General features: G+C 59.8%; 1 protein-coding gene across 1 annotated transcript; it reads right to left on the minus strand.

Moving 5' to 3' along the window:
* Positions 1-11204: 11204 nt before the first annotated feature.
* Positions 11205-56303, minus strand: RAP1GAP (RAP1 GTPase activating protein; the record flags this gene model as incomplete). Its single annotated transcript, XM_084241670.1, is given in 27 exon segments — positions 11205-11300; positions 11620-11658; positions 11826-11929; positions 12276-12378; positions 13312-13435; positions 14789-14902; positions 15916-16025; positions 16724-16788; positions 16791-16974; positions 18809-18940; positions 21347-21484; positions 21823-21909; positions 22493-22564; positions 22987-23142; positions 24180-24309; positions 24443-24543; positions 24761-24844; positions 25797-25850; positions 26213-26291; positions 26549-26652; positions 29938-30123; positions 30525-30563; positions 32236-32283; positions 33294-33329; positions 39507-39600; positions 54433-54468; positions 56260-56303. Coding segments are annotated over 26 exon segments (2433 nt in total). The 3' UTR covers positions 11205-11300; positions 11620-11649.
* Between the last annotated feature and the right edge of the window lie 4506 nt (positions 56304-60809).

The raw sequence follows: 60809 nt of genomic DNA on the forward strand, positions 1-60809 counted from the left end.
AGCCCAGCTGTCGGCCTGGGCAAGTGACTTCACCTGTCACGCCTTGGTTCCAACCCCTTCTGAAAAGCCTGGCACTCCCTCGAGGGTCTGGCTCAGGGCTCAGAGCCCGATACATCCTTGAGGGACAGCAGCCCCAGAGGATCTGGGGCTCGGGGGAGCCAGAAAAACCCCGGGGGATTCCAGGCCTGGCAGGGCAGGCAGGGACAACCTCGCTGATTCAGACCAGCCGGGGGAGGGGGAGCGTCTGCCTCCACCAAAAGTCACAATTAGAGCCCCGTTTAGGGAAACGCTGTGTTAGTTCCTCCCCAGGCCCCTGTGATTATAGGCTCGGAGCTAAACTGTCCCTAACAGGATGACACCGGACAGGCCCCGTCCAGGGCCAGGCAGGGGGTGCAGCCCAGCCCTCGGGTGTCCAGCTGAGAGACTGAGGCTGGGGTTAGAGGGCCCAAGTTTTAGCTCACACTGGGGATTCAGAGGGGCCTGTCCAAGCCGGCTCCCAGTGTGGGCCCCAAGCTCCAACCCACCTCTTCGTACTCTGCAGGGTTTACTGCTGCTTCTCAAAGCAAAAGGCCTCTTGAAGGAGTCAACACTCGTGAACAGGAGGGCTGGGGGCTAGGCGGCTGAGGCCCCAAGGGGAAGTGGGGCCTGTCTGAATGGCCTCAGAGAGACACTGCCTGTAGGGCAAGGTAAAAGGTATCAGGCTTTTCTGCCCTCCCGCCATCAGGATAGATGAGGGAACCCTGTGATCCTGAATGCATGCCTGATGGCGGGCACCTGAAGTGGGTTCACCTGCGCGAAGACTGTGCTTTTAAGGGCAGCGTCACAGGGACGCAAGAAGCCGAGAAAGCAGCAGCAGAAGCTGAGCAGAAGCCGAGAGAAGGCTGGAGAGCCCAGAGTGAAGACCTGCTGGGAGCTGGAAGGCCTGCCAGCTTCCTGGCCCCCCAACACCCCTGCTTGCCATATGCCTGGTGAACCCCAATAAAAGACCTGCAAAAACCCACTAAGGACTCTGACTCCTCCTTTACCCGGTCTGCGTGGGATCAGAAAACCTGCACTGTGGTCCTCCCTGGCCTTACACTGCCCTTGGAGCAGGGCCCTGGGGCCCGCCGGCCACTCCCTGCCCTAATCACAGGGGAGGAAGATGATGATAAAGCTAATCGAGACCTCGCGCACTGAGGAGACATCAGATCACGCTTGCTGGGGCAGCCCCGGGAGGGAGCCGCCTGTGGCGTGCCCACTGAGGGTGGGAACCCAGGGCCTCAGTGACCAAGAGGTCGGCTTTCCTTTATGTGGGGGCAGCAGGGGCCGTGGAGGGCTGGGGACAGGGCAGTGTTGTGCCACCATCCCAGACTGGGCAGGTTCATTGGCGACTCGGGCAGATGTGAAGGGAACTGTGGAGCCTCTGGGGTGTTTGACAGGGTGTTGGGGACAAACAGGCGTCCCAGGAGGCCGAGCGTCAGCAAAATGAGGGGGGGAGACAGGAGGCTCGGGAGACAATGGGCCCAATCCCCCCACTAATACTTGCACTCTCCCTGGCCTCTCTGGCTTCTCTCTGGTGTTCTCAGTCTTGCGTCTTCTTGTGGCCTCCTGTGTGCTGCCGCCCTGCCTTTAGCCATCTTCTCCAGGCACAGGTGTGGGTGTTTACACCTGCGCACGCGCATGCTCCAGGGCCCAGGTGTCCCTAACCACAGGTGCGTGTGTCCTGCATCCCCCACGCTCACTCCCCTTGGCCCCCTGCATCCACCCTAGTGAAGGGAAGGCGAAAAGAAGCCTGATGACAGCATTTACCCTACGAAGGTCAGACACCAAGTTGAAGTCACACAGTAAAACTGACAGGCCTCTGGCCACGGATTCTCACAGCTTCCTGACCCTGGGCCCAGTCAAGTCAGGTCAGCTGTGCCATGGGAACACTGTGGGCACCAGCGACTATCCATGGGACCAGGGCCTGCCTCATCCTGGTACTTCACCCCCCTCTATCTCCCCCTGCCCCCGCCTTTCCACTCTCAACATGGGAGCTTGGACACTGGCGCTGGCCCCACTCTACAGAGAAGAGAGCCAACAGCCAGAGAATGACGGGAACGCAGCGACAGCTTGTGGTGGCAAGACTGCCCGAGGGGCTCGAACCCCACTGATAAGAGTGCCCCAAATAGGAACAAGCAAATATAGAGACCTGATGTGGGAAAGACCTCAAAATATGTTAGAGGGACAGAAGTGATGTCATGTGGCTGGGAGGCAGAAAAAGGGGGACGGCAGCTGGGGTGAGGTGGGAGAGGTGAGCAGGAACTCTCTGTGATGGGCGGGGAGAGAAGAGGAAGAAGCTGCTGGAAGGTTAGACGAGGGAGAGATGTCATCCCACTGTGCTTTGGAAAGAGGAGTCTGGCCACCACCCAGAGGAGGGACCAGGAAGGCAGGAGCAGACCTGAGGCCCTTCTGCGTCGGGGGGAGGTGGCCGGGACGGCGACCCGCTAAGTGTGGTGGTGAGCGAGGGAACTGGCTCCCGGCAGGTTTGGGACTTAAAGTCGGCAGTATTTGCCCTTGGAGTGAATGTAGGGAGTGGGGGGAAGGTGGAAGCAGGGATGCGCCCCAAGATTTTGGCCTGAGTACTTGGATGGTTGGCAATGCCGTGGATGGATATGGGGGAACATTTTCTGGGAGAGAAATTCGAGCCGGTTTGGATCACATTGGCTGGAGATGCCGCCGGACTTCGGGCTGGACATGCTGAGACGTGGAGGAGAGAGAGCGGAGCGCTCAGAGGAGGAGAGCAGGCCGGAGACAGAAGACCAGGGTCATGATGGGGCTGAAGGGGCTTGACCGGGGCCAGACAGACTCCAAACCCACGCGGGCGCCTCTGGCCAGTGTGAATTTCCCTCTGGGAGCTGGGGCTGCATCTGAAGTTGGGGTGGGGGCGGCTGCAAGACTGGGACGGGACAAGACTGAATTTGGCAAGAACCTGAGACCCTTCCAGCCTGGACTGCTCAGCCCCCGAACACAGCCCGCTCACAGGGGAGCTCTTTCAAGCAGGCACTCCTGCCTCTGCCCAAGAAACAGACAGAGAAACTGAGTCCCAGAGGGGGGCAAAGATGGCTCCAGGTCTTCGGCCTGGCTTTTCAGCCTCCCGCTAAGGTGGGCTCCTGTCTGACCAGCACCAGGGTTGAGCTGTGACCACCCTGAAGGGGGTGGATGGTTCTCCTAGGCTCTCAGATGGAGCAGGGGCCTGGTCTTCCTGCCTGGGCTCCCGCCAAGGCAAAACATGCCCCACGCCTGCCTCAGTGCCCGACCAGTCGTCCCTCCCGGCCGTCAGACCCCTCCGGGGCAACCTCAAGTCTGGCTCCAGCCTGGCTTTGCCCTGTGGCCAGGATCGAGGCCCCTCTGGCCTCCGCCCAGGCCACCCAATGCCAGGGCGCCTGGAGGAGTCCATCGGGCTGGCGGGCAGTGTTCCCAGGCCGGGCAGCTGAGGTCTGGCTCCGCCCAAGGGGCTGCTGCCTGGGAGCCACTAGCTGTCTCCTTGGGGAAGCAACTGGGATCTCCAGAACAAACATGGAAACCACAGCTCCCCACCCCCACTCCGCCCTTGAGGGGAGCTGTCTCTGCCCACCAGCACTCGTGTCCAGGGCAGGCCAGTGAGGACGGAGCACAGTGGCTGTGGCCACACGCGGATGGAGAAGCCTGTAGCTGAGGGGCTCAGGCGCTCCTGCGTGTCCCCCAGGGCCCCCCGGGAGGGAGCTGTGGACTGAGCGGGGGTGGAACATGTCTCAGCAGCCTCGGGCCAAGAACAACGCCCTGGAACTGGGCCTATCTGCTTTCACATTTGAACTCTGCCACAGCCCAGCTGTCGGCCTGGGCAAGTGACTTCACCTGTCACGCCTTGGTTCCAACCCCTTCTGAAAAGCCTGGCGCTCCCTCGAGGGTCTGGCTCAGGGCTCAGAGCCCGATACATCCTTGAGGGACAGCAGTCCCAGAGGATCTGGGGCTCGGGGGAGCCAGAACAACCCCGGGGGATTCCAGGCCTGGCAGGGCAGGCAGGGACAACCTCGCTGATTCAGACCAGCCGGGGGAGGGGGAGCGTCTGCCTCCACCAAAAGTCACAATTAGAGCCCCGTTTAGGGAAACGCTGTGTTAGTTCCTCCCCAGGCCCCTGTGATTATAGGCTCGGAGCTAAACTGTCCCTAACAGGATGACACCGGACAGGCCCCGTCCAGGGCCAGGCAGGGGGTGCAGCCCAGCCCTCGGGTGTCCAGCTGAGAGACTGAGGCCGGGGTTAGGGGGCCCAAGTTTTAGCTCACACTGGGGATTCAGAGGGGCCTGTCCAAGCCGGCTCCCAGTGTGGGCCCCAAGCTCCAACCCACCTCTTCGTACTCTGCAGGGTTTACTGCTGCTTCTCAAAGCAAAAGGCCTCTTGAAGGAGTCAACACCCGTGAACAGGAGGGCTGGGGGCTAGGCGGCTGAGGCCCCAAGGGGAAGTGGGGCCTGTCTGAATGGCCTCAGAGAGACACTGCCCTTGGAGCCAGGGCCCTGGGTCCCGCCGGCCACTCCCTGCCCTAATCACAGGGGAGGAAGATATGATAAAGCTAATGGAGACCGCGCACTGAGGAGACATCAGATCACGCTTGCTCGGGGCAGCCCCGGGAGGGAGCCGCCTGTGGCGTGCCCACTGAGGGTGGGAACCCAGGGCCTCAGTGACCAAGAGGTCATCTTTCCTTTATGTGGGGGTAGCAGGGGCCGTGGAGGGCTGGGGACAGGGCAGTGTTGTGCCTCCATCCCAGACTGGGCAGGTTCATTGGCGATTCGGGCAGATGTAAAGGGAACTGAGGAGCCTCTGGTGCATCTGACAGGGTGTTCGGGGCAAGCAGGCATCCCAGGCCCAGTGTCAGGGAAGCAGGGAGGCCAGGAAGTTGGGGAGACAACAGGCCCCTCCAGCACCCCCGTCTTTGCACTCTCCCTGGCCTCTCTGGTATTCTCAGTCTCGTGTTGTCTCGTGGTCCCACCTCAGACTGGTCCTGGTGTGCTGCTGCCCTGCCTCAGCCAGGCCTGCAGGCGCAGGTGTGGGCACTTACACCTGCACGCTCCCGTGCTCCCTGGGCCCAGGTGTCCCTAATCGTAGGTTAGGTACCTCATGCTCACACCCCTGGGCCCTGGCATCCACACTAGTGAGGGGAGGGCATATAAGGGCCTGAGACATCATTTGCCCTACAGCGGCCTCTAATCTGAACTAGTGGACCAGACTCACAGGCAGGCCAGCGGGCAGGGATGCAGCGCCTGAGCCTCCCAGGCCCCCTGCGGTCTCCACATTCTGCCTATGGCTTCTCTCTGGCTGCAATCTCGGACTCCCTCTTGTGAGGATCTCTCAGCCAGGACGCCCGTACTTACACATACATGTCCCGGGCTCTTTGGTTTCTTGGCCTGGGCGCATGTGCCCTGCCTCACACCTTTCACCCTGGGTGCCCATGCATGTCCCGTGCTCACGCACCCAAGTGCTTTTTCCACCAACAAATATCGCATGTGGGTAATGAAAACTGGAGGAAAACAAGGCTGCAGGTGGTGGCTGTAGAGGCTGGGGTGGGGCATAAAGAGCCTGAGCTGCTCCATTTCCCTACAGGTGACAGAGAAGGAGCAGCAGGGCTGTTGCTGGAGCCGGGCTGGGCAGCGTCCATAGCGGGAGGGACGACCCAGGAGGCCATGGTTGGGAACGGAGGGTGGCTAGGAGGTCCCTGGCCAGCCTGGAAGTGCTGGGAGGCCTTGAGTATCTGGACGAAGGGCCTGAGGAGATGTGGGGTGAGGAAGGTGTATGTGGGGAGCCTCTCAGGGGTCCAGCCTGGGTACTGGGTGACTGAGGGGGTCTCATCTGAGGTAGGACCACTGGTCCCTCGGGAAGCTGAAGGCAGGGCTGGCACTGAAGCAGTTATGTCAGTGGTAGGACTGGACGAGCTACTAAGGCCCTTGAGCACAAGGCAGGGTTTGGGGGTTGGTCATCTCAGCCAGAGGTGACAATGAGGGAGTTAGCAAGTGAATGAATGAATGAATGAAAAAGTTGTTTAAGGGAATCTGCTCTTGGGGAGGCCACAGGTCTCTTCCCTGCTGCCCATCTGGGGAGGTCCCTGAGATTCATGAATCACAGAAGAAGGCCTAAATCCCAGCTCTCCAGAAAAAAGGGTCTTGAACTCTTGGGGACTCCCCCTGACTTGTCCAAATGCCCCCCATAAGGACAACAGAGCAATACACCTTTGGCCTACTCCCACCTCAGTCCCAGTCAGCCTCCAATGCCAGGAGTCAGAGGTTGCCAGTCCCAGTCCCCACCCCCACCTGACCCTTGCCCCGGCTGAACACCCATCCGGTGGGAGATGGGAGGGGGAAAAAGAGGGTCTCTTCTCTCCATCCCCTCTGCAGCTCAATTTGGGGAGCCCCTGGGTAGGGGCAACACTCCAGTGACTCCAAGGGGCTTGGGAGGTAGGATGCTGGAGCCCCCTACTAGCCACAGGCCCCCAGCCCCATCATTCAACGCTGATAAAGCCCCGATTCTGCGCTGGGTCCTGGGTTGGACACGGGGCCCAGCCGGGAACACACAGGGCCCTCCCGTCTCACGTCTGCGGTTCCCTGGAGGAGGGGACCAGGGCCCACGACCGCACCGTGCTCTCAGGGACCGTCCTCATCCCCAGAAAACCAGAAGTCCCTGCGGGCAGGAGCTGTGCCTGTCCCAGGGGAGGGGACTTTCCCGGGCCACGACTGTGACATCCCGCTGGGCTGGGGCTCCCTGTCCCTAAGACCCACCGCTCCTGAGGCGCCTTCACTCACTCTTGGTGCCAGGGGAGGTACAGGCTGCCTGGCTAAAGCCCCATTTCAGATACACAAGGGCTCGTTTTTTTGGTATACGTAGGTCCCAAATAGCGCACGAGGTGTCCTTCAACTACAAATTATTCCGTGTTTATCTGAAATTCAAATTTATCTGGGCTCCATGTGTTTCTACTTGCTAAATCTGGCAGCCCTGCCCCGAGCTCATTCCTCTGGCTGGCACCTGGCCTGACCAGATGGCCCACTTCGTGTCTGGACGTGGCCCCTGCCTGCCCGATTTGAGGCCCTGCCGGCCCACACAGGGCCCCCAGGACTGACAGCCCCCGCCGGGTCACCCTGCAACCCTAGCTCCCGGGCGGACAACCCCCAACAGGCAGACCTGTAGACCATGAGACTCCAGCAGAGACAGGCGGACCGACCGAGCCATAGCTGTAAAGCGACCCCGCGCCCCAGAAGCAGAGACACAGCAGTAAAGGGACACGGTGGGCAGGGAGAGAGCCAAGACGGAGAGACAGGGAGTCGAGGCCCCTGCCCAGAACTGCTCCAGGGAGACCGGTGCCGGGGGGAGGGGAGGCGCCTGCAGCCCACCAGGGACGCCCTTGAGTTGAGTGGGGCAGAGGCTGGTCGTCTGAGCCCCAACATTGGGTCTGGGGCTCTGAGTCCTGGACCGGCCTGGGAGGTAACTCGGGGTCTCCTGCCCTGGTAGTGAGGGGTGGGAGTCCTGCCCAGCCCCTGCCAACCTCCCCATGCCTGCCTCTCAGGGGCAAACACAGCGACATTCATGGCTTCCCAGAAGGGCCTATGGGGCAGCCAGAGTGGCTTTTAAAATTAGCCTCGCTAACCAGATCTGGCTATTTCAGGAGGCACCATCCCTGGCTGTCCCCTTGGCAGGGCGGGTGTGGAGAGGGAGGGACCTCCACATTCCAGGGTCCCCTGTGGCCTGAGCGGCAGAGAACACCCAGGTCCCGGGCCCCTGGCACTGGGCGGGCCTGGGCCTGCAGCAGAGTCTTTGGCAGTCGCCCAGGGTTAGTCATGGATGTTCAGGGACACCATCTGCCGGGGGAATGGGAGCCCCCTCATACTGGGCTTGGGTTCTACGGTAGGTACCTTAGAGGTCATGGCAGCGCCTTCCAGCAATAGGTAGGGCCTTGTCTCCACTTTACAGGTGAGGAATCCGAGACCTGGAGAGAGAGGGCCAGCTCCCAGGCTGGGCAGATGGTGGAGTCAGGTCAGCCGGGCACCCACGTCCCTCCACGGGAGGCCTCCTGCCTCCCATGTCTGGAGAAACCCCTGGCTGCCGTCTCCACCACCAAAGTTATTTCTAAGCAGAGCCCAGCTCTTCCCGGAGCTGAGTGCCCCCCGCCCAAGCCTAATTCCAGCCTCCGGTCAGTGTCCCGGCTCGCCCTCCCCGCCTCAGAGCCCTGTGTGAGCACGGAGCTGGCAGGGGCACAAGAGAAACTTCGCTGGACACTTTGATCCGGGAGTGGGTTTGTCCTCAGCCTCCTGGGCCCCACCTGGGAGCCCGTGGGGGTGGGGGTGGGGGCAGACAGAACCCAGCCCAGAGGCCTGTCCATCCTGCAGACGGGACTGGTATGACTCAAGCAGGCAGAGGGGCAAGGTGGGTCTGGTCACTGAGCTGCCCACCTGCTTTTGCCACAACGAACCCCAGCCTTGGAGCTCAGCTGCAGAACAGAGCTGTGGGGTGGGGTGGGGTGCTCAGGGTCAAGGACAAGAGCAAGCAGGGCACCTGAGTCTCACAGTAAAGCATCGTGGACCCCAGAAGAGCTGGGGTGCTGAGGCGCAGAACGCAGCTAAGTGTTCCATGCCAAAGCCTCACGTGGACACCTGTCTCCACCTCACTGCAGCAAGCGAACCCTGGGCCTTGGGGTGGGTAATAGATGTGGTCCCATGGTGGCTACTCAGTCCCTGCACCCAGTTTCTCAAGCCCGCCACGTGCCGGGGCTGCACCCAGAATGTTTGAGGTGTCACCTCAGTGCACCCCACTGTACAGATGAGGAAACTGAAGCTCAGAGACCTGAAATCACGGGCCCAGAGTCAGAGCTGGGAAGGGAATGAACTCAGAGGGAAGTCTTGACCTTGGACAGTGGCTGCTGGCCCTTTGGTGTGGAGAGGCAGGGCGGGACACCAGGGCAGAGAGGACTGAAGAGCCAGGGTCTCGAGTGGGGGATTGTGAGGGTTACAGGACAGGGGTGAGGCTGAGTGATGGGGAGGAGCTAAATAGGGGATCCATTTAGCCCAGGGCAGCCTGAGTATGGGGTTTAGGGCTGAGTGTGAGTTCCTGGATGCCCAGAGGTATCTGAGGGTGACAGAGTTCCTGTCAGGTAAGGTGTGGCTCTCCCGGGACCCAGCAGCCTCCTTGGGGGATGAGGGGAGCAGGAGGCTGTGAAGCTTGGGGGAGGCCCAGGCATGACTAATCCTAGTGGGACTCAATTCTGTCGCCACTCCCAAGGCCAATGGCCTCCAATCCACCCCAACCTGCTTTGCCTCCTGTGGCCCTACCTCAGGAGACCTCCGTAGTCACTAGTACCCAGGCTGGACCCCTAAGAGGCCCCCCACATACAACTCCCTCACCCCATATTCCATCAGGCGCTTTGTCCAGATACTCAGCCTCCCAGCACCTTCCAGGCTGGCCAGGGACCTCCGAGCCACCCTATATTCCCAGCCAAGGTCTCCTGGGTCCTCCCTCCCTCCGTGGATGCTCCCAGCCAGGCTCCAGCCACAGCCCTGATGCTCTCTCTGCTGCCTGCTGCCCCAGCATAAGGTCAGCCCAACCTCTAGCTCTGGCATCCAAAGGCACATGCCCCTTGCCTGGTCTTTGTCCATCTCCCTGTGCCCTCAGTCATCAGCTGTTGGCATTCCCAGTTCTAGTGCCCCCACCCCCCGCCCCACTCACTTAGCACCTGCAGCTCCCTCCCCAGGGACCCTTTCGGAAGGCTCCCAGGTGCTCAGGCAGCATGCTCCGGAGTCTTCTCCAGCCTCGCTCACCCAGGCCGGGCCCCTGCTGCTGGGCACCCCCTTCACTCATCACGCTTTATTTGCAGCTGCCCAGCACCGGTGAGCTCTCCTGTCAGCTGGACGGTCACCTCTTCTTCCCACGGGTAAGTGGTCCCTCGGCGCCCCCTGGTGGCCACATGGGGGAAATTCTTCACTGAGCTGAGAAGGGCGGATGAGCCGCTGAGCACCCACTGAGCACCCACTGAGCCCAGCAGGGTGCTGGGCCAGGTCGGCACATCCTCGTGAGCAGCGCTACTGCCCCGTTTCTCAGAAGTAGAAACTGTGGCTCAGAAAAGCTAGAGTGTTTTCAGTGACGCCTGGCTGGTAAGAGATGGCGCCAGACGCGAATCTGGGACCGCCCCACCGCAAAGCAGGGCCCCCCGGGAAGGCACAGCTGGCTGGTCGTGGAACCCTGGTCTGGCCCTGGCGGTGCCCAGACAGCAGTTCTGAAGCGGGGAGGGGCTAGGCTTCCCCTCCACCTTGGCACCACTGAAATCTGTCTGGGGTCACACAAAGCCAGGTCCAACTCGGGGTACAATAGCGATAAATAGAATTTATTTTGTACAACTGTTACTGACATACACACGGCCACGGGGGCTTCCAAATTGGGTGTTGGGGCTGGAAGGCTGGCCTTCGGTGCGGTGCCTAAAAAGTGTGGACAGACACACAGATGTGGACTCAGCCGCTGGGCCTAGCGGCCCCCTCCCCGGGGTGGGGGGCACGGAGGTGAGTGGTCACTCTAGGCCGGCTGAGACCCCCGGGCCTGGAGCGCCCAGGAGCAAGGGAGGCCAAGCTGGGTGCTGGCTGAGAAGCCAGGTGGTTCCCCGCAAGGGGGTCACCTGTCTTGTGTGGAGGCAGTGGAGGGGGTGTTGGCAGATCTGTGGTAGAACATGAGGGTCCAGGTGAGGCAATGGGCAGTCAGCCCCCACCCCTCAGTCCACCTGGAGCCCCAGAGACCCCAAGAAGCAGGGTAGTGTGATGGGAGGCCCTGGGAGAACAGCGCCCCACTCGGGTGCAGGTGCCAGGAATCACAGTCTTCAGGACCTCAAATAATCTGTCCTTCTGCAGCAGAGGCACTGGACAGAGGGTGCCCGGAACCGCACAGCAGGACGCAACTCTGCCCCCCGCCCAGAGCTCACTCCGCCGCGCTCGCGCCCCGCGCCTCCACAGCAGGTCCGCGCGCACTGAATAGCTCAATACCCCCTGAGTCCAGAGGTGCACCCAGGGGTGATGGAGGGCCCAGGGTGGGGGCAAGCCAACTGACCACTCCCTGCCCTAGCCTGGCCCCCAGCCCGGGGGTGGGGATGATGCCAGCAACTTCCTGGCTCCTGGGCTCCCGGGTGGGTGTGGGCGGCTCTGCCCTGCAGAGACAGCCCAGTCGGGCGGGCCGAGGGGAGGGTGGGAGAGGGGCAGCCCAGGGGCTGGTGCTGGCCTGGAAGCAGGGGTCCATCTGCCTGGAGTTGACACAGCAGCTTCGCCTTGTGCTTCTGAGGCCCCGTCTGCAGGGGAAGGGGAGATGGCGATACCTCGAAGCGGGAAGGCAGAGGAGGAGGAGCGACCTCGGAGTCCAGGCTCTGGGTCTTTCTGTCCTCCCTGCCACCAATTCCCCAGCCCCCTCCGGCTCCCGTCAGCTCACAGGCAGAGGGGAGGCGTGTTTTACAGCCTTGGTGCGCACAGCAGGGAAGGGAAGCCCGGTGAGGGGCCGGGGGCCCGCCTGAGACATCTAGCAACTGGGTGGCAGAGGAGCAGGGAAGCATTGGCCCACCCCCTGCCCACCCATGCCCGCCCCCCCGAGACAGAGCCAGGGCTGGGTCTAACCTGCTCCGCTTCGCCTTCAGAGGGGCCAGGCTAACAGCCCTGCGCGGACAGAGAACAGCGCGGCGGTGAGGCAGGTGACAGCGCCGTCGGCAGGGCGGCAAGAGACGGGCAAGCAGACGTCACGGCCACACCCCAGCTGGATGAGCCAACCCCTCAGCCCCCACCCCGGCCCCTGGAAGCCCCCAGGCCCAGGCAGCTGCACCTACCGGCTGGGGCGTGTGCTGTTCAGATGCTTCCAGCTGGATCTTGATCTCGGGACACGCAGGGTCCCCCGACTTGGCGGCGTCTGGGTGGGGTGACCTCGAGGGGCCTGGAGAGGGGGGCAGGAGGGAGCCACCTCACTGGCCACGGGGAGGCACCAGGGAGACGGGGGCATGGGTGGGCAGTCGGCACTGGTATTCCCCAATCCCCCAAGTCCCTCCCTCAGGGAGCCCCACTTGTAAGTCCCCTCTCTATGCCCCACCATCCTCCAAGACCCCCTCCAGAAGCCACAAGGCTACCCACCCACCTCAAGCTGGGTAATGGCCCATCCACTGTCCCCCACATCAGGCACATCATGCCCCCACCCCCGGGGGCTGGAGAACTGTCTTCCCACCATGGGGCCCTCCTGCAGGAGAGTAGCCCCCCGCTGGGGAAAGTTGCCCCCTGCCTGGTACCTGGTGAGCTGCCTCCACTCGTTGTGCTGACGCTGTCCTCCAGCCACGTGCTATAGATGAAGGAATCCCGCTTATGGGGTGTCCCCGAGGACGAGACGCTCTCCTGGGTGCGGAAGAGGAGACAAAGAGGGAAGTGAGCCCCCTACACACATGGCTTGGAACCCCCCCAGCCCTTCCACCCAACAGCACCCACAGTCCCCAACTCTTGCCCCCTCTGCCCAAAATGGGGCCCAGCAGTGTCTGTTCCAGGGACATTGCCCCAGGGAGAGCACAGGAGAGGGAGAGCAGGCCTGGAACAGGGCACCACGCACTCCATTTATTCATTCAACAAGCATTTGCTGATGCTCTGCATTCTGCAGGATAATTCAGGCACACTTCCTGCCAGCAGACAGCTAGCTGGTGGGACAGACCAGGCAGAGACCAGTATGATCCCAGACTGTAAGCCCACCGGGCAGGCCTGGGCCTGCATTGCTGCCTGCGGCACCTGTGGCCCCTGGAACAAACCTGGCGGGAACTAGGTGCCCACTAAAGGTCTGTTGAGTAACGAAGGACAAAGGGTGCCAGGGGCAAAGCCCCCGTCAGGGAGAGGTAACGGGGGGGTTCCGAAACAACCACAGGACTAGAAAATCAGGGAAGGCTTTCAGGAAGAGGTGACACGAGGCTGAGTCAAGAAAGAGGAGAAGGAGTCAATCAAAAAGGGGGAAGGAGGGGGCAGACATGGCAGGTGCAAAAGCCCAGAGGTGGAGTAAGCCCCGTAGGTTTGGAGGACAGTGAAGGGGTGCAGAATGACTGACAAGGTGAGATGAGGGAGGGAACAGATCTTCAGTGGTCTAAAGCCCACTGTGGCTTTCTGTGGGGGCACTGAGGAGCCACGGAAGGCGCCAGAGTAGGGGAGGGCTTGTCTGCATCACTCCTCTAGGGTTAGGGCACATCGCAGCCAAGCTTGGGCTCATGCTTCCACCCACAGCATCTCCAGGGACCAAAAGAACCTCCCTCTGGGTCCCTGTGCTGCACCCCTAACCCCCAGGCCTCTCACCAGGCCTGTATCGTCCCCGTCCACACCCTCCGTCTCCTCCACCACGCTGGCGAAGCTGCTGGCGCTGGACGAGGAACGGGAAAAGTCCTTCAGCACCTCTGCTCGCTGGGCTGCTGTCTCCGCTCTGCCACAGACAGTGTCCTGTCAGCCAGCACCCCCCTGGGCGCCTCCTGGGCCACGCTCCTGGCCCGTGGCGTGCAGCCCAGCCTATCCCCAGCCAAGCACCCTTGTGGCCATTACAGCTTCCTGGGCCTCTGAGCCTCTCCCGGCCACTGTCTTCCCCAAGTCATGGATCTGACCACGTGCCTCCCCTGCTCAAAACCCTCTCATGGCCCCCATGTGAAGTCTATTCCCCCGGCTGGGTGTTCCACAATAGTAACTGCTAACAGCAACATCATACAGTACGTGCTTGCTCAGCCAGGCTCTGCCCTAAGTGTTTGTACCTGGGTTATCTCATTGCTATTATGAGAGGCATCTTCCAGATGAGGACATCCTGAGGCTCAGAGAGGGTGGGCACACAGCCCAAGGTCACTCAGCCATACACAAGGGCCCTTCGGATTCCAGTTTACCCTCTCCACCCCCTTACAGTTTGTTTCAAGCTCTGGACCTCTGTTGTCTCCTGCCTAGAGTCTCCTTCTCTCAAATCCCACAGAGCAAAACTCTTTCAAAATCAGCCAAGGCCCCCTATTCCAGGAGGCCCTCCCTGATTCCTCTTCCCCAGGTAGGAATGACCTCCCTGCTCTGGGTCCCACCTGCCTTGTCTCTGAGCTTGCCTGACTCTGCAGCCCTCACTGAATCCTCTTGCTGCCCCCAGAACCTGCACAGAAGGTGCACGGCCAGCAAGCCTGGATGGAGGGACAGCCTCCCTGCTGGCCTCTTGCTGCCATCATGGTCAGCTCTTTAAATCATCACTCCCTTAGCAAAAACCTTCCAGAGGCTCCTTGTCACATTTAGGATAAATGTGGCCTCCAGAGCCACAGTGGAGTCCCTGTTCACCTCTACCTCATTTCCGCTACCACCAGCAGGGTCTGCCTCGGCCCAGCCACCCACTCACTCGGCTCCAATGCATTCCACCCCTCAAGTAGGCCTCAGGGCCTTTGCATTTGCTATGCTTCTGACCCGGAATCCTCTTCCCTCTGCCATGCCAGTCCCAGCAGGACTGACTTCCTTGCTCGGCTCCCAATTTAAACTCCCCCCTTCCGTTGATGTCTTCCCTGAGCATCTGTCTAAACCCCAGCCATCCCCAGTCACCCTTCATGGTGTCCCCTGCTTAAAAGGTTATAATATGGCTGGGACCATCAGCTCCATGAAGCAGGGGCCATGTGTGCCCAGTTAGGTCTTGGCTGTTGTCCCGAGCACGGCATGGGGCCGACACACACACACACACCCTCCCCCCCACCCCCCGTGTAGCCCTGGGCCCACTGGGGTGGAGAAGTCCAGCACAGCCGGCGCTCAGCTCAGGTGCCCGCGCCCCCACCTGTTCTTGGTCGTGGGCATCTCTGGAGAGCTCTGCGTGGATGAGTTCTCTGACTTGGGCTCCTGGGAGACGTGCCCGCTGTCTGGGGTCTTCTGGCCAGCTGGGGGGCTCTCCCTGCGGGGCACACGGGGGCAGCGAGGGGATTCAGCACTGGGCCTGGCATCAGGGTAGAATGAGGCCCAGGTGGTGAGAGGAAGTCAAGACCTCCTCCCGCCCCACATCCACAGCCATCCTCAGACGCTGGCCCCGAGCAGGCCCTTGGCTCCCTGCTGGCCAGCCCAAGAGGGGTGTCTCCACAAGACACCCCCGGCCCTCCTCTCCATGGGAGGGGGTATAACTGCCTCCTGTTATGGAGAAGAAAATGAGCCAGAGATGAGTAGGAACCTGCCCAGACGCATAGCTAAGACCTGGCAAAGGCAAAGCCCAAACCCAGCATTCTTGGACTCTGGGATGTTGTGGCCATGAAGATGGCACCAGTGCTGCTCCTGAGGCCTTTCCAGTGTGCCCAACACCCTGCTCCAAATCATTATACTCTCAGCGCCACTTTTCAGATCGGGACAATGAAGCTCAGAGAGGTATAGTGTCTTTCAGGTCACACAGCCCCAGCATGTGGAGACAGGATTCACACCCAGAAACTACACTCTGCTCTCCTGGGGCGGCCCTATGGCTACATGGTGTGCTGCTCACATCCTGCTCACATCACCCCCAGAACCCCATGCCAGCCTGAAGGAGACTGCTTATTCCACACACTGCCTCACACATTAGGGGAGTGCGAAGAGCAGGAGCACAGGCCCTGGACAGACCAGGCCTCAGATCCCGCCTCTGCTGACCACTGGCTGTGTGTGTGTGACCTGGGCAAGCCCCTGACCCCTGACCTACAGCTTCTAGATCTTCTGGGTCTGACCCCAGGGAGGCAGCAGAACGGCTGAGCAGATGAAAGCCTTTCAGATTAGGGTTGAGCTGGCCCTGGTGCCAGTACATGGCAGGGACTGAACCATACAGCTGTCACCAGTGGGGGGCAGAGTGTGGACACTTGCTCCTGCCTGCTTTGCTTTGCCACCAAACGAGAGTCAGAGAAGAGCTAAGGGGAGACACGGGACCCTGTGCCACCCACCCCACTTACCCACCTTTTCTCCTGCACCTCCTGTATGTTCTCAATGCCAATGGCACTGCTGCGGCGTGAGCCAAATGGCCCCGACTTCTTCCTCGTGGGGCTCTTCCCAGGGACAATCAGTGACTGTGGGAAGAGGCCCCAACTCAGTGCCCACCTGCCCCGGGATCCCAGTGCCCCCACATGCCATCCTGCCCCAGACCCTGAAGCAGAGGCACTGAGCAAGAGGAGAGAAAATGCCCATCCCCAGAGACAGCCCACCTGGTTCCCAGCAGGGAAATAGGCCCAGAGAGAGCAAGGGCCCCGCCTGAGGTCACAGAGCAGGGCAGGGCCTCAGGGGGCTGGGGAGCCACTCTGGGCTAGATGGGAGGAAGCCATGTCCACAGAACGGGTACCCGCCTCTGCCCCCCAGGGCACGTGCAGCCTAGGGCAGTGGGAGTGGGCACAGCAACCCAAGCCCTGCCCTCGGAATCTCCACCCTGGCGGGGGAGGTTCTGGCCCAGCAGTTGAAAGAGACCCCCGGAGTATCCACACACACTAGGAGGGGGTGCCCCGGGCACCAGAGGTAGGCCTCCGACCTCTCTGGGGAGGCAAGAGGTGGGCCCCAGGGGGATGTGAGCAACAGGAACCCTCGGGCCAGGTCACGGTGGCGTCAGGGCAGAGGAGAGGGTTGGCACTCCATGCAGACCCGGCGATATTGGGGGACGTGCGGCTGGGTTTAGGGTCTTTGGGTGCCAGATCCTGGCAGGGAAAGGGCCAAGGTCCCCAGGGCCAGGGCAGGACCAGAAGCCCCCCGTGGAGGACCCTGGCTCTGGCACAGGTGCCAGGCCCCAAAGCAGGCACTGAGTGCCCTCAGAGCTGCCAGCACTCCCCCTTGCATGCCCTGGACCTGTCCCGGGGAGAGGGCAACGTCCCCAATATGGCCTCCGTCCTGAGAGCGAGCAGAGAGCAGCGCGTGCAGGCAGCCTCCAGAGCTGGCGGCCCCGCGGACGACAACCTCTTCCACGGTTCCTATGCCTATGGCACTGCCCCGGCGTCCGAATCTACTCGCGCTTTTCCCGGGAATAAGCAATGACTGGCAAGCAGCAGAGGACGAGGACGGAGCAGAGAGAGAGATGGCGAGGGAGGGAGACACAGGGAAAGGAAAGACGGGCCGGAGAGGCCCCGAGAGTGGGCCAGGGACGGGGAGCAGAGAGGCGTTGAGGGGAGACAGAGACGCGGGGCGCAGAGGAAAGGCAGACGCACAGATGGGCCCAGGGGGCGAGACAGGGAGGGAGGCGAAAAATAAAACGCAGGGGAGAGAATCGTGGGAAAGAGGAGGGGAGTCATGGACAGGAGAGGCGAGAAGGAGGGTACAAAAGCACAAGACGCAGAGAGAGGAGGGGCAGGGCCGAGGGCGGGAGAAACAAGAAGAGAGACGGAGTGGCAGGAAAAGGAAGCAACAAGAGGAAAAGGGAGAATTGAGCAAAAACAAAAACAGAAATGGATCTGGTTACTGCCATGGTGGGAGCCGCTGGCCTGGCCCTGTCCCCGGGGCCCCTCTAGAGCCACCCACAGGAGGCTGGGCCACTCCGGTGGGGCTGGGGTGGGGGGAGGGAGATGGGGGCTGGCAGGTAAATCTCTGTGGGGGGGCCGGGGGTAGGCCTGCTTCTCCCGTGACAGTGGGGTTCGGTGACTGCTGGCCAGCAGAGGTTCTGCCGTGTTCCAGGCAGGCCAGACCCTGGGTTAGGGGTGCGGGGCGAGGTCCCTCCTGCCACGTGACACAGCATCAAGCACAGGGCTTGGCATGCAGCAAACAGTCAATAAGGATGGAAGGAAGGAAGGGTGGATGGGTGGCTGGATGGACCATGGATGGGAGGGGAAAGCAGAGCTGTGGGTGCAGTGCCAGGGGTGGCCACTAGGCGGTAGGAAGCAGCTAGGCCAAGGATCGAAGGCCTAGTACCCCTGAGGATTAGCAGCAGAACCCCACAGAGCCTGGCAGACAGTAAGTCATCACACAGTAGGTGCTCACTCAGGAGATGTTCACACAGAAGCCCAGGTCCTGACATACAATAGATAGCCACAATCACAGAGGCCTGGCACGCAGTAGATGCTCACGCAGCAGCCGACGGCCAGGCACATAGTAGTAGGTGCTCACAGCAGGTCACTTCCTGACACATGGTAAGTGTTCACTGATTCCCAGAGTTTAGCACACATTAGGTGCCCATTCAGAAGTCCATTTCCTGACACACAGTAGGTTCTCACACAGCAACCCAGAGCTGGGTACACCACAGGCACTTACAGAATTGATGTTCACACAGCAGCCCAGGACCTGACATACAGTAGGTGCTCACAGAACTCAGGGCCAGGCCCACAGTGTACATGTCCATACAGCAACCCAGGTCCTACACACAGTTGGTGCTCACACAGCAGCCCAAATCCTGACACACAGTAGGTACCGACCAGCATCTCAGAGCCAAACACACAACAGGTGGTCACACAGAAACCCAGGTCTTGACACACAGTGCGTGCCCACAGCCTGACACACAGTAGGTGCTCCCAGAAACCCAAGGCTTGACAGGAGGTGCCCACATAGCAGCCTGATTCTAGGCACACAATAGACAGTAGGTGCTCAATAAGAAAAGGGATCTAGAAGCTGCCCCGGAGCCACCCCGCATAAAGTCACACCTGAATAAGGGGCTGGGAGGAGGGGCGTGCCAAGGACCTGGGGTGAGGGCTGCAGGCTCTCAGCACCCTAGTGCTGTGGCCTGGGCACACGGCCCCAAGGAGAGCAGTGGCTAGACTGAGTTGACAGCCCAAGATGGGCACTGGGACAGCAGAGCAATGGAGGGAGATGGGACCAGGCCTTGGAGAGAGGGGAGCTGAGGGCCCCAAGGGGAGGAGAGGGGAGAAGGGGGAAGGGAACTCACTATTCCAGCCGCTTTGGCCAGGTCAGGGTTGTTGGGCGTGAAGCTCCCGCTGTGGCTGGTGGACACGGTGTTGGGTTTCTTGTTGCTTAGTCCCATGGCATCCATGGACTGGCTGCGGCTCCTGATGACCCGCTACGAGCATGAGGGTTGGGGTGGAGGAGGCACAGGTTTCATAAGGCTCCACTCCCCAAGGGAAACCCCGCAGCCAGACTCTGTGCCCTTCCCACCAATGCCACACACAGTCCCTTTCTGTGAGGCCACCTGAGAGGCAGGTCCATATGGTGCCAAAGGGTCGTTTGGGCCTTGGCTCTGCCACCACCTTGCTGGGTGACCTTGGGTAAGTCACTTCACCTCTCTGAGCCTCAAGAACCTCTTTGGATGGGCCTCCCTGGTGGCGCAGCGGTTGAGCGCTGTGTTGCGAAGCTGCCTGCAGCCTCTGCAGCGCCGGCTCCATCCCCGCCTGCCAGGCGAGGGTCCCATATGGCACGCAGACCTCTCCTGCCGCCCGCTGCTCCCCTCAGCAGTGTACTTCGGTCCTTCTGCCTGCTCTGCTCCCTGCTCTGGCTCTGGTGAATTCTCTCACCCTCCCATGCTTCTGACTGTACCCAGTGCTGGTATAAATAAATAAATAAATCTTAAAAAAAAAAAAAGAAACTCTTTGGTTGTTGTAGGGCTGCAGAAGATACTGGGTCATGTCCAAAAGGGCACATAGGGCCCTCCAGGAAGCTGTTTCCTTCATTCAAAATCTCTTAGAGCTTTCTTTCCCCCTTTGCCCTCCCTGCTCCTTGCTTTTGTTCTGCCAATATACACAGAATGCTTCCTAGGGCCCAGGTATTTCACATCCGCTCTCTCACTTCACCTGCCCGCTCCCCCCATGGGGGGGGGTTGCCCATTTTACACCTGATGAAGCTGAGCAGAGGTGAGCCTGGGTCCCACATACCAAACCCCACCCCCCCACCCCCGGCAGTCACCTGTGGGCTCTCCTGCCTCTGCAGATTCTTAGGCCTCCTCCAGGTCCACCATCTAGCACCCACCAGGTGTGGGATCCTGGAGTCTCCCTCAAAGAAGACAATCCTGACCTACATCTACCCTGCCATTCATTTGCTCTCTCCAGTGACAAGAGGCTCTCTCAGCCTCTTTTTCAAAAATGGGCCTGTTCCCCTCAGTCCAGGGCAGGCCTGGGCAGCTGGCTAACCTCCCTGTGCCCACCCATGTCTCTGGCTTTGCAGCTTGCCCTGGACTGAGGGTAAGGGGAGGGCCACCAGCCTGGCTGGGCATCTGGAGGATAAGCAGTCCTCTATGTGGGTGGGGGAGGTGGTGACCAAGAAGACACCACCTGGGGAACTATTGCCTGAGGAAATCCAGGCCCGTCCAGGGAGGAAGAGGCTGCCTCTCCCTTTGGGCAATAGCTGCTGAGGCAGATTTTGCATTTTGCTCCTTTAGCGTGTATTGCACTAACCTAACTGTCTTACACATAATTCTCAGCAGCTGTATGATGCAAATTGCCAAGACTCCATCCAGCAGATAAAGAAACTAAATCTCAAAGAATGTTCACGCCAAAGAGTGGCAGAGGTTGGATCCCAAGAGCCGATGCACTCAGCACGAAGCTGAACCAGCACCAGCCAGGGCGGCCTCGTGGGGCCAAGGCCACACAGCACAGGTCCCTCCCCTGTGGCATCTGGGTTCACACACTCCTCTCAGGCCCCAATTTTCTTCCTGCCCTCAGGACAGTCGCCGCCTCCTCTCTTCTCCATCTGCTGGCCTGGCAGCCACCACCCTCAGTGCCAGCACCCCTGTTGCTCCCAAGGGCTCCAATCTTCAGCAGAACCTGCAGGCAGATTCTGCTCCCAAGCTAGGTTCTCTCCCCAAGCCAGCACCCACCTGGCACTCCTGTACAGACCCCACCTGCAACCAAGTCTAAGCCACCCTGAAGCCTGGGCCACCCGGGGCGCCTGTCACCCAGGTTGTACCAGTACTTGCCGCTCTCTGGCCCTAATTTATTAATTCCAGTCCCCAGCCATGGCCCCACCCCACCTCCAACAGGGACCGCCGCTAGTCCCGCCCCCGGCCCACCTTTAACCCCACCCTCAGCCCCCTCCAATGGGAACCCCACTAGCCACGCCCCCAGGCCCTTAGCCACGCCCCGGGGCATAGTCATGCCCAGAGCCACGCCCCCGAATCGCTAGTCACGCCCGGGCACTAGCCACGCCCCGGCCACTAGGGACACCCCCTAGGCCACTAGCCACGCCCCCGGGCACTAGCCACGCCCCCAGGCCATCCTCAACGCACCCCCGGCCCCAGCCACGCCCCGACCCCGCCAGCCACGCCCCGGCCCCGCCAGCCACGCCCCGGCCCCGCCAGCCACGCCCCGGTCCCCGCCAGCCACGCCCCCGGCCCCCGCCAGCCACGCCCCCGGACCCGCCAGCCACGCCCCGGCCCCGCCAGCCACGCCCCGGTCCCCGCCAGCCACGCCCCGGCCCCCGCCAGCCACGCCCCGGCCCCGCCAGCCACGCCCCCCGCGGGCTCCCGGCGCTTCACCTTGAAAGACTCGAAGAAGCCGCCGCCGCCGCCGCCGTTCTCCATCTTGTCCTCGTCGCCGCCCAGGCCCATCATGGACTGGCTGTGCACGTGCAGCTCCTCGTGCAGCGTCTCCAGCAGCGCGGCCCGGGTCCGCTCCTGTGGGCCGGGCGGCGCGTCAGGCCCGGGCCCGTCCCGCTTCCCGGGGGCGGGGGGCCGGGCCCGCGGGGCTCCTGCGCGGCCCCCTCCGGCCCCGCGCGAACCCCGAGAGCCAGGCTGGCCCGGCGCCCCCCACCCCGCCCCCGCCCCGCCCCCGCCCGCTCCCGCCCTCGGGGCCGCCAGGGGCCGCCCCCCCACCAGCCCGACTCATCCCGCACCCCCCCCCCCGCCCCCCAGGCTCCCCGCTCCCCAAGGCCCCCCAAGGCCCCCCGAGGCTCCGCCCCCACCAGCGAGGCTCAGGGGCCGATAGGGGGGCTCAGCCCCCAGCCCCTCCTCACCTCCAGCTTGGCGAACTTCTCTGCCTTGTAGCAGGCGTACTCCGCGTTGATCAGCTTTGTCAGCAAAAATTCCTGGAACTCAGGCCCCTGGGAGCCCCCAGAGCGGAGAGGAGAAAGGGGGGTCACGCGAGCAGAGGCGGGGACGAGCCCCAATCGGTCAGATTCTAGCTCCAGGCCCTCCGGGCTGGGCAGGTTCCCACTCCCAGAGGGCCCTCCCGGGCCTCCCCACCCAGGAGGGCCCCTGGCGTCCCTCCTGGCCACCCGGCCCTGGCCCTGGGAGGGCGAATCCCACATGTGCGGGGCCGCAACTCCTCCCAGGCCAGAGAGAGAGAGAGAGAGAGAGAGAGAGAGTGTGCTGGGGGGAGGGTACTGAGGCCAACTCCGCGTGGCTCCTGTGCAGAGCAGCCTGTGCCCGCCCTCCCGAACAGTGTGTAAGACAGAAGACGATCAAAAGAATAATAGAAATGAGGAAGATCCCAGAGTCTGCTACGAAAAATGCAAAACTGTGATATTTGTAAATAAAAGTCACGATTTTTACAAGATGGGCAGGAAAACCACAGACCTCAGTTGGACCGTAAGGGGACCCAGCAGTCCTGGCACACAGGGGGGCTTCAGGGCCTTGCGTGGAAGAACGTGGGCCCCCACCCAGCGAGTCTGTGCTGCGCCTCACCTTCCTGAACACAGCAGGGTCCGGGAGCGGGGGCCCGAAGAAGGGAACATCATCTCTGGCGGTGACGGAGACCTGGAAGGAGGGGCGGCTGTCCCTGCGGGGTCCCCACACCTGCCAGAAAGCACTGACCCACCTCCCCCCCTGCCCCAGGCTGGGAAAGGGCCCGGCCCCTTGGGGAGATCGGTGCCTGACTGGGAGACTGAAGTCCAGAATTTTAGCTCCTCCATCCTTTGTCCTGAACTTGAGCAGGGAAGGGATGGCAGGGCTCTGGGTGTCACAGAGGAGCATGAAGGGAGGGAAGAGGAAGGACTGGGTTGGAGGTGGGGGAGGGTAACCAGCTTCTTTCAGCGGGGTACGGTGGGGAGCAAAAAGGCAGATGTGACTCCTCCATCATCAGAGCCCTCCACAGCCCCCCTGTTGACAGTGGAGAAACAGGCTGAGAGGCCTCCCGTGACAGCAGGACGGATGCCCTGGGAGGTTGTACGGTCACCCACCTTGTAGAGGGGGCCGTCGGGCCCCCCACCTTCGGCTTGCACCACCACATAGGCGTGCAGGAAGTTGGATGCGATCATGTCGGGCACGAAGGGCGTGTTCTCATCCTGGAAAACCACCGCCACGATGTCGTTCCCGATGTGCCGCTTCCGCTGCAACTGAGCACAGGCCACAGCCTTCAGAGCCCGGCAGAGAGGGACCCACTGTGCTGTGAGGGGTGAGGGGCTGCCAGCAGGGGGGCGGGAGGGCTTGGGATAGGCCCCAGGCACATCTAAGGATTTACTCCCTCCCAGGAAAATGTGGCAAGAAACTAATCTTAAAATTATTCTAGCTCTTTTGGAATCCTGTGACAAGTGAGGAAACTGAGGCCAGGAGAGAGGTGACTTGCCTGCCTTACAAGCAAGTTTAGGGACTCGACCCCAGGGCTCCTGGTCCCCAGGCCCTACCTCTCAGCCCTGCTCCTATCTAAACACCCTAAACACGGCCCCTCTGAGGCAAATAAGCTCCACTCAGGATATATTCATGCTGCTAAAAAGAACAGAGGAGCTTATTAGAAGAAAATTAAGAGACATAAATAATAAGAAATAAATCTACTTTGTTCACACTACTACTGCGTCCCCCTGGGGTGGGGATGAGGGACGAGAGAGAGTCCTACAGGAAGCTTAGGACGAGGGGACACATTCCTGAGTTCAGCTCTCGGAACACGTCCTCAGCTCCAGACCTTGGCAGAAGGTGGAAGCTGTTCTCTCACCTGGAACATCCCCCCTCCTTCTCTCTGTTCCTTCACAGCCTAAAAGTCACTGTATCTTCAAAGTTTTCCTGACTCCCACCTCTGCCAAGTCCAAGTGCACCCAGGTGAGCCTGCAGTGCCCTTTGGTCCCACTCAGATCTACTGAGCTCCTGCTATGTGCCAGACACTGTTCTAGCCACCCTGCGTGCCTTGCCCTCTTGTGCGCTCACCTACGAGGGGGATGCCCCCAGCAAGCCCATCCTACCGAGGTGGAAAGTGGAGCCTTCACGACGCTGTCGCAGTTGATCTCCCTGGCCCTGGCTAGAACCCACAAGTGGGGAGAATGGATCATTTCCATCTCTAGGTCCCAGGACCGCTGAGTCTGGGGTGGTGGGTACTGAATGGACAGGAAGACAGAGGGATAGGTGGACAGGTGGGAGGCAGATGGGAGGGTGCCCAGGCTACCTGCTGGGCGTCCCCTTCTGTGTAGGGCAGCTTGGTGGACACGTGAAACATGATCTCCTTGTTGCGGAAGTTGCAGTACACAGACTCGGTCCCCGTCTGCCCGTGCGTCACGTCCAGGCCTCCACGGAACCTGCTCCAGGCCCCCCAGGCCATGGCTCAGTCTCCAGCCCCAGTCAGGCCTCCATGGGGCCAGGACGGGGGCTCCCTCCCTGCCCAAGGGCACGGGCCAGATCACACTCTGTTCACCCCACCCTAATGCTCACCCTTTAAAGTCCTGCAACTTGACCTTCTGGCCAAGAAACTCGAGGAACTCCACGAAGGCAGGGCTTTCCTCGTTAGTGCTGAAGAGCTCTTCCTCAGAGGTCTGTGGACCACAGAGAGCAGAAGCCATGGAGCTAGAGCTCGCAGCAGCCCCCAGCCCGCACACCACTCACACCAGGAGGAGGCTGGAGGATGACCTCTGGCGCCCCTAAGCTCCTGGGAACCTGAGTCCCCGGGCAGGTGTTCTCCCTGACAAAGGTCTCAGGTCCCAGGGACAAGGCCAGGCGGGTGGGGGAGCAGGGAGGAGGAGGTGAGCACACCTGCCCAAGCTTCTGATAAATGACTCCGAACTTGAAGTTATTGCTGATAACGTGCTCGTCAAAGGTGACGATGAGACGAGAAGCCTGGGGGAAGAGACGATGCATTTAAACAGATTATTTTTTCACACTGCCATTTACTGCTCTCCCTACATGCCAAGCATGGTGCCAGGCACTCCTATACATCATCTCACTGAAGCCTCCAAACCTTCTTCCCGTGAGGGAGACACTCCTGCTGTCTCCACTTGACAGATGAAGAAACCAAGGTTCAGAGAGCAGAAGTGACCTGCCAACCCCACTGGCTTCCAGAGCTCACTGCCCTCAGCTTTGCCCATGAGCCCTGGAGGGCCAGCTCTGCAACACCCACCTCGTTCCTCATCCTTCTACCACAGGCCAGTCCCATCACCTGGCCGTGGGGCCTTAAGCAAGTACCTCCTCAGCTTGGGCCTCAGTTTCCTCTTCTGTAACTGAGAGATGGGGCCACCTTTCCTGGACATCCCTCAGGGGATCACCCTGCTCTAAAATTCAGTCAGAATCACAAGGAAGGTGCACGTCTTCCAGGAAGCCCCCTTGTTGAAGACAGAAGCCCCTAGCCTTTTCCTCCAAATGGTCACAGGGCCTTGAACCCAGCATGCAGCCCCAAAGCTGGAAGGACAGCCACTGTGTGTGGGGAGCATTCACGGAGGAGCCTGTGCTAGTCTCTCTCCTGGGTTCTCTCTGAGGCCAGAGGCAAGGCCTGTCGCATCCCCTGGCTCAGGGGGTCCCAACTGGCGTTGAGTGTCTGGAGGTGAATAAGGCTGGCCTCCAAAGCGGACAGCGGCCTTGCAGTTTAAAGGCAGGCCCTCCTTAGCCACTGCATCCTTGGGTAAGGCACAAAGCCATTCTGGGCCTCTGGTTTGCCTGCAAATGTGGACTTTGCAGGCTTATGTGAGGATGAAATGAGATAACTTAGGAAAAATACCTTGCACAAAGGTGCCCAACAAAAACGCTGTCCCAGTTAGTGCCCACCCTCAGTGTCAGGGCCCCCATCCGGCCGTACCTTGGGGTAGAGCACAGGGTAGAATCGATCCACGTTTACATCTTCACACACCAGCTGCAGGAGACAAGAGAGGGCCTGAGGCGGGGCTGGGTGGGGCAGAGGGGTGGTCTCCGGGCCTCCCTGGCCTGGTCTAGAGGAAACAGCCAAGGCTGAAGCAGGACTGGGGCTCACTGGGACTCAGAATTGGGTGCAAAGAAGTGGGGCCCCCTGTATGTGAAGTTTTGGGGAACAGGAGCCCAGAACTCATGGAGGCGCGTGCACATCACGGGAACACGAGGAAGCGGGAGCTGCGAGACAGGGCCGCGCACATAGTGCTGGGCCTGCAGCTGAAGACGGTGTGCTGAGGCACCACTGCAGCCCACTGTGTGCCCACCTGGGATGCCCAAAGGGGCTCAGTGAAGGTGCAGAGGCCTCACCTTTGCCATCTGGACCACGTTGGGGAACTCGGTGAGGCAGGAGATGGGGATGACATCATGGTATGTCCGACACTTGGTCCTGGGAGGAAAAAGCCCATAGTAAGGGGCAAGACAGATGGGACCCCTTGGCACAAAGACCAGAGGGGCAGGCTCCGGGGGACCAGAGGTGATGCCAGGAGCCAGGTCAGCTCAGGTACTAACTTGCTGTGTGGCCTTAGGCAGATTCCTGCTCCTCTCTGAGCCTCAATGAGAAGAGTAGGAAAGATGAGACGGGCTCTCGGGTTACAAGGTGTCAGGCCTCCCTGCTCCCCCAGGTCCCTTCACCCCAGCCCTCACCTGAGCAGCAGCCGCAGGTGCTCCTGGTCTCCAATGACGTCATACTTGAGTGAGAAGACAAGGTGACCCAGGGCGGTGTCCAGTGAGTAGTAATTGAAATGCTCCTGTAGTGGGAGGCGGGGGCCAGGGGAGTGAGTGAGGCTGAGCTGGGGGCTTCTGGAAACCAGACCAGAAAGTGCATTCACTCCCAGGTGAGTGACAGCAGCAGCTGTCACAGCTAAGGGCAGGCTCTGTGTCAGACAGACCTGCATTCAGATGCCAGCTCTGCCACCTGCCATCAGGTAGCCTAGGGAGGTCACCTCACCTCTCTGTGCCTCAGTTTCCTAGTTTATAAAATGAGAGCAAGGCCACCTGCCTTGTGCCTGGTGCGGAACAGGAGTCCAGTGAACATCTGGAGTGACCTTGGCTGTCTAGGTCGGAGTCAGGCCCACATGGACGCCCCTCTCCCAGTCCCGGCTTCCCAGGGCTGGGCACGCCGTCGGTGCTCAATAAAAACATGCCAACTGGGCCTCCCCGGTGGCGCAGTGGTTGGGCGCTGGGTTGCAATCCCCAGCTGCTCCCTGGCCACCGAAGGAGGGTCCCACATGGTGCGCAGACCCCTCCTGCTGCCCGCTGCTCCCCTCAGCAGTGTGCTTCGGTCCTTCTGCCTGCTCTGCTCCCCGCTCTGGCTCTGGTGAATTCTCTCACCCTCCCGCGCTTCTGACTGTACCCAGTGCTTGTATAAATAAATAAATAAATCTTAAAAAAAAAAAAAAAAAAAAAAAAAGCATGCCAACTGCCTGTGAAGCCTGTGGCTCCGCGGCACGGGAGGCCAGGACCCATGAGAAACAGGAAGCGCAACATCTCATGACCACATGGGGCAGCTGACCTGGCAGGGTCCCACCCTCCTGCCTCACCTGGAGAAGCAGCAGGTGAGGAGAAGTACCCCAGAGGGGACAAGATGTGGAAGGGACGGCACCTCCAGAGAGGAGGCCAGAGCTGGCACGCCATCCAGGTGGGGAAGCCCCCAGCCCCTGCCCTGGGAGTGGGGCTAGCTCCCCAGACAATGCCGTGACAGGCGTCACCCTGAAAAGATGTCCATGACACCTGTGCTGAGAGGAGGAGGAGTAGGGCTGGGGAGGGGCCCATGCATCTGCAGCCCAGGGTGAGCTGATGGGCCTTGGGCAGAGTCCCTCTTTGGTCCTACCCGGGCACAGAGTGACAGAAACCCCCAAATGCTTGGCACCATCTGAAGTCAGAGTGGCTGGCACTTGCAAGGGCTGCACCAAAGTTCTCAGGGTGAGGGGTTTACCCAGACCCTCTGTTTAGGCCCAGAGTACCCCAAGGAGGGTGGGTTTAGGGTCCCAGAAAATCAATGTCCAAAGTCACCCTTCAGGGCAGGGCCCAGTGCTTCCCCAGTGCCCCCACCTGGCATCAGGAAGTAGCCCCGCCTCTCTGCCAGCCCCTGGGGACCCTCTAACCTAACCTTGGTCAACATGTCTCTTCTGAAGGCCCAAGTGGCTCCCTTCAAATCCTTCTGTGCGCAAGGTGCCACCTCCATTCTGTCTCTCATTACTTCCTTTTCTCAGTGCCAACTACATGCTGGGCCCCCGGATTTACCACCTGCCAGACCCAGCTGAGGGCCTCTGAATGGTGGGCGCCTGGGACATGGGTCCCTCTCCACCCACAGGGAGGTGGAGTCCCATGCCCTGTTCGTGGCCTGCCCTTGGCAGCAGCTGCTGGCCTGGCCTGGTCTTAGTCACCGTCCCAATTGAGTCTGGCCCTTGTCCTCACCCCCACCTGAGTGCCACTATCCCCTCAGGGTCAGGTCAATGACTTGGACCCAGACTGAAGTCACAGTTTTCCAGTGCCCAAGAAGCCAGTCCCCTGCCTTCCCTCCCAGCACACACACACACACACACACACACACACACACACACACACACAGAACTGGGAGCACTGGCCCCTCCTGAATCTCTTTTTTTTTTTTTTTTTTTTTATAGAGGCAGGCTTTATTTATTTGTTTGCTGGTTTGTTTGTTTGTTTTGTTTATACATGCACTGGGTACAGTCAGAAGCACGGGAGGGTGAGAGAATTCACCAGAGCCAGAGCCGGGAGCAGAGCAGGCAGAAGGACTGAAGTACACTGCTGAGGGGAGCAGCGGGCGGCAGGAGAGGTCTGCATGCCATGTGGGACCCTCCTCTGGTGGCCGGGGAGCAGCCGGGGATCGAACCGGCGCCGCAGAGGCCGCGCGCAGTTTCGCAACCCAGCACTCAACTGCTGCGCCACCGGGGAGGCCCCCCTCCTGAATCTCTTAATGGAAGGTCAGCCAAGGCTAGGTCTGATTCTTAGCTCAGTAATTGTATGACCTTAACCAAGTCACTTCACCTCTCTGAGCCTCAGTTTCTCCTCTGTAAAATACAAGATGATCCTGATCTCAGAGTGATTACAAAGATATAATATTAACAGCCAACATTTATTGAATATTTACTATGTGCCAGGTCTGGTTCTCTAGGCTTTTCATATGCTTTTATTATCCCTGCTTCTACACATGAGGAAACAGGCTCAGGAAGGCTAAGGAACTTGCCCAAGGTGCCACCAACGCCAAGTGGAATATTCTCGTGGAGTCCACTGGACTGCAAGGCCACACTCCCTCCATGCCAGGTGGTCAAGTGACAGGGACAGCCTGGCAGCTGATGCATACAAGGCCCCAGGCTGCCTGTAACCCTGCCTCCAGCTCCCATGGCTCGGCCCAACAATTTGCTGCAATCACCAGCAGGCGACTCTCCGACCAGCTGTGCCTGGGTAGGGCGCCTGCTCTGGGGCTGCTGGTGGGGCTGGGGAGGCTTCAGTGCAGGTCAAACCCAGCCACCCCGTGTCTCCAGCACCTCGCTGCAGCTGCCCAAGAGCAGGGCCTAGGTCTGTTTAGTTTGCTGCTGGTGCCCAAAGAGCCAGGCACACAGCTGGTGCTCCTTATGTACCAGCTCTGCTCGAGAATGTACTAGCTCTGACTCCATGCCAGACTCCACTCCATACACCTTACCAGCGGCATCTCATTAAAGGCTCGCAGGGCCCTCTGAGGGGGTGTCATCATCATCTCCACTTTTACAGGTGAAGAAACAGAGGCACAAAGAAGTTAAGTGACGTGCCCACGTCCCTTGTGGCAGGGTCCCGGTAGAGCCTCTGTTGTTGACCACTGTGCCATGATCCTGCCTTTCTCAATAAATGCTTGTTGAATGAATATATGACTACCAGGCATGCTCCCTGAGCCTCAGGACTCAGACCATCACCCAGCCCAGCTCCTTCCCAGTCCCAGCCCCCGCTCCCGCGCCCCACCCCCACTCCGCCCCGGGCAGGGCAGAAACCCATTCCCTCCCTCACCCAGTCCCCCACACCAGCAAGCCACCCACCTTGCCAAGAAAGTGCTTCCGGTAGATGCGGGCGGTGGGGTTACACTCCAGCTTCACCTTGGTGGTGGGTGACTGCAGCGGCTCTGTCTCGGGGATGCTGGTGATTTCATGGTTGGTGCCTTCAATCCAGTAGCCCCCAAACTGAGGCAGCAGGATGAGGGGGAAGGGTCCTTCTCGCCCCAGGACCTGAAGAAGGTCTCAGCTGAGAGTTACCCACATGGCACCCCAGATACAACTCAGACCTGGGTCACTTCTGCCATGGCCAAGGGGTGCTAGGGGACAACCTAGGGCTCGCATCCACCCCTCCAGTGTACTTACTCCCCTCTTCCCCTCCCATGCAGACACAGACTTAGGCTCAGGGGACCCCGCGCCCCAGTCTCTAAAGATGGGAAGGTGGAGGCAGGTAGAACTGGGAGCATGACCTTGGCCAAGAGGCTGAAATATCTGGCTCAGAGGCCTGAGGGTTCAAATGGGTTCGAAGGTCTCTAGCTGCCCCCCAGCAAGGTCTGTGGCCAGGCTCCAGGTAGGGAGGAGTCTCCCAGGCTGGGGTAAGGCTGGGCTGGGGGAAGGGGTGGCCAGCTGGTTACCTCGTGGACGCTGGGGTAGGGAATATAGTCCTCCTCCGTCTGCAAAACACAAGCAGAGTAGAACCTCAGCAGGGGCGGGGGCGCCTAGCCTTCTGGGCCAGGGGACGGCTGGGGCTGTGTTCTCATCGCCCATCTCCCAGATGGGGTATGGGTCAGCTTGGGATAACCCCATGAGGCAGGGGCCGAGGCAGGCTTAGCTCTCTAAGTACCAGGACAAAAGGGGGCCCTCTGCCTCCTTGGAAGAAACCCTTGGGCCAGTAGCTAGTGCATCGGAAAGGCCTAGAGAGCTGCTAAACACAGGGAGCTGTGCCCCACCCCCAGAGTTCCTGCGGCTGCCGAATGGGATGGGATGGGATGGGTCTCAGAATTTACACTTCTCACAAGCTCCCAGGGAATGTGGAGACCCCCAACCCTGGACAGAGCCCAGGTGCCAAGAACCACCCTTTAGGGCCTCCCCGGTGGCGCAGTGGTTGAGGGCTGGGTTGCGAAGCTGACCGCAGCCTCTGCAACACCGGTTCGATCCCCAGCAGCGCCGGTTCGATCCCTGGCCACCGAGGAGGGTCCCACATGGCGCGCAGACCTCTCCTGCCGCCCGCTGCTCCCCTCAGCAGTGTACTTCATCGGTCTGCCTGTTCTGCTCTCCGCTCTGGCTCTGGCTCTGGTGAATTCTCTCACCCTCCCACGCTTCTGACTGTACCCAGTGCTTGTGTAAATAAATAAATAAATCTTTTTTTGTTGTTGTTTATACAAGCACTGGGTACAGTCAGAAGCATGGGAGGGTGAGAGAATTCACCAGAGCCAGAGCGGGGAGCAGAGCAGGCAGAAGGACCGAAGTACACTGCTAAGGGGAGCAGCGGGCGGCAGGAGAGGTCTGCGCGCCATGTGGGACCCTCCTCTGGTGGCCAGGGAGCAGCCGGGGATCGAACCGGTGCCGCAGAGGCTGCGGACAGCCTCGCAACCCAGCGCTCAACCGCTGTGCCACCGGGGAGGCCCAAATAAATAAATCTTAAAAAAGAAGAAGAAGAACCACCCTTTAGCCCTCCCCCTGCAGCCCTGGGCCCACCTCCAGGTCCAGCCTGGGATTTTAGGATTCTGGGGGCTCCTAATCACTGATCATAGAGCCACATGCCTATCTGGAGGGCAGCTCCCATCCCAGGACAATTCTGAATCAAAAACAGGAGACTCCAGTGGCTCTCCCTGGCAGCTGGGGGCCACCAGGGCACCCCTCCCCCCTCGGTCAGCCCAGGCAGGAGCTACAGACACAGGAGCTCATAAGCCTCCTAGGCTTAGGCAGATTCTAAGTGGCTTCAGGGAAAGCATTTTAGGGCAGCTGTCCTGTGAGGAATGGGGCAACGACTCTGGATGAGGAAGCCTGGAAAGGCAATGAGTCCAGTGGGAAGGAGTTGGAATAAAGGCTCATGGTAAGGGGGGGCGAACCCCTCCTGCATCCCACACAGGAACTCCTGGAGGGCAGGGGCTGCTCACCCACCTGCCCCCTGCGCCAGGCGCACAGTGAGACCACTTCACGCCAGGAGGACAGACATTCCTGGGCTGACTGCTGGGACTGGCAGCACTTCCAGGCCCCACCCCCACCCCAGAGAGGGTGTCTGCCTCCCCTTCCCCCTCCATGTCCCCAAGCCCTTTGGAGAGGCGGCTCTGGAAGCAAACAGCTCCAGAGGGGGGGAGGGGTTGGAGCCTGCTTCAGACCTACTTTGAGGGGCGGTGGGAAGGAGCATCGTTGTTCATCCATCCTGCTTCCCTGCAGAGAGAAGGTGGCACACCAGTCACGCCCCTCCCATGCTGCCTCAGCGGGCTGTACCCCTGCTTGCCGATGCAGAAAGGGAAAGGGAAAGCCTTCCAAGGAGGGTTACTCCCAAGCCAGGGTGCTCAGGCCTCTCTGCAGGCCTCGGTCCTGGTGATAACCGGGCGATGGAGGCCACAGCGGCAGGGAGGGGCACGTGAGGTGCGGGCTGGGGGTGGGGCAGCGTGGGGTGCACATGCAAGCGTGGGGAGGAGGGCTGCTGCGTCCACACAGATGTGTGCTGTTGAGAGGAAGGGAGACGGGGACAGGGAGAGGGCAAGGGGCGGGTGGAGACAGAAAGGTTGAGGGAGGCATGGAAACAGGAGGGGGCAGAAAAAAGGGATTTAGAGGGTGAACTGACATAGCAGGGGAAGCCCCTGAGGTTTGTTGTAGTAACATCTCCTACCCCCAGCCTGCCTCTCCCTTGTCTACCTCCCAATACATAACACACAAACACACACACAAAGAGCCCAAAAAACTAGATGATGGTCTGTAAGAGCAGGGCGGGGGGGGGGGGGGGAAGGGGGGGTGTGGAGGATGGCAGGGGTTATTAACACCGCTGGCCCCTACCCTACCCGCACAGCCTCAGGCTGCCCTGTACCCAGCATCCATCCCTCCTCCCATTCCATAGGTGAGTCCTGCAGAGTCTCTGGGGAGTGGGGATGGTGCGGGGATGTGGGGGTGGGTGGAGGTGCTGTCCCCACTCCTGCTGGGGACTGACCCGGAGATGGGAGCTCAGGCCGACCAGGTGGGGTGTGGGCCCTCAGACAAACAGGGCGTTGGGCACTACCAGTGGATTGTGGGGTGTGTGTGGCACTACCCACTACTAGTAGGAGGCACTACCCCTCCTCACCCCTGGCTCCAAGACAGAGAACTCTGGACAACATGCTGCCACCCTCCCCTCCGGGCACTGCCAAGGGCCCCTCCAACACCAGCCCAGGCCCCTCCGTGGCTCCCTGCAACCTTACCTGCATCTTTTCAATCATCTCAAACAGACCTGTGATCTGCAACAGAAATGGGGCAGTAGGTCAGTCCTGAAGGTGGCCCAGATGATCCTGCTATGCCCCCCAGGGAGTCTGGTTCCCCCAACTCTGACCACCGGACATGGACCTATATGAGCAATAAGAATAAGTGGAGGGGGCCTCCCCAGTGGCGCAGCGGTTGAGTGCTGGGTTGCGAAGCTGCCCGCGGCCTCTGCGGCGCCGGTTCGATCCCCGGCTGCTCCCCGGCCACCAGAGGAGGGTCCCACATGGCGCGCAGACCTCTCCTGCCGCCCGCTGCTCCCCTCAGCAGTGTACTTCGGTCCTCCTGCCTGCTCTGCCTCCCGCTCTGGCCCTGGTGAATTCTCTCACCCTCCCGCGCTTCTGACTGTACCCAGTGCTTGTATAAACAAACAAACAAATAAATAAATAAAAAACATGAAAAAAAAAAAAAGAATAAGTGGAGGGAGCATTGCAGGAGCGGGCTCGGTGGAGCTGACCCACAGAGTATGACCAACTGCTGAGTGAAGTCAGCCCAAAGCTCCAGGGCACCCCTCCCCACTCAGCCCCCTTCTTCAATAGAGGAGTGAGGAGGCTGCTACTGCAGACACAGAGGAATGTGCCAGGGGGAGCAACACATCTCCCCCCTGCCATGCAAGGTCAAGCAAAGCCAGGATCAGCCATAGACCCCCAGAAGAGCTGGAGGTCGCAGTCCAGCTGGGCTTCTCAGGAGGGTCTGGGGTTCCACCCAGCTCTCTTAGAAGAGGGCTGTCTCTGCTACCACAGCGTGCGTGTACACACACACACACACACACACACACACACACAAAGACCCCAATCAAGCAGTGTGGGCAGGAGGGAGTGGAGGATGCCAAAATGTTCCACTGGCCCAGGACCTGTGGGAGCCCACATGCGTCCCCTACTCCCCCTACATGCTTGAGCCAGCCTCTCTGGGGCACATGCAGGGTTAATCTAGGCATCTGCCAGCTGCACTTGGCAGCCTCAGCCTCTCCAGCGCCAGCTCCCTAGGATCCTTCCTGGAAGGCGGCATCCCTGCTGGCTGGGCTGCAGGGGCTGCAGGAGCTGCAGGGGCTGCAGGGATAGGGGGCTGAGAAGGCCCCAGAGTCTCCCGGGTGAGGATGGTACCCCTCCCCCAACACCTCCAAGGCTTCAAGTTCCTGCTGCCCAATGGGGCAGTGCCTGAACTCACACACATGTGCTACGGGTTGTACACCAGGAAACACATTCTCTCTCCCTCTCTCTCTCTTGCTTGAACACACGCAGGCCTGCATGCTAATATTTAAACAGTTTGGCTATACAACACACACCCCAACTCTGAGACTGTGCTAATACACAAACGCACATGTCGGTGTCCAACAGCACATCCACTCTCACAACACACAGGTATGTGTACCACGAGGGCCACACACGCAAGTGCAAACCCACACCTGTGCAGGTCTGCAAGCCAGTAACCACACACACAACTATAGGAGCACAAAACCACCCAGGTCTGCATGCTGAGCCACAATAGCACACTCACAGACGCAGGCAGCCATGGAGCCCCACTTCCAAGCACGAGGAGGTCACCCTCCCCAGGCAGAGTCACACACCCCGGGACAGACATGACTGACTCCATCCCACCACACTCAAAGAAGTTTTGGGGAAAAGAAAAAGTGGTTAATCCCCAAGGATGAGGGGTCACAGATCTGAACCTCACGGCGCCCCTCACACCCACCTGAGCACACACCAGCCCGTCACACTCACACACAGGGAGTGCTGTTAAGGATCACGAGACACAAACAGCACGCGTGCACACTCCCAGGCGCAGCCTCCCTTGTAAGAGGCACCACACAACCGCAGACCTGTGGTCACACCCAGCACCTCTCAGTTTGGGAGACACAATTCCACAGGCTGTTACGGCACAAACCACAGACACACACCCCGCGATCCAGAGACAAACAAGCCGCCAGCCCAGCGCCCTGCGCTCCAGCGGCCCCGGCAGCTCCCCGGGCCGGGGCGCGTCGGACCGCGCTTACTTTCCCGCAAACTCACACCGGCGCGCAGACTTCCCCCAAGGGGGCCGGGCGCGGGGACGTGGTCCGGGGCTCCCCGCGCGCCGCGCCACCGCCCGCAGCCCGGCGGCCCCGCGGGCGCTCAGCGCCCCGGCGGCCGCGCAAGGGCCGGGGCCCGGGACCCTGGGGCAGGGGCGCGCCCCGGGGCCGCCGCGGCCGGTGTCAGCCCAGAAGCCAACACGCCCTCCATGACGGAGCCTCCCACCCGCCCCGGCCGGGGCACAGCGGGCCGGGCTCCGCCGAACCGCGCCGACCCGGCTCCCGGGGACGCGCCCGCCGGGCCCCCCCGCCGGCCCTCACCTGCCAGCCGGACCCCGCGGGCAGCGAGCCCCTCCGCGGACGGCCGGGCGGCGCCGCGGGCCGTGGCTGCGCCATCCCGCGCCCGGCCCAGCCCGGGGCCCCAGCCCGCGCGGCGCTCCAGCTGGCCCGGCCGCCTCCGGCCCGCGCGCGCCCCGGCCCGGGCCCCGCAGCGCCCAGCTCCGCGCTCGCGGCCCCGGCTCCCGGCTCCCGCGGCGCTGCCTGCGCTGGGCTCGCCGGGCGGCCGGGCCGGAGGGGGCGGGGCGCCAGGTACGGGCGCGCGGGGCCGGGGCGGGGCCGCCGAGATCCGGGGCGGGGCCAGCGGAGGCCCCGCCCCCCGGTGCGCCCCGGCCGGCGGCTCCCGGGCACTGCGCCTGCGCGCTCCGGCTCCAGCGCTGGAGGCTCCTGCGTGCAGGGTTCTCGGGAGCCCCCAGGTTCCGCCCAGCGCGCCCCCAGCCCGCTTTCTCTTCTTTCCAAACTTTGGGTGCCCCGCCCCCGGGCCTCGAGGATGGCGCATGGGGGTCGGGCTGCGGAGCCCAGCATGAAGAGGAGGGGGTTACTCTGGAGGAGGAGGACGTTTCTTAAGCACCTACTTCATTTTTCAGCCTCTCCTCACCACCCAAGAGGTACGAGTGTCATCCCCACTTCACAGTAAGAAAAGTGATTCCAGGAGGGGAAATCATGCTCAAGACCGCAGCAGTAGGAAATGACAGCACTAGCAATCCAGGGAAAGGCCTGGATCTGGACTTCCTCTCTCCTTGCCTCCCTGGGCCCCTAATGTCTCACAGTGGCTGGCCTCTGCCCCGCCTTCCCCAAGCCCCACGCCCATACCAGGCCCTAACGGCCCCTGATCCTGGAGGAGATGGCCACGGTGCCTCCGCAAGGGTTGCCAAGGAGGTCTTGCGCTATGGAGCAGGCTTCAGGACACGTGCGTTCTAGCTCTGGCCTTGCTACAACTTGCTGAGTGGACGTGAGTGAATCCCTGCAACCTCTGTAGGTTTGTTTCCCCACCTATGGAATACAAGGCCTCTACAGGCCCTGCCAGTGGATCCTGCATTTTGTCTGCCTCTGTACGATGCAGGAAGCACCCCTTCCCCAGACCTAGGCTGGAAAAGCCTGATTCCTGAGCTGTGGCCAAGTCAACTCCAGCTGCTTTTGGATGCTGCAAGGGCAGAGCTGCCCCCCAGCTCAGTGCCCAGCCTCTCTTCAGCTTCCTGAAGGAGCTGCTGGCAGCTGCCTACTGCACTTCATCTCCTGGAATCCTGGAAGGAAGATCCTGTGCCTTCCTCTCCCCCAGACCTGGCTCTGGATCAAGCTGGAGTCCAGGCAGCCGACGGGAACTCTGGAGATGTGTGTTCCAGACACGGTGTAGCTTTGTTTTTAATAATTAACAGCAGCAAATATTGATTTACACAAGCACTTCCAGGCCTGAGCGCTTCCGGGCACCCATCGAAATGCAGCCAGAAAAACATCCATTCCCACACTGCCCCTGGGGGAGACGAGACCTGGCCCCATCACCTGAGATGTCTATGTGCAGGTGGAGTGGAGGGTGTGCACAGGTGTGCACGCAGCTCTGTGTGTGCGAGACTCTGAGACCAGATGTGGCTGCGGCACATGGACAGCCTGGGTGTGTGCATGTGTGTTTGTGCACGTGTATCTGTATATGCCGGCACGGGCGCCTGTGCATGTCTGAATACATTTGCAGACGTGTGAATGTGTCAGTCTACTCTCTGTGTCCGACCATGTCCACAGGTGTGGGTGGGCTGTACTTGTGCACAGATTTCTGAATCCCCGAGTGGAGAAACCCCTGTAGGAGGGAGGGCAGTAGGGGCCCGGAGAGTTCACATCTATACAGATGCGGCTCCCCAACAAGAGGGGGGTGCCCCTTCTTGGTGTTCTTTCCAGCCCGAGGGATGAATAATGCTGATACTAGTTCAGCTTCCCAGTTTCTACTTTTCAAATTCCTTTCACAGTCATCACGCAACGGTAAGTTTGTAAGATGGGGAGGGGAGTGAGAGGGCAGAATTTGCCCATTAACACAGGGAGGTCGCCTGCCCCTCGGACTGGTGCCATCAACACCGCAAATGTGTGTAGAGTTAGAGGTTCCAGGGGGATGGGGAGTAGAGAATGTATCTCACCCCACTATTGCTTTGCTGGCGACCCAGACTGACCACTCAATCTCTCTGGGCCCTGGTTTCCTCTCCTGTCAAAGGAGGATTATCCACAGGCTATCTTGCTTCTGTAGTGGGGGTTGGTTGTGGTTTGGAGTCTGCCGTCTGGGCTATGTTGACACAAAGGGAGGTTTCTAGCCAGGAGGCTGAGAAAAAGGGGTGCGGAGCTAATCTGAAGGCCAGCCCCAGGTTGTCTAGCAGGCAGGACTTGGGGCAATGGGTTGCTCCAACCCTCACTTTCCTAGAGGGGAGACTGAGGCCCCGGGTGGGGAAGCTATGACCCAAGAACACAGCCCTGGGTGAGCCCTCGGGCCTCATCCCAGATGCTCAGGGGGCGAGGGACTGGGAGCCTCACTCATGAACCATTGCGTCCCTCCCTTCCTGCCAAACCCCAGGATCCACATGACCCAGTTTGGGCTCTTGACAAGGCCCAAAGAGCAGAAGAGGGTCTCAGAAATTCCCTGATGCTGTCCCCAGCACCCCCACTTGGGGCCCTTTGAGGTAGTGGTCCCCCACAAGGACACCATTCCTTAGCCATCTGCCCTCCTGGCCTAGGAGAGGTATATGGCTCTTGTTCCAGGCCAGAGAGCTAGAAGAGGAATTTGACAGATTCTGCCTTACTCTTTCCTGGCTGTGTGACTTTAAGAAAACTGCTTCACCTCTTTGAGCATCTGGATCTTCATCTGAAGAACACTTACCACGCAAGGGTTGATAAAAGGACCAAGAGGCATCACATCTGTGGACGGCATTAGAAACTTTAAAGTGTACTATGAACATGAGGGCTTCTTCCTGTCAGCAGTAGGAGGGCAGAAGCCCACACACCCTGTATAGACAGCCTGCGTTCTGGTCCTGGTATCCTCACGGCAGCCTACCTGTGTCTCTTTGGGCAAGTCACTTAACCTCTCTGAGCCTTGTTTTTCTCATCTGCAAAATGGGACTACCCCACAATACTGACAGCTTGAGGATGACATGAGACAGGGCATGTGGAGATACTGCATGCATATGTGGGGAGCCACATCTGTACAGAGTTATCCAGGCCCCTAATACCCTCCCCCTGTGGGGGCTTCTCCACTCAGGGACTCAGTTGTAGCCCCTGGTACATTGTGAATCTCAGTAAATGTAGCAGTTATTCTATTTGGACAATGCATGAGTCGTTCAGTTATTTGTCTCTTCACTGAACTATGGCTCCTTGAGGGCAGGGTGTGTGGCAGGTTGATTTCTGGCCCCTCAGTGCCCAGAACAAAGTTTGACACAAGTCAAGTGCCGGGCAAACCTTTGACTTAGATGATAACAACAACAGGAGCCCCTTGTAGGGCTCTAACTCCAGGCCTGACAGAGTGCGTGGAATGCCTTGTGAGGGGGGGGGGGTGCTATCATTATACCCAATTCACAGGCCAGGAAACTGACAGTGATGTTGATAACGAAGGGCATGAAGAGTAGCTGGTTGGTCAGTTTGTTCTCGGCTGTTGTGCCCACCGCCTGCAGACCCTGGTCCAGCCTGAGACTGCGGCAGGCCCACCCAGAGGTCAGGAGTGGTATCCCGTCGGGGGGCCAAGCTTCATCTACCTGAGCATTTTGCCTCTGATGAGTAGTCATTCCTAGATGTCTCCCAGCCCTGGGGGGTGGTGGGGGGCAGGCAGTGGCTGGGAAGGAGCACTCACCTTGGGGTGCAGTGAAGCAGTGTGGGAGGGAGCAGAGTCCACTCGTGGTAGGTCTAGTGCCTGAGGGAAGCGCTGGTTGTGCCCATCACTCCTCCTGGAAGAGAACAGAGGAGGTCAGGGAGGGCCCCCAGTGGGAGATCTGGGGATTTGGAGGGAGAGTCATTCTCAAAGTCAGGTGACATTAGTGGGGCAGCTTTTATGGAGGAGAGGGTCCTGGGCTCCCCAGGAGGAGGCAGAGGAGGAGCTTCCTGCGCAGGGCTGCCAAACAGGTCTCCTGTCCCCCAGAGACCAGAGATGCGGGCAGGGTCTCTCCCTGGAGGCTTCCCTACTGCACACTCAAGCCAAGAGGATGTCCACAGCCCGCTCTGATGGGTAGACTGAGGCAGGGTGCTAGAGGTGATCCTGATCTCAAGTGCTCCAGCCTCTAATTTCCCTCCCTGAGCCTTAACAGCAGCCCCAGGGGCTGAGAGGCCACCCAGGCTCCTGCTTTACTAAAAATAATTAATACTACACTTATTACTGCATATGTCATGTCAGGTATTATATTTCTATAATGTGTAATAATAACTGAACCCCATTGGGCCAACCGTGTGCCAAGCCCCGTGCCGAGCCCCTCTTTCTGGGCCTGAGGTCACAGACTGCGCACCCTGGTATCCCCCACTGGCATAGCCGGCATCTGCGTGAGGCCTGACTGACTCCATGCCTCAACTCTGCCCACACCCACACCCCTCCCTGAGGAAAGGAAGCAGGTCTGGTGAGGGTGAAGTCAGCTCCTGTCACCCCGGAAAGCCTGCTGAGGAGCTACCTCTAGGGAGAGGAAGTGCTCGGTGGCTCCTGGGACCCAGGGCTGGGCAAGCAGGCGTGGCTTCCGGCCGCTGCTGAGGGCCACCCTGACGTGGCTACACCCCTGCCCCAGCCCCGCAGAGCAAGGCTGGCCCTAACAGGGTGAGTCACTCGGGCTGCTAGATGATCCTCCACAGCCCATGGCGGGCTTGAGTCAGGCAGAGCTGGGCCTGCCACTCCCCAAGGGAAGGGCCTGTGGGAACCTGGACCAGGAAGGAGACCCTGAGGAAGCCCTGAGCCCCCTCCCAGCCCCCTTGGGAGAAACACCTACTCCAGCAGGAGAAACAGCCCAGAGGAAGAGTCCTCAGGCTCGAGTCTGACACCAGATACTCCACCTCCAGGGTGCTGGCAGCTGAAGAGGGGGGTATGCATTGGTAGCGCTTGACCCAGCAGGGTAAACAGGGTGGTAGCCGCACCAGTATGAGGGAGATACTCCTGGGTGCTCACCTGCCACCACCAGGATGTGGGGACACTGACAGTCCATAGAGCCTCCATGGAGTCTGGACAGCTAGTAGGTGCTCACTCAATGAATTCTCTGGTATTTATCCATTCATGGTAAATTCTGACTCCCCCATTAGGGTCTTAGTAAGTAGCTACTGGACGGTTGAATGAATGGATGGGTGTCGGCACTTGGGAGGCAGTGAAGACCTATGAGCAGGGGAAGGGCCTCCACGGTGTCCTGTAGATGGCAAGGTGGGCCGACATGGGGCAAGAGGGGAGAGTAGAGAGGGGTCCATGAATAGTCCAGGCCAAAACCATCACAGGGACTCCTTGTTAGACCTACTATGTGTGTAGAACTGTGCCAAGCATATTACACCCTCAACTGTAGTGCTGAGAGGCTGGCATTATTTATCACCCTCTTTACACATGGGGAAAATCAAGTTCAGAGAGGTGAAGTCAATTCCCCTAGCAAGTGGTGACAGAGGCAGCATTTACAACCAATGCCCTTGACCAGGCAGGGACAGTGCCAGGGTCATGGAGGGCAGGGGCTGCCCAGGGACCACTTGGTGGGAATGCTGGCTGCTGAGTGGGGTATCACCTGTGACCCGGCTATTCCAGTGGAACCCTCCATCTGTTCCCCCATTCCCCACAGTTTAGACATTTAGACGTCGTGACTGCAGGTCAGTCTGGCGGCTGCTCTGAACACACTCCCCTTCCAGAACTATCTCAGCCTCAGTTTCCCATGTCCAGGTGCCCATCTCACTCAGCACTGTTTATGCTATCATGGGACTAGGGAGGTCTCTGAAGACAAGGGGGTTCTGGTTTCCATCTGGGACCCTACTGGTCCTCAGCTCTTGGCTTCCCCACTGGCCAGAGTCCTGCCCCTTGCAGGCCATGAGCAACCTCCAGAAGAATCCACCAAAAAGTCACTGCTGAGGCCCAAACGGGTGGGGCAAGGCAGAGCAGGAAGTCGAGGACCCCAGAGTCTGTGGGGTCTGGCCTGTGCCTCGCACGACCTGCCTTCATCCTCACAGCTCTCCAACAGGCAGGAGCTCAGAAACTGCCTGCTTTACACACAAGGGGACTGAGGCTCAGAGAGGTATGTTCACTGACACAAGGTTGCACAGTTAAGGAAGCGCTGCAGGCACTGGAACCCAGGCTTGTCACTCAAGACCCCAAGCCCTGAACTTCACCCAAGTTTCTGAGCCACCAGCCCTACGAACCCAGCTTGTCATGTCTGAGAGGTAATAATAACAGTAACAGCAAGGGCTTAGATACTGTGCCCTAACCTGTGCTCCATGCCTCTTAGAAGTTGCTCAATAAAATACTTTGAAAGGGGCCGCCTGGTGGCACGGGCAGTTGAGTGCCGCACTGTGAAGCTGTCCACAGCCTCTGTAGCACGCGTTCGATCCCCACCGGCCAGCGAGAACCCCACATAGCGCAGCAGACCTCTCCTGTCACGCCCGCTGCTCCCCTCAGCAGTGCATTTCGTCAGTCTGCCTGTTCTGCTCCCCGCTCTGTCTCTGGTGAATCCTTTCACCCTCCCGAGCATCTGGCCTGTACCCCGGTTCTTGTATAAATAAAACTTAAAAAAAAAAAAACACTTTGAAAGCATGAATAAGCTCAGTCGCCCTCTCCACCCCTACCCTCTCCTCTGTCTTCCTCGCCACCATCCCTTCCCTACCATCTAACCTGCCTCCCACTTCCCCTTCCTCCTCCGGCCTCTGCAGACCTGCAACTTGGTCACTTTCCTCCCTCGTAATGAACTTGAACCTCTGTCCCTCCACACATCCCTGAAAGCCTCCCTGACCCCACGGCCTGGCTCGCCCTAAAGCGCCTGCATCTCTGCACAAGCAGCAGGTGGAGCCTGCCAGGACAGGGGACTCTCCCTCTGTTCCCCTTTCCCCGGCACAAATGGGTCGTATCTGCGCAGTACTCTACAGTTTACACAAGCACTGGGTACAGTCAAAAGCGCAGGAGGGTGAGAGAATTCACCAGAGCCAGAGCGGGGAGCAGAGCAGGCAGAAGGACCGAAGTACACTGCTGAGGGGAGCAGCGGGCGGCAGGAGAGGTCTGCGCGCCATGTGGAACCCTCCTCCGGTGGCCAGGGAGCAGCCGGGGATTGAACCGGTGCCACAGAGGCTGCAGGCATCTTCGCAACCCAGCGCTCAACAGCTGCGCCACCGGGGAGGCCCTACATGGGTATTGTCTCATTGGGTTTCCACAGCAGTTTTGTGAGGTTGGACTATTGTCAGCCTGTTTTCTAGATAAGAAAACTGAGGCTCAGAGAGGTTAAGTGACAAGGCCAAGGTCACACTGGGGCAAGGGCTGTGCCCAGGTTTGATTCCAGCCCAGGGCTCCGTCTGCTACAAATATCACAATTGTTCTCATCCCAGCCCTGTCCTGTCACCCCAGCCTTGGCCCCCAGGGCCTCCCCATCACAGTCCCTGGCTTCTGCAGCCACCACCCAGCATTTCCCGGGTCCAGCTCCAATCCTGTCCTGTCTGGCCTGGACACCTGCCGACAGGTACAGGACACCTGGACACAGAAAAAAGGTGGCAGCCAGAGAGGTGACTCGCCCAAGGTCACCTGGAAAGCTGAGCCAACCTGAAGTCTGGGCCAGGCACATTCCAAGGTCACCTTCAGGCCCTGCGGGTATGTGGCCACCAGCCAGCTGGCCCTCTCCCCTCCCTCCTGGAGCACCCATCTCTCCCAGGGGAAGGATGAGGGAGAGGTGGGAAAGGGTGGGGGGGCCCAACGAGTGGGATGGGCCAGGCGGAAGCAGCTGCTGACAGCTCCCGGGTTTCTTGGCAACTGTCACTGCACCTCTTCCCCCTCCCTTATCTCCACATCAAGGTAATAATAATAATTGCACGGTCGTGAGTGCAGTTCTTTGTACTTTTCAAAAGCCCTCTTTATCTGCTCCCTCCTGGCAGTCTCACCGGAACTGGAGCGGGAGATAAGGCAGTTGCTAGGATCCCCAGTTCCCGGAGGGGTAAACTGAGGCTTGGAAAAGTTAAACTACCACCTGGAGGTCACCCTGCAGGCCCGGGGCGCCAATGCTGCACTGGGGTGGGGGGTTCTCCCTGGGGTTCCACAGTGCAAAACTGCAGGGGCAGAGCCAGGGATGGTCAGGGAGATGGGGAAGACTAAGGACAGGAAGCCAGATGTTGCTTCAGCTGCTTCCCACCTGTTAAGCAGTGGAGAACTGGGGGAGAGTCCTCTCTTTTTCTCTCATCTGCAAAATGAGAGCCAACATACCCACCCGCTAAGGTTGCGGGGAGGCACTGGGAGAGCATTATCATCACCACCGCTGTCAGTGTCAGCCACTGGAGAATCCCACCCTTTCAGGGCACCAGAGGGCTGGCTGGGAGTCCTGGGACTCCCTTCGGCCATCCACAGTCAGCTGCCAGGCTGGAGCCCCCAGGTGGGCCTGGCCCCCGCTGACTCGCCCAGCTCCCAGCCACACCCTCGCCTCCCTGCCGCAGCCCCTGGGCCCGGCCTGGCTGGGCTACGCAGCTGCTCCAGCTCACTCTGCACAGGCTCTTTCCTCCTCCAGGGGCTCCTTTTTCCTGCTGTTCTGTCTGGTAAACTAGTCAGGCTTGAAAATTTCAATGTAAGCAAGGGTGAGACTCTGGTGGCCAGGGCAGGTGACATATGACAAAACAGGAGGCTGTGACGGGGAGCGGTGGATCTGGACAGGAGCTGACGGCACACAGACATAAGTGGACTGGACCGCAGAGGAGGGGCTCAGTCATGGGGCCAAGGATTTGTGGGGAGCTAGTCCATGATAGGAGGCTGAGGGGTCCAGGCCAGATCAGCGCCAGGCCAGAGGTCAGAGTTCCTTGAATCACCCTGGTCTCAGCTGATTCTACCAACCTGGTGATTCAGGTGGGGGTCGGGAAAAGAACCGCAGACCTCGAAGTGAGAAGGGGGCATGGAGGGCTACTTCTGGGGACCTTCACCCCCTCTTGGGCTCCTCTGGATGGGGCTTGGGGTTGCCTGTGTCCCCAGCCAGGGTAGCAGGCCTGAGGGAACGCTAATCTCCTGAAACCAGAGCCAAGCAGCTGCCCTGGAACTGCCCCCTCCCTGGGGGCCACAGAGGCCCATTGTCTTGGAGTTCAACCACCTGCCCCCTCCCACTTGCCCCCAGCCAGCTTAGGTGCCAGGGAATGTGGCCAGTGGCATCCAGGTGAGTGAGTTTCTGAAGCCAGGCACAGGGAGCCTGTCCGCTCTCCCCGACACCCAAGGGGAGGCACAGGGGTGGGCACATCTATGGGCTGCTCCTGGCTCACCCCATCTCACAGAGGAGGAAGCAGAGGCTCGGGGAGGCTCCAAGATGGCCCACGGGTCTCGCGGTCACTGGCAGGGTCCCCCTGAGGATGAGAGGTGAGGGGCAGAGGAGATGGGCAGGAAGGTGGCAGTTGGGGCTCCCTCCCTCACCCCATGCTGGCTGAATGCCAGGCTACCCGGATCCCGGAGCTGGGCCAGGCAGCGGCCTCCTGAGCAAACAACTGGTTGGCAGCCCCGAGAGAAGGTCATGGGACCGGCCCCCAGCCAGGACCCAGCACCTGCGGAGCGGGCCTCCGTCCACCTGCTGCCTGCCACCGCCTCCCCTGTCCAGGTGGCCTGAGCTCTGCCGGGGAGGAGTGACACTGAGGTGACCGAGTCACAGGGCCCCTTCCTGCTTGGTAATAACAACACCCCAATTAGCACCCCGCCTGGCACTCTACCGCTTGCAAGCTGCCTTCGCTGTAGGCCTGCCACTCAGGGAGGCAGGTAACATTATCTTCATTCCACACGGAAGAAAACTGAAGCCCAGACAGAGATAGTGACCGGCCAGGTACCACCCCTGGCGCTCAGGCGCACGCGGCTCACCCTCACCCACCTCGGGCAGGATGTCCTCCCACAGAAGGGCCTGGCACAAGCTGCCCCCACCAGCACTCAGGGAGAGGGTGGCCCAGAGCGCATGCGCCGGAACCTTCCCCACACCATCAGTGGGGGCCTGAGAACCACCCCTGCTATTACCGCCACCTACACCCCAACACCCTCATGCCCTATTACTCTTCCCCCATCTCTTGGGCCCAGGGATTCCTTTCTCTGAACTCCAGGCACCCCTTGGCTTGCTCACTCCATCATCACCCACTCCCCCCATTCAGTCTTCATCCCTACACTCAGCCATTCATTCAGGACATGGGTGAGTCAGCCCCCCACCCCACCCCCTCGAAGCCAAGCCCCGGTGACACCCCACAGACTGTTCTCAAGCTGTCTCAAGCAGACACGCAAGTGCTGGGCCTGTTTCTTCCATCCTTCTCCCGCTCAGCTCAGGGGCTGCCCCCGTCATGGGCCCTCACAGTGGGCAGACGTCCCTCCCAAGTCCCAGCAAACCATCCCATGGAGAGGGGCGAGGTCACGTCTCCTAAACAAAGGCAAGTAGGGAGAGGCCCTGGCTGTGCCCCTAAATTGCCGTGTGGCCAGGACCAAGTCACCATAACCTCACCAAGCACTTCCCACCAGAGGCTGGGACTCCGGCTAGATGGCCCTAAGGTTGGGTTCTGACAGTACAGGGTGACGAATCAGCGGGAGCTGGGTCTGGAGGACTGGGTGAAACCGGATACCGGAGCACCTCCTCTGCCCAGCAGACTGCGGAGGCCCTTGGACACCTCCAAGCTGCTTCTCCTCTCTGAGTCTCAGTTTCCTCATCTGCACAATGGGATAGTAACACCTACTATGCGGTGTCACTGTGTAAAATCAATAATATATGTGCAACCTGACTTTCTCGAGCTAGTATACAGTAGGTACTAAATAAATTACAGGGCCCTGCCTGGAAAGGCATTTTAACATCAGACAAGTGGGCTCTGCAGCCAGACCGCCTGCCTCTGATGCTTAGTTCTGCCACTTATCAGCTGTGTGACCTTGGGCTGTGTGACCTCTGAGCCTCGGTCTCCTCTTCTATAAAATGGGGATACTTAGGACAACGCTGCCTCTGAGAGCTGTCGTGAGGACAAAAATGAATTCATTCACATAAACATTAACCACTAGCAGTTCCTGGCCTTCCCTGCCCTCTCCCTTACTGTCCCTTTTCCTCCCTCTGTAGGTTGCTGAGGACTGAGGGGGGACTCTGCCGGTGAAAGTGGTGAGAGGGGAGACCAGAGCACAGCAGAGAAATCACGCGATAAACCCGGCCGTCCAAGCATAAACCACCAGCCCGTTAGGGACTGAGTGCCCCGTCCAGCAAGGCAGGCCGAGCCTCCTGGGGGTCTGGCGCAGGTGGTTCCAAGGTGCACGGGGTCTGGACTAGCTGGTCCCCCAGGGGTTCCCCATGTTTGGGATCTAGGTGTCTCGATGGCTCCAGGGTCACTGAGTCCAGGCAGACGCGGTAGAAACATTCCCATCACTTCGAAGGAATGGACTTTCCTGGGGCTGCTGGGGGCATGGAGGAGGCAACCACTTCTCCCAGGGGTCTCTGGCCACCCCTACTGAAGACGCATACTCTGACCCCCATCTCCACTCTAAGGCATTCACCCTCCAAAGCTTTTATCCACAAATGCAAAAAATATACGACATTCGATGCAGCAGCGTTTGCAATAGCTAAAATTCTGAAGCCACCCCAATGGTATTAAAAAGAGGCCCATGAAGACCACAGGCCATCGCGTGGCAAGGACAAAGGGGGTCTTGAGTGCGGATGGAGAAGTGAGGTCAGAGGCCCAGTTCAGTGGAAAAAGCAAACTGCACAAGAAAACCTTCTGTGTAGAAACCAAACATCCCTGTTAAAAGTTGACAGGGGTTATCGAGGAGCCTCTGCCTGCTGCAGTAGGTATCCTTCTGCATTGTTGGAATTTTTATAATGAGCACTTGTTATTTTTGTAGTCAGAAAAAAAATGAGAGATTAAAAAATCTGAGCACTTCCCAGGAGTTAGCCCTCAAACTGTCTGACGCCTTTAACTTTCTCAGCCCTTTAACGTGGAGCCGCAGGCAGGAGCGACAGAGCTGGGCTGTCACCCCAGTTCTGGCGGACCCTAAAACCCATACTCTCTCCTATGTTAGGTGTTAGCCAGCCTGCTCTGGGGGTCAGAGAAGAGAGAACGCAGGAGAGAAGCGGTCTAGGCAGCTGGGCACAGGACTGTGCCGGGGACCTCAGCCGTCCCGCCCGGGGAGCCAGGCCAGTTGGGGTGAGCCTGCACAGGGTCAGGGCTGTCCACCTCATTTGCAAATGCAAGGGCAGGTTCTGCTCCCTGCTCCATGCCCTGAGCTGCCTCCCGCTGGCAGGCTGGCAGGTACCCAGCAGGTGGGCACGCGCTGGGCTCTAAATAACTTTCCATGTTGATCAACCTGTTTCTGGGAGAACTTTGTGTTGAAGGTCACTTGCCACCTTCTCAACGGCCTGGAAAGGTGACAAGCACAGCTGTGTGTGCCTGAGGCTCGGCGGGCCAGGGAACGGATCTGGCAGTCAGATGGGCCTGAGTTCAAACCTCACCTATGTCAAGCTCTAGCTGTGTGGCCTGGGGCGAGTCACTTCACCTCTCTGAGCCTCAGTTTCCTTGGCTGTAAAACGGTATGGGCAGCCCCTCGCTGCAGGGTTGCTGGGAGAACTGATGGAGTAATGCAGGTGAGCACCTCCTCAGCCAGAAGCCCCTTCCACGTGGTGCTGCGTGGGCACGTGTGTGTCTGGAGTGAGCACAGGCCACCCCAGCTGGATCGGGGGGCCCTGCCCCACAAAATCAGCAGCAGGTGGACTGTCTGACGCTTTTGCTGGGAGCCAGCCCCGGATTTTCTGCAGCTCCGCCCAGGGGTGGGAGAGGGCATGTGTGACTCTGTGGGTGACTGTGGAGATGGGAGGCTTGGCAGGAACGTGAGCTGGGGTGGCAGAGAAAGTGCTCGTGTCTGGGGCGTGCGTGGGTTTGCATGAGAGCATGTTTGTAGCTGCTGCGTCATCCGCCTTCCTAAAAGCCCCCAGTGGCTTCCCACCATATGCAGGATCAAGAGCGCTGCCTCACATGGCCACAGGCCCGTGTCTATCCCACCTCTAGGCCTTTGCACACTTCCCCCTCTCACCCCCCATCACGCCCATGTGCTACACTCTTTTTTTTTAATTTTTTAAAATTTATTTATTTATGCATACCAGAGCTGGGAGTGTAGACCAGAAGGGCAAGGGGTGACAGAATTCATCAGAGACAGAGTGGGGAGCAGAACAGGCGGATCTACAAAATACACTGCTGAGGGGAGCAGTGGGCGAGACAGGAGAGGTCTGCTGCGCCATGTGGGTAGCTCCCTGGCCGGGGATCGAACTCGGGCTGCAGTGGTGATACCGTGATAGTACTGAGACTTCACCCCTAGGCTACCAGCGAGTCCCCATGTGCTACACTCTTATCTAGTCTTTCTGGAGTCCCCTCCCAGACCAGGTCAGGCTGCTGCCCCCACCCTGACTGGCTTTCCCAGAAGCCTATCCTGGGCTGACCCAGGTGGATCAGTTTGCGCAGGTCACAGTGTGATTACTAGATCACTATCAGTCTCTCCTGCCAGCAGGGGAGCTCTGCCAGGCGAGGACCAGCTCTGTTGGGGGTACTGGCACACAGTCGATGCCCATTATGATCTGCTGGGTGAGTGAATATGTTCTATATTCATGACGAAGCTGTCTGGACAAGAGTCAAAGGGCAGGGAACTGTGTGTATGCAGTGGGGCCAGCCAGATGGGTGCCAGGCTGGCTGCTGCTTGTGCCCTGCAGTGGCTCTACTGCAGGCCTCCACTCTGTCCAGCCTTCGGCCTGCACATCCCATGTCACCCCAAGCTGGTCCTGCATGCCTGCCCGTGTGTCCACCCCCAGCCCCACTCCCAGCCTGCCTCCTTGATCTGAGCGAAGATGGGCCTCCAGGCCCCCTGCCCGCTCAGACAGCTTCCACCTACTGCCAGGAGAGGATGTGGAATGTTCCTGATTTGGGATGGGGGAAAGAATCTTGTTCCTGCCTCAAGGTCTTTACACTTATCTGCCTGGACCAGCCTTCCCAAGGCCAGCTCCTTCCCACTGGGGCCTCAGAGAACAGCACCTGCTGTTCCCCCAGCCAGGACCACCCCCACCTCCCTACTCCCACCTCTGCCAACGCTTCCCATGGCTCCTCCCATTCTTCGGGTTTTGGTTCAAATGCCCTCTCCTCAGAAACACTTTCCAGAACTGCTTCCTCCTTCACCGCCCAGCCTGACAGCGCAGGATGCTGTGCCACTGGAGCCAGCTGGGTCCAAACCTCCGCTTTGCCAAGAGCCCTTCAACAGGGCACTTCACTGCTCTGGCCTCAGTTTCCTCAGCCCTAAACTAGAGATAATAACGGTATTACCGGGACCCCATGGAGTCGCTGTGAAGCCGAATCCATCAATATGGGGAGAGCGCTTTGGAACACAGTCCAGTGCTCAGGACGCTCTGGGTAAGACTCGGCTCCCCAGCACATATCCCTGCTGTAAAGCTCAGCGCCTGCACCGTAGCGTGTTCTTGCCTGTGGATAGACTCCCGCTCAAAGACGAGGCATTGAAGCTCAAAGATGATGCCCAGGCCAAACCAAGAGCTCTGAGGATAAGGACTGGCACTGTCTCATTTTCCACCCAATCTTCAGCCCTTTGAGCTGGGCCTGGCACACATAGGACCTCGATAGTTCTTTGTGGCTGAGTGGCCAAGTGCTAAGCAGGTGACCACGACTCCTCTCCCCAGTGGTTCTGCGCACCCAGAAGGCTGTGCACCTCAGGGTCAACATCAGCCTGCCCCTGCATACCCCCCACCCCCAGTCCCAAATGATCCCAGCTCAAAGGAGGTTCCAGGCTCTCAGAAGTGGCTGTGGTGACAGGCAGCCAAGGACCACCAAGCACGCACCTGCCCCAGCGAGACCCCCTCATCCTGGCTGGACCAGCAGGATGAAGCAGGAGATGCCCTGGCATTTGCCTTGGGGGATCCCTGCCCAGAGGTATGGTGGCAGGTGTGGGCCCAGGAAGCAGCTGTAGTTCCCCCGTCTTGTGCTCTGCCAGCTGCCCGCCAGGGGCCTGCCCACCAGATGCATAATAGATGAGGAGGCCCAGCGGGCTGTGCCTGCCTGGCATTTCAAAGCCACTAATGAAGCCAGTCTCGTGCTTCCTGCAGCCTCACACAGGCCCCGGGGCCGCCGTGCAGTAATTACAGTGAGGAGCCACCTGAGGACAGGGCCCACCCGGGCCTGCTCAGCGCAAGTGGCATCAGCGAGAGGTCTGGGCTCAGGCTGCCCAAGCTGCTAACTTGGTTCACCCTCACTCTGTGTGCCCCTGGGCCAGCCACACCTCCTCCTGCAGCCTCAGTTTCCTCATCTGTAAAATGGGGGATGGGTGGTAATAGGCTCTGCTTGATAAAGCTGGGGTTAAGGATGGAAGGAAATAGCTCAGGGGAAGGGCTCACCCCAGGGCCAGGGGACCCAGGAACCGCTTCCTGTGTGGGGTTAACCAGCAGCATTACTGTCAGGAGGGCGATCTCAGCGACAAGGGGGGCCCTCCCAGTGGGACACAGGGGGTGGGCAATGACCCCTATTTGGAAGGTATTCAGGGTCTTCTTCCTCTCCCCATTCTCCCTCACCCCACTACCAGGACTGCTCTCATTCCTTGTCCCTAACCATGGCCCCTCAAATCCAGCCTCCACTGCTGTGTGACTTGGGGCCAGAGCCTCACTGTTCTCCGTCTTGATTTGGCTTCTCAAATGTGTGCTAAGGTCAGCCCGGAGGACCCTCATGACGGCGACGCGACACCATAATCTCAGGTCTGACACTGCTGGCACCTTACCCTTGTGGGGTCCAGCCACCTCCTCCAGACTCCCAGCATTAAGGTCAAGGACCCTCTCCCCAGGACACTTCCTCCCCTGCATGACTCCACCAAATCACTCCCCCACTCCGACCCCACCCCACCTCCTCCGACCCCACCATTAAACTCCCTCTTAGAAGTCCAGCCCCCTCTGCAGAACCAGAGCCATCACCATCCCGCGGGCTCCATCCCACTGACCCTTGCCCGCTCGTTCTGAGTTCCTCCTGCTGATAACCAGCTGCTGGAGGGCAGAGGTTGGGGGCACCAGCCATGGTCACTTTTGGCCTCACCAGGCCTCACTGCTCCCCTGACCCAAACTCCAATCTCCTAATCCTTTTCTTGAAAGGAGTCGGGGAAGTCACACCTCCTCCAGAAAACCCTCCACACACCTACTTGACAAAGTTTCGCCCTCTGGACACATTCAATTCCACTCCACAAGCATTCATTGAGCACTTACTGGGTTCAGGCAGCTGTGCAAGAGGATGTGAGGACAGAGGGAAGAGGAGAGAAAGGACAGCCCAGCATTTATGGGTTAGGTGCTGACAGGTGGGCCCAAATCAAGCACAAAAGTAACTCACACAACTCCTGCTTTCAGGGACCTCAGAGCCTGCCTCATGCCACAGTCAACTCAACTGAGGCCAACTCGCGGAAACACCCAACTCAGCAGGTACCGGAAGAGCACCAAGTGGGACTCAGAGAGGGGAAGTGCGCTGCCCACGGTCACACCACCTGCAGGCGGCAGGGGCAGATTCAGGTCCACTTCCGTCAGACTCTGAGGACCATGCTCTCGCTACCCTGGGAATAAGCGCGAATGTGCGCCCTACAGGCATGGAGAGTGGCAGGGGAGGTGCTCTGAGGTGACGAAGATGGACAGTGGGGATCAGGAAAGAAAGCCCTCAGCAGATAGTGACATGAGAGGGGAGGGCGTGCCAGGGGAGGGGGCGGTGGGCAGAAGGAGGTGGTGCCCGCTGGGGCTGTGGATCAGAAATGCAGGGTGCAGGAGGAGCGAGTCCCAGGTCGGCAGAGGAGGTGAAGTTGGGCCTGAATACCAAGGAATCATCCTTCATGGTTAAAATGACCCCCATTTACTGAGCACTGACTCTATGCCAGGCACAGGCTGGGGCTAAGCAGCTGGCTTCCCAGGGTGGGAAGGGAGGGCCTGGACTTAGCACCTTGGACAGCAGCTCCAGGGAGGTGGGTGCAGGGCAAGGTATTTTGGGTAACGGACATGTCCAGGAGAGTCCAGAATCTTATTTTATAGGTGTGTCAACTGAGGCCAGAGAGGGGAAGGGACTTGTCCCAAGGCACACAGCAGTTAGTGACCGACAGCAACCTGGCTCAGGGCTCCCCAGGGTGGGCTTTCTGGGTCACCCCTTTCACCTTCATGTCTTCCCTCCAGCGCATCTCTCACCTGGACCCTCCCTGTGGCCAGGAGACACTGGAACAGAATGGGTGAGACTCTGGGCTCTGCACAGAGTCTGGAAGATGGAGGTTCAAAGCCCCGCTCTGCCAGTGACTCGCCTGCGACCTTGGGAAGTCACGCCCTCTGCACCATTGTTCTCCTCCGTAATTAGAGATAATAGTCCCTAACTCAGGGATGTGGTAAAGATGATGTGAGATGATTCAAGTCAAGCACCTAACAGTACCTGCTGCACAGCAGGTGCTTGACAAGTGGCTGTGGTGATGTTATTATCATTGTGCTCCTTGAAGGAAAGGATGTCTCCCCCGCTCCCCACTTCTGCTTTGGGCTTAGCACCTGCTCTTACGTGCAGCAGAGACTCATAATGACTGGGCAAACAGCAGGAGATAAAGCCCAGAGAGGGAGAGTAACTGGTCTCAGGTTGCACAGGGAGCATCAAAGAAAATAAAAGGGCAGTCCTGGCACTCAGCCTGGGCACCCCATGGACCTCCTGCCCCAGGGGTGGCTTCCTGGAGGCCCACAGCAGATGAGACATTGGTGCAACATAGGTGTCCAACAGCTGGGGGCACTGCAGGGCCTGGGGACCCCAGGAAGCCCACAGCAGGGGCAGGAAGCAGAAGCCAGAGCTGCTGGGGGCTCTCCTGGGGGCGCTCCTGCTGGAGCTGAAGTGGCAGCAGGAACAGCCAGCCAAGCCCATGTGACACAGGCACCAGGGAGGCTGAGAGGGGCCCTCCTGCTGGGGCATTGGGGTGCTGGGGATCCCCAGATGAAGCTGCACCCCCACCTACTGCTCCTGGTGTTGGGGAGGCTTCTGACACAACTACCTCCCTCCCACCTCCCCCAAAGAAAGGGCAGCCTTAGGAAACGGCCTGGAGGAGGGGCTTTCTGCCATAGGGAGTGGGGTAGAAGTTTGGGGTCAGTGAAAAGGCTAAGGGCACCCCTAGCCCAGGAGCCACCATGATGTGGGTAGGGACAGAGCAGAGGAAGGGAAGGAGACACTTTCATGGGGGCCTATAACATTCCAGGCCCTGTTTTGGTTGTGTGTGTGTGTGTGTGTGTGTGTGTGTGTGTAAATAACTTCATACTCTGTTATACAGACATTTTAATCCCCATTTCACAGAGGAGAACACTGGGGTTCAGCAAGGTTTGTGAATTGCTGACAGCCACACAAGCGGTAGCAGAGCTGAGACTGGACCTGACTTGGCTGACTCCAAGGCCGGGCTCTGGGAAGATTTGTGCGGGAGAGCTGGGGGGAGCGGGGCAAGCCAGAAAGAGGGTCTGCCCGCCCCATCACCTGGAGAGGGTACTTGGAGGGTGGGTGGGGCCTGGGCTGGCATTCTAGGGAATGGCAATGGTTTGGAAGCATCTCCAAGGCTCAGCCAAGCAGCCCAGCCCCTCCTGAGACACCTCAGTACTCACCACACACTCCGCCGAGGGGTGAAGGACTTGTCCACCCTGAAACACAGAAGAGGGGCAGCGGATGAGGGGGCCGCCCCTTCTTAGCTTGCCAGCACATGAGAATGACTCCCACCAGCCCCCACCCTCACAGAGGGGCTGGGAGGGGTCCTTAGGCTGCGGGGGGGGGGGGGCTTGATGTCTCATGGGGACACGGGAAGGAGTGGGGGTGGGGTAAAGAGGCAAGTGTTGAGAGCCCTGGGCTTGGGGAACAGGGGCGCAGGCCAGGCAACGGGGAGGCAGCAGGGCTGGGGGTCGGCGTGGGAGGCTCTGGAACAGGTTAGGGCCGCAGTGACTACAGCAGTCTAGAGTCAGAGCAGGGGTGAGGGGTGCAGCGCGGGCCGTGTCAGAGTGTTCCCGGTGTGCCAGGACTTTCGGCAGGCAGAAAGGGGAAGCCCTCTGCCACTTCCTCAGCAGCCTGCCCCCGCTGGGAGCTATAGCTCACTCAACCCCCCGGACAAATGCATGGGAATTTGGGGGCAGAAGGCCTTTGAGGAGCCACCTGCCTTTGAAGCAGAGTAGAGAGAGACCTCAGGCCCTGGAGTCCAGGGGAGACCTTAAGACATTGTCTCCTCCAAAGCCCCCCAGGGCCAGCGTCAGAGAATTAATTACGGGCCCGTGCCCTCCTTCCCAGACTCTCCCCCCATCACTCTGAGGGCACCTTGAGCTTGGGGAAGGCTGGAAAGCTCTCTGCTGCCCAGCGGGGGGACGGTCAGGGGCAGCTGTTGGGACAACAAACAATTATGGCCAGAGGAGAATGAAGAGGGGGCCCCAAACCGGACTCTGCCAGTTAGCTAGGGCATGTGTTTTGGGGAGCAGCTGTGGGGACTCCCAGGGGTCAGTTAATGAGGAAAGCAGACTCTGCAGGTGGAGAAAATGAGGCCAGAGAGGCCAGGACTTGCCAAGGTCAACGGCAGACCCAGCCCCACTCCCCTGGGCTGCCGCTCGGTGTCAGCTGCTGCAAATCTCAGGGCTCAACCTAGGGGGTCCTTTTATGTTCTGAATTCAAGCAGAGCCCCGACAGGAGGGTGCCCGCCTGGCTAACCCCTCTGCCAGGTGCACTCCGAGGTTGGGCATCCAGAAAGAGGTGGCCCCTGGGGGACAGCCCCACAGCTTGAGAGCACGTCCTCTGCCCCGGCAGCCTTACGCGCATGAGCCCCAACTGCTCCACACCCAGACACCCACGTGTCCCCCTGATGCAGGATCACTGAAGGTCAGGCGACTCCCTGACACCCGGGGAAGGGGTTCTGGCCCCGACGACGTGCCTGCCTGGTCTTCCTTCCCATTTGCCAAATCTGCCCTGGGCAAGAATACCCGCATCCCTCCTCTGCACCCCTCTGAGCTGGGCACTCAGCATCAGGAGGGAGGTGACCGGCCCCGAGATGGCCCAGCCAGCTACTCTGACTCCCCGTGAGGTCTCCAAGGCCCAGAAAGGAGGTGATTCCTGAGAGCCAGGTGCCCAGAGGTAGGGTCGGGGGGCCTGCTAAGGGCTTCTAGACCCCCTTCTTTCAAAGTCTCACTGCAGGGAACAATACCCCGCTGCGCTGCCTCCCCCCACCCCACAAAGCTCCACCTGCACCCCGGAGTGCCTGTCAGCACCGGTCACATCCAGCAGCAGGTCACTAGGGCGCAGCCACAGAAATGCCCACCCAAGCCCACCCTGCGCCTTCACGACCCCGCACGACCCCAAGCGGAACGCACACGCACTCACGCGCCCGAGCGCAAATTCACAAATTCGCAGAGAACCCCCCGGGGCCCTGCGGGCTGCGCCCCGCTGCCCCGCGCACCTACCCTCCGTAGGCCCCGAAGGTGAAGCTGCGCTTGCGGCCGCTCATGGTGCCGCCGCCTGCCCGGCCGGCCGCGCGCTGGAGCCGCCTTCCCGGTGCCCGGGTCACCTTGGCAACCCAGGCCGCCCGCCCCGGCCACAAGCCCCGGGATTGTCAGCGGCGCCGCGGGCGCCCGTCCAGCTGCCGGGGGCAGCAGCGCGCAGAAAGGGCCGCTTGTTCGCGCCGCCCTCGGCGGACCCGGCCTGGGCTGCGCTGGACTTTCCGAGCTGGGGGATGGGGGGTGTCGCGGGGGACCTGGGGGCAGGGGGGGAGGGGCAGGCTGGAGTGGGGGCCACTCAGACTCCCCATCCGCAGGCCAGGGGCCAGTCCGGACTTGGGGTACCAGGCGGTGGACCCTCTTTCGGGAGACACCTTCTTCTGCCACCACCTTCCCACCCACCCCTCCCCCACAAGACCTGTGGGTGAGTCTGCCCCACATCATCGAGACGGAAGGGCGCTCCGCGCTCTGGGTCAAGAACCTGGAAATCAGAGTCAAAATGGTCTGCACCAGGGCAAACCCCAGCCCTCCATGTGCCTCCAGTTTCTGCCGCATGAAATGGAACTACCCCACAGGCCTCCCAGGGCCCTGTCGGTGATGCCCATAGATGGTGCAGGTAAAGTGCTCAGCCCCCCCCCACCCCCGCGCCCAGTAATGCTCACTACGTGCCAGCTGTCAGCCCCCAGGGCCCAGCAGAAGCTCTGCTCTTCAGGCAAGTGAGTGAAGGAAGGCACAGTCTCCCATAACCCTTTTATTGCCCCCTCTTCCAGAAGCCCCCCAACTCCACTGCCCTAATGAGGAGCAAATGGGAGGGAATGGAGAGCTCTACTTTCTTGAAAATTACTCCAGCCTGGGTTACCTCACTTGGCAATTTCCACAAGGGAAACCCGACTCTGAGTCCTAGAGCTGGTCATACATTCACTCAACAAACTCTCTAAATATCTGGTCTGCACCCAACTCACCCAGAGCTCACAGTCCAATGCTCCACCCACAGGAAGCTGTCTCCCCTGTCCGGGTGCAGGCCTGTCAGGTGACAGGGACACTGGCCCACCTCCAGGACGCACCCACCACTCATGGGCAACATCTCCTTGCCCCCTCAAGAGGGTTTTTCCCCCCTCCTCCTGCACACTGGGAGGCCCCCAGTCTTGAGATTTGCAGAAAACACAGTGTGGGGGCGAGGGAGGAAGGACAACCAAGGGCACAAGGATAGGGTGGCAGGGATTCTTCAGAAGTCTTTCAGGAACTGTTCCACATGGGCCCTGGGCCAGGCTGGGCTGGCTGCATCTTCCCCTGGGAACTAACTGGTGTGGGCACAGGTTCTCCACAGCGTGCCTCCTCTGGACTGTGGGGATGGCGCAGAGGTCTCCCGGTTTCAGACGTGGGGACACCGCGACCTTGGAGCACAGCAATTACTGCTCTCTTAGGAGGCCTGTCCCAGCCCCTTGCCCCCTCCCTCCCTGCTCTGCTCTGGTCCTTTTCTGCTCAACACACAGGGAGCGGAAGAGCCCTCAAGAGCAGCGAGTGGAGTGCAGAGCCTGGAAGGGGCAAGCGAGATCTCCCAGCCTTTAGAACTACCCCCTTAGTTTGGCTGTCAAAGGAGGAGCCAGCTCCTCGGGCAGGGGGCTCTGGGCAGGGCCGCAGATTCCTGGGTGGGGACAGCAGCCAAGGACAGCATGGACGCTCACGCTCACAAGGCAGCCGGATGTGGCTTCCAGTTGGTCTGAGGAGGGAGAGGGTACTTCCTTCCTGGGCATTAGCAGCAGCAGGGGCTCCCAGAGCTGAGGGGAGGACCAGAGCTGGGCCTGAGGTGCATGGTGCTGGCACTTCCTCAGACATGGCTCTTAGCCTGGCCGGTCAGTCTTTCCAGCAGGAGGGATTTCTGAGTGGGCCCTGCATGTCCACTTGGCAGGGTGGCCAAGGGGCCTCCAACGTGCCAAGTTTCCCAGCCGGGTCCGGCCCCTGGGAGGCCCTGCTGGTGCGGGGACAGTGGGCCCTTGAGAGGGGCCGTGGGGGCTGCAGGGTTCCCACCGAAGACAAAGAGCCCAGTGTGGGATCCAGCTTCTTGGGCTCTGACCAGCTGCAGCTGCTTCACTGGCAAGATCTGGGGGTGGGGTGGGGGTGGGGAGCACATTCCCTCAGCCAGGGGTGCACAGGACAGGCTCGGGCAGGAGCAGAATTGAAGCACACCTTCCTAACCAGCAGGCCACTTCCCAGAACGCACCCCCTCCACTGCAGCCGAAGATGTGGCAAGGACGTGGGCCTTGTGAGCCCTGTGAGGGTTCAAATCCCAGCCCCCTGCCAGTTGTGTGGCCTTAGGCAAGTCACTTAATCTTTCTGTGCCTCAGTTTCTTCATCTGCAAAATGGGGCTGATGATGAAAATCACGGGGCCTCCTTCTAAGGGTTTTGCAAGGATTAAAAAAGTTAGTATTTACAAAGCACTGAGCACCGCATCGGAAGAGCGCGTGTCTGTTAAATAAAACATTAGCTGCAGCATCCTTTGTATTAGGCTGAACTGCATGCAATCACCATTCTGGTAGAGTTAGCAAAAATTTATTATCCAAAACAAACTAATGGCCATCCAGAGGAAACGGGATAAATAAATTAACCGTCTATTTACACCACGCAGCACCACACAGCTGCTGGAAAGAACGGTGCACATCTCGGCGTGGGCGTGTGGAACCGTCACCGAGACAGGCAGACACTCTCACAGGCAGTGTGGCAAGGATGGAGGTGCGGGCCGGGCGCTGACATTTCCTGGCTGTGTGACTTGGAACACATCATTCCACACCCCCTCCCCGAGACATCTGGCCTCTGCTGGTCCGGGGGGAAGGTACTGCTTTCAAGTCAGCAGAGTGCTGCTGGCGCCTGGCACTAGGAAGTCTTTGCCACCTTCGGGGTGGGACAGGGCTCCCCTCTTCCTTACCCTCCCGCCTCTTGCCTAAAATCCTGAATCAGGCTATCCTTCAGGTCCAGGCTCTACCTGGAGGGAAAAGCTTCCCCTTCCAGGCCTCCTAGGTCTGCACCTAATCTGGCACCTAACAAATGCCACACAGCGTGAAGGAGGAAGGACGGGTGCAGGGTGGACGGTGCTCCTTTCCAAGCTCACCGTGGGTTAACTCTGGGGGTTCCACCCACCTGCCTGCAGGACCCTCCGACCCCTTCCCGACCCTCTGCAGGAAAATATAAGGGCAGGGGGAGAGGCAGACTTCTGGGAAGATCTCAGGCCTGGACTCCAGAGAGGGTGGATGGGGTCAACTCTAGCCAGAGCCCCCAGTAACACCCCCAGGCACTCCCATTCAGGATGCCTGCTGGGATCTCCCGGGCAGGCTAGGCAGTGTCATAAACCTAGGTACAGTGTCATAAACCTAGGTCACCCTGACAATCAATCAATCAATGGAGACTAAGGCATGGGAAAAAACAAAACAAAACACTAGATGCCCCCTCATACCTGTAGGGGAATAAAACAGTGGCAATAACTCAAAAAAAAAAAAATGGAATAACATATTTGCCTCAATAGAATTCCATGGGCTCGAAGCATCATCAGCCCTAGCCTGTGGCATTTCCAGCCAAGCCACACCCAACCGAACCCAAGATGCTGCCAACCCTGGACTCCTGGATGGAGACTCCTGGGGGGTCCTCAGATCCTGGGAAGGAAGGGAGGGGAGTGGGTGTGGCTTGGTTCACACCTTCACCCCCAGCAGCTGTCCAGTAGGTCACGGACACAGACATTCCCCACCCTTGGTCTGAGATCTCATTCAGTGGGGTCCAGAGACCCCTCCCTACTCAGGGTCCCCCATCAGGGACCAGAACAATCTGGGCAGGCCAGAATGGTCAGAGTAAATGTGCCCACGCAAGCCCTCCCATCCCTGTGGATGTTTCTGCTCACCCTATGAACCATGTGTTTTGAGGGTCCCCAGGAGCAAATCCCCCTGGAGACAGAAACACAAGCACACTTCTTTTTTCCTTCCTTCAGTCACTCAGCAAATACACATCGAGCTTCAGACACTAGGGACAGGACGTGGCTTTCCCAGGTGACACCTGCACTTGCCCCTGTCCTGTGCACAGACATCTCACATGCACCCACAGATCAAATGTCCCTACAAGCCTGCGCTCACAGAATCATCAGTCCCTACACCGCACATCAGCCCCAACACACACACACACACACACACACAAGTCAAATCAAGCTCACACCCACAGGTCTCAAATCCACATGTGCTCACCTGATGACTATGGCTGGGTTTGTACACCCATGTTCACATGTACACACGTGAACACACACCAGTGACAACAGATCCAGGCACGGAAATCACACACCCTAAGATCATACTATGCTCACGCAGTACAAAGGCACGTGACTACACACACATCACATACGTACATACACATGCGGACACGGAATGCCCAGCTGACTCCTGGGAAGAAATTAAGAGAGAAGGGAGGCTGGCTCTTTGGGGGTTGAGAGGTGTGCAACTGCTGTGTCCCGGCTCCTCTCACACATTTTAGGCTGGAATCT

This window comes from Talpa europaea, assembly GCF_964194135.1.
Source record: "Talpa europaea genome assembly, chromosome: 9".
Taxonomy (NCBI): Eukaryota; Metazoa; Chordata; class Mammalia; order Eulipotyphla; family Talpidae; genus Talpa; species Talpa europaea.